Source organism: Haliotis rubra, unplaced genomic scaffold (genome assembly GCF_003918875.1).
Source record: "Haliotis rubra isolate DU_JTF1 unplaced genomic scaffold, ASM391887v1 Scf768, whole genome shotgun sequence".
Taxonomy (NCBI): Eukaryota; Metazoa; Mollusca; class Gastropoda; order Lepetellida; family Haliotidae; genus Haliotis; species Haliotis rubra.
Genome location: NW_025767488.1, coordinates 418858 through 490946, shown reverse-complemented (window position 1 = coordinate 490946; position 72089 = coordinate 418858). Strand labels below are relative to the sequence as shown.

At 39.1% G+C, this 72089-nt stretch overlaps 1 protein-coding gene across 1 annotated transcript; it reads right to left on the bottom strand.

The window, feature by feature from the left end:
* Window positions 1-43693: 43693 nt before the first annotated feature.
* LOC124260522 lies at window positions 43694-70763 on the bottom strand. The gene is made up of 5 exons (XM_046694850.1): window positions 70694-70763; window positions 61482-61545; window positions 61198-61317; window positions 60871-61098; window positions 43694-43746 (listed from the first exon to the last, which is right to left on the bottom strand). The coding sequence occupies exons 2-5, from the start codon at window positions 61534-61536 to the stop codon at window positions 43694-43696; spliced, it is 456 nt and encodes a 151-aa protein (XP_046550806.1). The 5' UTR covers window positions 61537-61545; window positions 70694-70763.
* Between the last annotated feature and the right edge of the window lie 1326 nt (window positions 70764-72089).

The following is a 72089-nucleotide window of genomic DNA, read 5'->3' as shown; positions in this document are numbered from 1 at the left end:
TTGAACCATATTCCATTCCATACCTTGGGCACTGGCGTACGTGAATTAATTTTGGAGACATAGTTCCTCCAAGATTGCCGTTTGTTTTGTTTGAAGGTGAACGTGGACGTGCCTTCGCATTGAATATTTTAAATTTATTTGAGTTGTGGACAGTTGGGTGATGGCGAAAATAATTCTCTGCCTTTTCCTCCCTTTCCTGGCTTGACTACAATCGGTATAAAACCATGGTTTCCGAACATGTGAAGTTGTAGAGGACTTTGGTATACACTCATCAGTAATTTCATTTAAAACGTCAGAAAAACCCTGAATAGGATCAGTTATATCACTGAAACATTCAGGTCTTAGTTTAGATGTGCATAAAGTTTGAAATAAGGACCAGTCTGCCTTGGAAAAATTCCATCTCGTATACGATGGAGAGTCAGATGCATTAAATTCTGATAAGATATATATATAGTTGGAAAGAAGAGTAGGAGCCGGTTGCAGGGGGCAGATAAGTGCTTGAATCGTCATTGTATATACACAAACCATTATTGGAGATAAAATCTTCCAGTATTTTACCTTTTGAGTTAGTGTTTGTACCACTCCAGATCGGGTTATGGCCATTGAGTTTACCCATTATATAAATACAAGGTTTAGGAAGTTGGTCATAGAGTGCTGAGTGTTGAAGAAGGCGGAATATACAGAGAGCATAGTGTAAAGGTAACGTGAAGAGTAAGTCTCACTGCAACGGCTTGGAGATTAGTTGTGAGTGTTACAGGACTATGGATAACATCCTGCTTAACAAGTATTGAAGACCCTTCAGTGGCCCTGTCACCCGGAGGTGAAAAAGAATTATATGCAACGAACTGACGTAATTGAAAAATATCTGTATGCTTCAGATAAGTTTCCTGCAGACAGAAAGCTGATGGTGCAAAATATTGGAATAATAGCTGTAACTCATTAAAATTTGTCCTAAATCCTCTACAATTCCACTGTACTAGATTTTTGGAATGGACTATCGTTTAGGTGGGTTGATTGGGGATCTACCCTGCACTTTCTTTAAGGGCGACAAGCTATGTGCCCTTGGATTGGTGTGATCAGATACATCCATTTCCTCCAGTGATCCAAACTTGTTAAACAATTTGAATTTATTATCTGACCCTTTAGGTGGTCGATTTTGATTTGGCCGTTTCTGTTCTTGTCTTGAATTTCGATTTTGCACTTTGTTTTTCATTTCTATCAGACTGAGAAAGAGTGGTGGTTGTAGGAGATACGATCTGTTCGGTAGAAACTGATGTATCTGTCTGAGTAGACTGTTCAGGAGAGATAGACTGGGCAATATCTGTATTCACCCATGTCAGGTCAATCTGACATGAACTTGATGCCGTCATTATTGGTGAAGTTGTTCCTTTTGATGACGTTTCAGGTGTTTTGGTGACGGAGGCGTACGTTTCAGTGTGTTCAGTAGATTGGACAATCTTTTTTGCTTCAGCAAAACTGACGTTCCTGGAAAATTTTATTTTATTTATTTCCATTTGCCTTTTCCAAATTGGACATTCTTTAGAAAAGGACGAATGACTTCCAGAACAGTTTACACATTTTTTGTAATTACTGTCACCATCTTCTGTTACATGTGTATTCTCAGCACAGTGAGTACATGTAACAGAAAATGGATTTGGAATATATAAGTCAACATTCAGATTGCAGTAACCTGCTTTGATTGACTTTCGAGGAGTTGGAGCTGAAAATAAAAACATTATTTTTCCGAGTTGAAACGTTTGACGTAAGATACTCCATTTTTCATCTCGGATACAATATCGAGCTCAGTCATAGCTGCTAAAAGATGGTCACGGTCTCAAACAATACCTTTGCTAGTATTCAGCGTTCTGTGAGCAGAAACTAACACGGTGACTCCGATAAACATATCAGTGGATAACAGGTTGGTAGCTTGTTGTTTTCTGCTACATTCAATTAGCAGCGATCCTGAGCTCAAGCGTTTGATGTTTTTTACCTCACCTGCAACACCAGAGACACCTTTTGAAATTGCAAATGGATTTAATTTTAAATGAGTCTTGTCAAGAGTCTCGATAGCCACAAACCGTGGCCAGTAATCAGTGAGTATAGAGGGTCGTTGCTGATCATCATTTTCCAGTGGACGTTTGTTTTTTTTGTTAGGTATTTGATAATCCATGGTTGTTGGTTCTTCATCCAAGCTCCCCACCCACCACGGAGTATCATATAGACAATGCTAATAACAAGTGGATTTCCAACTTGCAGCACCAAGATACTTGGCTGATATACTCCAGCAGAATAATTAGAAATACTTACTCCACCAGATTGGCCCATGAGCCACCACCTTCTGGGCATAGGACTCTAGGCAAATTACAAGCTGTAATATTTTCGAATTTGAATATAACCATAAGCAAAGTCATCTGACACAACATTTTACAAAATGTCTAAAACTTCTGTATCAAAATATACATACACAGGGCTTGGCATGACCAGCCGATTGGTTGAACCGGTCCCTTTCAACCACCCGCATAGGTGAAGTAAGAGGCGAAATGGTGTGTTGGGGCGCAACCCACGGCAAACGGGTTGGTGGGCCAAATATACCCCCGGGTCCACAACGGGGGGTTTGAAGAGCGCTTAGCGTTAACCAGCACCCACCACGAGCAGGTCGCTCTTCACGGGTGCCATCAACGAATCAGTATCACTAATGTTATGTTTCTTGTGAAATGAAACGAGCGTCATTCAGCAATGACAACCATCGTCTCCAGCCAAGTTAAGCGATTTAGTTTGGCAATAGTGCCGGTCATAAACCATTACCAGCTGACAAAACTGGCGTCAAAAAGTCACAGACAATCAACCTGTGCCAAAGGAAGCAAAAGTTGAAACGTGTTTTCAGAGTCATTGGCTAACTAAATTACATGCAGGACGTGCCTTTCTGATTTTGCTTCTTTGTTGATCTTTTGCAGTAACAAACAGAATTCTGAGTAAGTGAGCAAGTTAAAATTTAACGTCACATCGGCGATATTGCAGGCATATCGTGACGAGAACAGTTGATATCCATATTCAAAATCAATAAATGTATAACGTAAAAAACTGTCATCGAAGGACAGTAAAACTTCTAGAATATCACAGCTTTAATTTAAAACTAGTAGGATATCATAAAAATATATCACGAGAGACAACAGTACAATAACGGGCTATATAGATCACCAGCAACTGAAGGTTGATCACCATACTAAGGACCATGGGGACTTACAGTACCTTTGCTACCTGCATGGACCCTAGTTGGATTTACACCATCCCTTCAGCTGTTGGCGATTGTAAGAAATGTTAGCGAAAATTAAAATAACAAGAATACTACGTTTAAAAATCCAACGTATTGTGACTTACTTACCCTCTCAGGAGGACAATACTTTTACGATACTTCAACCTCTTTGAGGATACAACAATCGAAGTTGATAATCTAAACTACCAATTATAAAACCTTATCTATTTAGCAAATCTATCTCTTTTAAAAATTCAATGATTAAGTGATAATTAACAATATTAAAAAGGTCCTTTACTGTTTTGATATTGAAATATTTATCCCTTATGATGGAGAATTCAACAGAGTCAAGCAGGATATGCTTGACAGTGACTCTGTCATCACAAGGGATACAAAACGGAGGATCCTCGCCTTTCAATAGATATACACGAGTATATCTTGTGTGGCCAATACGACATCGTCGCATGATGACCTCTTGAAATCTGGACTGACAACCCAAGTAGGTGTAAGCAATATCGGGTATTATTTCATGTAATTCGTCAATACCTACTTGGGTGTCCCACTTCACGGATGTAGGTTCTAATGCCAGCTTTGTAATCAGAATAAGAAGTGGTGTCACAGATTTATTGAGTGCTTCCTTGTCTGCAAGATCAGCCATTATATTCCCAGAAATGCAAACGTGGCTGGGTAACCAACAAAAGACGATGTCGCATTGGCCACTAGCAAGCTCATTATACAATTCAATAATTTGTATTAAAAGTGGATGTTTACAAGAAACATTTTTAATAGCCTGAAGTCACGAAAGAGAATCGGAAAAGATTATGTATTGTTTATATTTACGGTGTCTATCAATATATTTAAGAACTGTTAATAAACACAATTCTGAGTTTTCCCGACCACTTGTGTTCAGTTGTTTCTGTTATATTAGAATGAAGGGGCTCAAGTGACCCCAAGAAATTTATGCCAGAACATACACTGATTCAAGAAAGACAAAGATGCCAAAAATCCAAAGTAGCAAAGGGCACCACTTCAGGATCTGTTTCATACGTCTGCCGAGTTTTGCTGATGGATTGTGCGGTATTTTGGTTATTCTCCGGAAACGAAATGATAAAAGACGGACAGACGACGTTTTATTTGCCGGGGAAAAGCGAAAACATCGGAACAACCTATACAATATCACAATTTAGTTTCACTTACGTTTTGCACGTCATTAACGAGCCAGTGGTTTTCTAGACATCAAATTACACACTTGACCTTTGTCAAAAGCTGCATTAAGCTAATGAAAGGCCACCTCCTCGTGGTGGGTGCTGGGTCACGCTAAGCGCCTTTCAACCCCCCGTTGTGGACCCGGGGGGGATATTTTGGTCCACCAACCCGTTTGCCGTGGGTTGCGCCCCTGTGTCGGTGGAGGACGGGATTCTGGTGGTTGAGGGCACTGGAGCCAGGAACAGTGTTCCTTTGCCCAACACACCACTTCGGCCCTGACTTCACCTAGACGGGAGGTAGAATGGGCCCGGTTCTACCAATCGGCTGGTCATGCCAAGCCCTGTGCATGTATATTGTGGTGCACATATATTTTATATTGTTAAATGTTTTGGCAAATGTCTTGGCTTTATGATGTTTCCTTCGAAATTCAATTAGAACTTTCATTCTATAACTTGCCTAGAGTCCTATGCCCAGAAGGCGGTGGCTCATGGGCCAATCTGGTGGAGTAATTATTTATAATTCTTCTGCTGGAGTATATCATCCAAGTATCCTTGGTGCTACAAGTCGGAAATCCACTTGTTTTTAGCATTGTCTATATGGTACTCCGTGGTGGGTGGGGAGCTTGGATGACGAAACAATATAACAACAGCCATGGATTATCAAACCCCTAACAAAAAAACCAAACGTCCACTTGAAAACGATGATCAGCAACGTCCCTCCACATCTATCGATTATTGGCCACGATTTTGGTTATCGAGACTCTTGACAAGACTCCATTAAAACTAAACCCTTTTGCAATTTCTAAAGGTGTCTCTGGAATAGCAGGAGAAGTCAAAAACATCAAACGCTTGCGAACAGGATCGCTGTTAATCGAATGTAACAGAAAGATACAAGCAACCAACCTGCTATCAATTGATGTATTCATTGAGTTCCGGTTCTGGTGTCAGCTCACAGAACGTTAAACACCAGCAAAGGTATTGTTAGAGATCGGGATCATCTATTTGCAGACATGACTGAGCTCGATATTGTATCCGAGATGAAAGACCAAGGAGTTTCATTCGTCAAAAGGTTTACAACCCGGAAAAATAATGAGATCATTCAAACAAACACTTACCTGTTTTCATTTTCTGCACCACTTCCTCCAAAGTCAGTCAAGGCAGGTTATTGCAATCTAAACGTTGATGTATATATTCCAAACCCTCTGCGCTGCTTCAAGTGTCAGAAATACGGACATGGTGTGAATATTTCAGACATTGTCTGTTACATGTGCTCACTGTGCTGAGAATACACATGTAACAGAAGATTGTGATAGTATTTCTAAAAAATGTGCAAACTGTTCGGGACCTCACTCGTCTTTTTCTAAAGAATGTCCCATTTGGAAAACGCAAATGGAAATTAACAAAGTCAAATTTTCCAGAAACGTCAGTTTCGCAGAAGCCAAAAAAAATTGTACTGTCCTCTGAACTCACTGAGACTTACGCCTCCGTCACTAAAACTCCTGAATCGTCCTCAAAAAGAACTACTTCACCTGTAATCACTTCATCAAGCTCATGTCAGACTGACTTGACATGGGTGAATACAGAACATCCCAAATCTATCTTTCCTGAACAGTCCACTCAGACAACACCACCTTCTACGCAGCAAAACGTATCTCCTCCTTCTCAGTCTCGATCTCAGTGTGAAAAGAAGAATGAAAACAAACAGTAAAATCGAAAACCAAAACAAGAACAGAATCGTCGAAACCAACTCGAGCTCCTAAAGGGTCAGATGATAAGATCAAATTGTTTAATAGGTTTGATCAATGGAGGATATGGAAGTGTCTGACACTATCCATTCCAGGGCACATAGCTTGTCGCCCTCAAAACCGTGCGGGTAGATCCCCAGTCAACCCACCAAAAGATAATGTTTTCCAAAAATATAGTACAGTGGAATTGTAGAGGATTAAGGACAAATTTTAATGAGTTACATCTTTTAGTTCAAGATCTGGCACCATCAGCGTTCTGTCTGCAGGAAACTTATCTGAAACAGACAGATACATTTAATCTACGTCAGTTTGATGCATATCACTATTTCTCACCTCTGGGTGACAGGGCCACTGGCGGATCTTCAATCCTTGTTAAGCAGAATGTTATTCACAGCCCAGTAAAACTTACAACTAATCTTCAAGCTGTTGCAGTAAGAATCACTCTTCATATTGCCTTTACAATATGCTCGTTGTATATCCCGCCTTCTTTCACACTTCATCTGTCTGATCTTCAGGGTCTCTATGATCAGCTTCCGAAACCATGCATTATAATGGGTGATCTCAATGGCCATAATCCACTCTGGGGTGGCACAGCTACTAACAATAAAGGTAAACTACTAGAAGATTTCATCACGAACAATGACTTGTGTATATTCAATGATGATTCAAGCACTTATCTGCATCCTGCAACCGGCACCTACTCTTCTTTAGATTTATCTGTTGCAGACTCTAATCTACTCAATGAATTTGATTGGTCAGTCCATAATGATCTCTGTGGAAGTGATCATTTTCCAACGATACTATCACACATTTCCCCAACTGATTCTCCATCTTACTCAAAATGGAATTTTTCCAAGGCAGATTGGTCCTTATTTCAAACTTTATGTACATCTAAACTAAGACCTGAATGTTTCAGTGATGTTGCTGATCCTATTGAGATGTTTTCTGACGTTTTAACTGTAATAGCTGATGAATGTATACCAAAGTCCTCTACAACTCCACATGTACGGAAGCCATGGTTTACTGCAGACTGTAAAAATGCTAGAAAAGCAAGGAAGAAGGCAGAGAAATATTTCCGCCATCATCCAACTGTCCATAACTTAAATAAATTCAAAATACTAAATGCGAAGGCGCGTCGTACCTTCAAGCAAACTAAACGTCAGTCTTGGCGAGACTATGTTTCAAAATTAATTCACGAACACCTATGTCCAAAATATGGAATATGGTGCAAAGGATAAAAGGTAAAGGATCAAAATCTGGTGTTCATCATCTTAAAAATGGAAACACCATATTAACTGATAAATCTGACATAGCTAATAAATTAGGAGAAACTTTAGCTCAACATTCCTCATCATCAAATTATACACAAAAATTTCAAAAATTTAAACAACAAGCTGAAAAAAAGAAAATCAATTTTGCGTCTGATAATGGTGAGGACTATAATGAGGTTTTTTCCATTCATGAACTACACACTGCCTTAGGGCAAGCTCATGATACTGCTACGGGTGCTGATGGTATTCATTATCAGTTACTTAAACATTTACCTGATTCTTGTTTAGAAACCCTGTTAAATATTTTTGATCAAATATGGACAACGGGTAATTTCCCTTCCTCGTGGCGGAATGCTGTCATTATTCCTATTCCAAAACCAGGCCGTGATCATACTGATCCTTCCAACTATAGGCCAATATCGCTTACTAGTTGCGTTTGCAAGACCATGGAAAGAATGGTCAATAACAGACTTGTATGGTACTTAGAAACTAATAATCTTATTACAAATATCCAGTGTGGGTTTAGGAAAAACAGAAGTACCATTGACCATTTAGTTAGATTAGAAACGTTTGTTAAGAATGCTATCGTAAATAAACAACATGCTGTATCTATATTTTTGATCTCGAAAAGCTTATGATACCACCTGGAAACATGGAATTTTGAATGATCTTCATGATATGGGTCTGAGAGGCCGTTTGCCTAATTTCATATCACAGTTTTTAACAGATCGAAATTTCCAGGTGCGTGTGGGTTCCACCTTGTCTGAATTGTATGAACAAGATCAAGGTGTCCCGCAAGGTAGCATATTATCTGTAACGTTGTTCAGTATCAAAATAAATAGTTTATCGAAAGTGTTAAATGACTCTGTTGATGGGTCATTATTTGTTGATGATTTTAATGTCTCATGTCGGGGTAAAAATATGCACACGATTGAGAGACAGTTGCAGCTCTGTCTCAATAAAATTAAAGATTGGTCCGAACGAAATGGCTTTAAGTTTTCTAAATCTAAAACTAACTGCATCCATTTCTGTCGCAAATATAAACCACACAAGGACCCATATTTACATCTATCGGGTACCCCCATTAAAGTAGTTAAGGAGGCTAAATTTTTGGGTATCATATTTGACCATCATCTTACGTTTTTACCTCATATTAAATATCTTAAGGCAAAATGTCTGAAGGCATTAGATATATTAAAAGTCGTCTCCAATGCTAAGTGGGGAGGTGATCAGTCGACCCTCCTTCACTTATACAGAGCACTAATTCGTTCCAAACTTGATTATGGTTCGATCGTGTATGGTGGAGCCTGCAAAAGTAACTTGAGTCTATTAGATTCTGTCCACCACCAAGGTCTAAGACTTTGTCTTGGATCCTTTAGAACCTCTCCCATTGACAGTCTTTATGTTGAGGCCGATGAGCCATCTTTAACACTTCGCCGTATCAAATTGTCTTTACAATATGTCACAAAGTTATCTTCTAATGATTCCAATCCTGCTCACAACTGCGTTTTTCACCCTCTTTATGAGGATTTGTATAATAAAAAAACTGCCCTTGTTCCGCCTCTTGGGATACGAATCCAACCATATATCTCTGCTGCCGGCATTGAGTTGGAGAATATATCTCCTTCCCGTCTTTTTTCTTCTCCTCCTTGGCAATTGGTTAAACCACACGTTGACCTAACATTAACTACATTTAAAAAATCAGAAACAAATGACTTACAGTATAAGCAAGAATTTAGTCAACTACGAAATAAATATAATACATACAAATCCTTATTTACGGATGGGTCCAAGGACGGTGGTGCAGTGGCATGTGCCACTGTCATTGATCCAGAACAATATCTTCTAGAATACCGGATAACAGCTCTATATTTACCGCAGAAGCAAACGCCATCTTAACAGCTCTTAAATATATTCAAAGACATCCTAAACATAAACAATATATAATCTTTTCTGACTCACTTTCTTGCCTTCAGGCTATTAAAAATCTATCTTGCAAACATCCACTTTTAATTGAAATAATCGAATTATATAATGAACTTGCTACTGGCCAATGCGACATCGTCTTTGTTGGCTGCCCAGCCACGTTGGCATTTCTGGGAACACAATGGCTGATCTTGTTGCCAAGGCGGCACTCAACAAATCTGTGACACCACTTCTTATTCCATATTCTGATTATAAAGCTGGCATTAGAACTTACATCCGTGATCTGATGCAGAAGAAGTGGGACACCCAAGTAGGTATTAATAAATTACATGAAATAAAACCCTACATTGGTTATACCTACTTGGGTTGTCAGTCCAGATTTGAGGAGGTCATTATGCGACGATGTCGCATTGGCCATACGCGTTATACTCACAAATACCTATTGAAAGGTGAGGATCCTCCGTTTTGTATCCCTTTGTGATGAGAGAACTACACGGTCAAGCATGTCCTGCTTGACTGTGTTGAATTCTCCATCATAAGGGATAAATATTTCAATGTAAAACAATGAAGGATCTTTTACAAATGTTAATTATCATTTAATTATTGGCTTTTAAAAGAAATTGATTTAATGAATGAATTTTGATTAATATGTTCTGTACATAGATGTATTTTAATTATTGGTAGTTTTGATTTGTAACTTAGATTGTGAGTGGCAGTGCCCTCAAAGGGGGTTGAAGTAGCGTAAAATTATTGTCCTCCTGAGAGGGTACGTAAGTCCCAAAACATTCAAAGTAAATTTCAACCTACTACTCTTTTAATCGTAGAATATATGTTCCTTTAATATATGGCTAGATTATCTAACATTGCTAATAGCTGAGGGGATGGTGTAAATCCAGCTAGGGTCCATGCAGGAAGCTAATGTACTGTAAGTCCCCATGGTCCCTAGTATGGTGATCTACCTTCAGTTGTTGGCAATATATAGCCGGTTTTTACCTTGTATTGTCCTATAGTTAGACTGTTTTAGATTTGATTGCTAGTTTTAAATTCGAATCTGTGATAATCTAGTTATTTTACTGTCCTTCGTTGACAGGTTTTTATAGTTTGCCCTTGCTTATTATGTATAAAATTAATTGTTCTCGTCACGATATGGCTGAAATATTGCCGATGTGACGTTAAATTTTAACTCACTCACTGTCAGGATCGTGATTAGGAAAAAGTGATGAAGTCGCTGACCCCGCATGTGCACATGTGTGTTGAACCACAATTGTTGTTATCCATAAATGTCAGTACTGCATTTACAAGAATATTCAACATCAATTGTGCTTGTAATTTCCTTCAATGCAATCATCCATGAAAAAGTTACATATTACGCTAAAATGTGTATCCACATTTTTGTCTGGGCACTGGGAGACAAATGCCTAATGTCCAATATGCCTATATATATTTTTGGACACCCTGAGCACACAGAAAGGTATCATTTATGACCCGAAAAACATTAAGTACCAGAAACAAAAATCTCATATCATTGTGAATGAGGCTCACTGCACTGAAACTTGAGGGGAGAGCTTCCGCACTGATTTTCAGCGTCTCGGCATGCTAAGGACCAGATCAACAGCACGACTGTCTATCTACGCAATTGGGATACGATATGTGTCAACTAAGTCAGCGAGCCTGACCACCCGATCCCGTTAGTCGCCTCTTACAAGCATAGCTTATTGGTCCATGCACATAAACCTTAAAAATTGAGAGGGATCTACTTCTAAGAAAGCATTGTGCTTAATTTTATTCTATACCCATATGAATGAAAGCAAGTGTTTGACTCTTCGTTTATCTGGGCTGAGAAGGTGTACTTGAAATTGGTTTGGCGGCCGCCATAGTCTTGACATCTAATGCAGAATAATATTTCAGTTTCAGTGATAGGAGACAAAGGAGATTTTTGTGAATATTCTATAATTACAATAATTGCGTGCTCATCTCACAAAAAATGGTGGCTTTAAACACTGGTGACCGACAAAATACATAAAAAAAAATAAATCATATATTATGAAAGCGCTCAAATAATTACACTATTTTAAGCATTTCTCTCGCCACAAACATCATTATTACCTACAGATGAAATAATTCATTTCTTAGTCATAGCAACACGAATAAGTAAGTTGCATCTAATTAACATTATTCACACAAAATTAAGGTACAATACAAGTCAGCTTAATGACGATTTATTCAGAATTAATTTAAGATCAGATGCTTCTTGTACTTGTTCTTGTGAAAATTCATGGCATTATCTTTTACAATGTTCTTTGTACACAACGCAGCGTAAAGATTTGTTTGCAAATGTAAATACTGTCGTTAAACATCGCATAATCTAGATTTATTGTTATTTGGTCATGTTACACTATCACTATATGAAAATGAATTATTATTTGAACATGTACATAGATATATTAAGCTCACTGAAAGATTTTTGTAGGTTTATTTTTGTATATACTATACACATCCTCTTTAAATACCTTGTAAATTCCGTCCACAAATCCCTGTTGTCAATGTTTTTTATCGTAAATGATATATGTAACTTTTGGGAAAGGGCGTTCCTAAGTTGGATAAATTGTGCCCAATCCATTTCATTTTGGAATAAAATATGTTTAAAGTAACTTTACTGCAAAAATGCTATTGCACCATTTGGATACAAAGTGAAAAAGTTATTCACTGAGCAACCATAAAACCAGCCTAGGCTGGGTGGCAACATGATTACGTTGTCGCAGTTATACATTATAAACACAACTCTCAACAGTTAGACCACCGGGATGTCCTTTACGTCACTGTTGACGATGCGGAGGAGTTCGGGCATTCTAAAAAAAACAGGGCTTAGGTCGCCTGGGAACTCGCCGACGCCAGATGACCATGCGCGACGGGTCTCAATGATGGAAGCCGACATAGGAACGATTCAAAGGTAGAGCGGCCAGTCCCGTTTTTGAAAGAGGGGAAATAGCATACCCAATCGTTACTATCAATGCGCTGGATGATGCTCGTATCTAACACCTGTCAAGCGCTGGATGATGAAGGCTCATATCTAATACCTGTCAAGCGCTGGATGATGAAGCCTCGTATCAAATACCTGTCAAGCGGTGGACGATGAAGCTTCATATCTAATACCTGTCAAGCGCTGGACGATGAAGCCTCGTATCTAACACCTGTCAAGCGCTGGATGATGGAACCTCGTATCTAATACCTGTCAAGCACTGGACGATGAAGCCTCGTGTCTAATACCTGTCAAGCGGTGGACAATGAAGCTCCATATCTAATACCTGTCAAGCGCTGGACGATGAAGCCTCGTATCTAATACCTGTCAAGCGCTGGACGATGAAGCCTCGTATCTAATACCTGTCAAGCGCTGGATGATGAAGCCTCGTGTCTGAATAGGCACCCATGAAGGGCCACCTCCTCGTGGTGGGTGCTGGGTAACGCTAAGCGCCCTTCAACCCCCCGTTGTGGACCCGGGGGGATATTTGGTCCACCAACCCGTTTGCCGTGGGTTGCGCCCCTGTGTCGGTGGAGGACGGGAGTCTGGTGGTTGAGGGCAGTAGGAGCCTGGAACCGTGTTCCTATTGCCCAACACACCACTTCGGCCCTTACTTCACCTAGACGGGTGGTAGAATCGGCCCGATTCTATCAATCGGCTGGTCACGCCATGCCCTGTGCGTAGAAAATATTTTTGCACTTTTGAATAATTGGGTATTGGTCATTTTGACGTCTAGTGTACAAAATTATTGATATATTTACTTGCCTAGAGTCCTATGCCAGAAGGCGGTGGCTCATGGGCCAATCTGGCGATGTTGACCGCTGAATAATGTATGTCTCTAAGTTATTGTTATGGGCAGAACCACCCTAACATTTAACTTAGTAGACAAATATAGCTATTCAAGTCATATTTGCTTGAGTATAACATCCCTGTATCCCTGGTGTTTGCATGCTGGAGACTCGATGCAGTTAGACACCGTCCTCGTTGACACTCCATGGTGGGTGGGGACCAGTGCTGTCGAATCAATTTTATATCACCATGGCTCACAATCATTCTGGTTCTAGTCGCAGTGAAAAGAAGAGACGTTTGGAAGCTGAGATATAGTCCTCTGATGATGATATTTCTCTTCCTCAAAATTCAAATTCCTGGGCACGATTTATTGTCGTTGACTCAAAAGATGGACTCCCTTTGAAATCAACCCTTTGCTATTAGCAGCAAAGCAATTGAAGGCATTTGTGGCGAAGTAACAAATGTTTCACGGCTCCGAGGCGGCTCTCTTTTTGGTAGAATGTGCCCGACGACCACAGGCTGTTAATCTTTGAAATGTACCACTTTTGTCAATACTGAAGTCACTGTCTCAGTACACCGAACTCTAAATTCCAGTCGAGGGATTATCCGCGACAGAGCCCGTTGTCTCGCGGAAATGACTGAGGAAGAAATACTGAAAGAACTTTCTGGGCAACATGTGACCTCAGTGAAACGTTTCATGAGAAAAGATGGAGATGCAATTATCCCAACAAATACTTATTTGTTCACTTTTTCGCTGACTGCTATCCCCAAATCCATTAAGGCAGGCTATTTTAACATCGGAGTGGAGGTGTATGTCCCCAATCCACTCCGGTGTTACAATTGTCAGAAATTTGGACATGGTTCCAAATTCTGCAACCGTCCATCTCTATGCCATCGTTGTGGAGGGAACCATGAAAGCTCTGGTTGTAAAGCAGAACTGAACTGTGTTAATTGTAAGGGTCAACACGACGCATCTTCCAAATCTTGTCCTTCCTGGATATATGAAAGGATGTTTTGACTGTAAAATGTCAAAACAATATTTCTTTTTCAAGATGCTAAAGGTTGTCGCTAGCCGGCTACCACCCTCAACACAAACCTATGCTGCTGCTGTTTCCCGCACTTCCTCTACTAGATCAATTGAATGTCAAACTGACTTGACATGGGCGAAAACGGAACACCCTGAGCCTATTACCAAAGCCTCTAACAGTCAGACGAATCATTCAGACAGTCAACAATGTGCCACTTCTCCAACGTCTCAGTCTACACCAGCTACTGCAACAACAGCTCCAATACAAGTATCAAGCGAAGTGTCAAAACATCAAAAGAAAAAAACAAAATAAGAAAATTAAAACTAAGATTGCCACTCCTACTGAAACGTCAGTGGATCTACACAACTTTTTTGACCCTCTCGAGATGGATTTTACTCCATCTTCAGAACGTATGAGTAGTAATAACTACTCTTCACGTTCACGTGAGCGATCACCTATAGACCCACCATGAGCCATTCCAGTCTTCTTCAATGGAACTGCAGAGGACTTAGACATAATTTCTATGAACTGCAGTTATTAACAACAGATATAAACCCATCAGCTATTTGTTTACAGGAAACGTACCTTAAACATACCGATAATTGTGATGTAAGACGCTTTAATTCTTTTCATTCTTTTTCTCCACCGGGTGCTAAGGCTACCGGGGGGTGCTTCTGTTCTGGTGCGACAGGGTGTTATTCACAGTCCTGTTCCCCTGACCACAAACCTCCAAGCTGTAGCAGTTCGTCTTACACTGCAAATTACGTTCACACTTTGTTCCTTATACCTTCCACCTTCTTCAAATATTCAGAAGCTTGAACTCCAAAAATTGTGCGACCAGCTCCCTAAACCCTTTATCATCATGGGTGACCTAAATGGACATAATCCGTTATGGGGAAGTTCAAATATTAATCAAAAAGGAAAAGTGGTCGAAGATTTCATATCTGATAACGACCTTTGCATCTTTAATGATGACTCAAAAACGTACTTACATCCTGGTACAGGTGCATATTCATCACTAGATCTGTCACTTGCAGATTCAAATTTGTTGAGTGAATTCACATGGTCAGTCCACGATGACGTGTGGAAGTGACCACTTTCCAACTATTTTGAAACCTGTGTCCCCATCTGATGTTCCTCCGTCATCACGATGGAATTTTTTAAAAAGCTGACTGGCATTTATATGACACTCTTTGCACTAACAAATTGAAACCTGAGCATTTCATGGACACCCCTGATCCTATAAAATGTTTCTCTGATGAACTAAATATAATTGCTGATGAATGTATTCCCAAGTCCTCTGCTGTTGCTCACATACGAAAACCATGGTTTGATGACAACTGCAAACAAGCAAGGAAGGCACGGAAAAAAAGCTGAACACTATTTCCGTCGCCATCCTATGGTCCATAATCTCAATAAATTTAAGATCTTAAATGCCAAAGCTAGGCGTACTTTTAAACAAAGTAAACGTCAATCCTGGAGAAATTATGTATCAAACATCAATTCACGTACGCCCATGTCCAAGGTATGGAATATGGTACAAAAAATCAAAGGTGAAGGCTCTAAAACTGGCATCCGCCATCTTAAAAATTGAAATGATTTATTAACAGATACTTCAGATATTGCAAATAAACTAGGTGAAACTTTGGCTAAGCACTCTTCCTCCTCTAACTATGTACCCAAATTTCAAAACTATCAACAGCAACAAGAAAAGAAACCTATTAATTTCAACACGGATAATGGGGAAGACTATAATGAATTATTTTCTATTCATGGGCTTCAGAAAGCTCTTGACCAAGCTCACGATACCGCTGCAGGAGCTGATAACATACATTATCAACTCCTGAAGCACTTACCAGATTCCTGTTTAGAGACACTTTTACATATCTTTGATAGTATTTGGACGTCTGGTGAATTTCCTTCTTCGTGGCGTGATGCAATAATTGTTCCAATTCCAAAACCTTGACGTGATCATACAGATCCTTCTAATTATCGACCAATTTCACTCACTAGCTGCGTTTGCAAAACCATGGAACGCATGATCAATAATCGATTAGTTTGGTACTTGGAAACCAACAACTTAATAACTGATATACAGTGTGGTTTCCGTAAAAACAGAAGTACAATTGATCATTTAGTGCGTTTGGAATCTTTTGTTAAAAATGCCATAATTAATAAACGACATGCAGTGTCGATCTTTTTCGATCTAGAAAAAGCATACGATACTACGTGGAAACATGGTATCTTAAGAGATTTACATGATTTTGGATTACGAGGCCGTTTGCCTCAATTTATATCCAAGTTTTTACATGATAGACAATTTCAAGTCCGAGTGGGTTCTACCCTGTCTGACCATTATAATCAGGATCAGGGTGTCCCTCAAGGCAGTATTTTGTCTGTCACACTGTTTAGCATTAAGATAAACAGTTTATCCAAGGTTTTAAATGATTCAATAGATGGATCACTTTTGTGGATGATTTTAATATTTCTTGTCAGCGTAAGAATATGCATACTATTGAACGACAACTGCAGTTGTGCTTAAACAAGATAGATAAATGGTGTCTCGAAAATGGCTTTAAATTTTCTAAATCCAAAACTAATTGTATACATTTCTGCCGTAAATACAAACCGCATAAAGACCCGGAACTATCTCTAAATGGCACTCCCATCAAAGTTGTGAAGGAGGCCAAGTTTTTGGTTATTATTTTTGACTCACACTTAACGTTTCTACCACATATTAAAGCCCTTAAAAATAAATGCCTAAAGGCACTTGATTTGATGAAAGTCGTTTCAAATTCTAAGTGGGGAGGGGATCAAGCTACCCTCTTACATCTGTATCGATCATTGGTCCGTTCCAAACTTGATTATGGCTCCATCGTATATGGTGGAGCCTGCAAAAGCAACCTACAACTTTTAGATTCTGTCCACCACCAAGGCCTGAGACTTTGTCTTGGGTCCTTTCGAACTTCTCCTGTTGACAGTCTCTACGTTGAGGCAGATGAGCCATCTCTTGCACAACGCCGTATAAAATTATCTTTACAATATATTACTAAACTATATTCTAATGAGTCTAACCCTGCATATAACTGTGTCTTTCATCCCCTCTGTGAGGATTTATACAACAAAAAACCTTCTCTTGTTCCGCCTCTTGGGCACAGAATTAATCCATTCCTGTCCGCTGCCGGCATTGAGCTGGGAAATATAGCTCCTTCCCGTCTTCTTTCTTCTCCTCCTTGGCAACTGGTTAGGCCTGAAGTTGACCTAACTTTGACAAAGCTTTAAGAAATCGGAAACTAATGAATTACAATATAAACAAGAATATAATCAACTAAAAACTAAATATAATACACACAAATCCTTATTTACAGATGGGTCCAAGGACGGTGGCGCGGTGTCATGTGCCACGGTCATTGGATCCAGAACAATATCTTCTAGAATACCAGATAACAGCTCCATTTTTACAGCAGAAGCAAACGCCATATTAACGGCTCTTAAATATATTCAACGACATCCCAAACATCAACAATATATAATATTTTCTGACTCTCTTTCTTGTCTTCAGGCTATTAAAAATATTTCTTGTAAACATCCACTTTTAGTAGAAATTATTGAATTGTATAATGAGCTTGCTACTGGCCAATGCGACATCGTCTTTTGTTGGTTACCAAGCCACGTTGGCATTTCTGGGAATACAATGGCCGATCTTGCTGCTAAGGCAGCACTTAACAAATCTGTAACACCACTTCTAATTCCATACTCTGATTACAAAGCTAGCATTAGAACTTACATCCGTGATCTGATGCAGAAGAAGTGGGACACCCAAGTAGGTATCAATAAATTACATGAAATAAAACCCTATATCGGTTACACCTACTTGGGTTGTCAGTCCAGATTTGAAGAGGTCATCATACGACGATGTCGTATTGGCCACACAAGATATACTCATGCGTACCTATTGAAAGGTGAGGATCCTCCGTTTTGTATCCCTTGTGATGAAAGAATCACGGTCAAGCATGTCCTGCTTGACTCTGTTGAATATTCCATCACAAGGGATAAGTATTTTAATGTCAAAACATTGAAGGATCTTTTTTATAATGTTAATTATCATTTAATAATTGAATTTTTAAAAGAATTATATTTGTTAACTGATTTGTAAATAGATAAATATTTTATTATTGGTAATTTAAATTAGTCACTGAGATTGTTAGTGGCTGTACCCTCAAAGGGGGTTGACGTAGCGTAAAATTATTGTCCTCCTGAGAGGGTACGTAAGTCCCAAAACTTTCAAAGTAAAATATAAATTATCACATTTTAAACGTAGTATTTTTGTTATTTTAACTGTTGGCTAAATTTTCCTACAATCGCCAGCGGCTGAAGGGATGGTGTAAATCCAGCTAGGATCCATGCAGGTAGCAAAAGTAATGTAAGTCCCCATGGTTCCTAGTATGGTGATCTACCTTCAGTTGGTGGCGATCTATAGCCCATTTTTATATTGTGTTGTCCCCTATAGTTAAAATGTTTTAGATTCAATTACTAGTTTTACATGTATATCTGTGATACTCTAGTTGTTTTACTGTCATTCGTCGGCAGGTGTTTTCTAATATACATATATTTTATTTCAATATCAAATGTTCTCATCACGATATGGCTGAAATATTGCCGATGTGACGTTAAATAATAACTCACTCACTTGTGTCTGAATACCTGTCAAGCGCTGGATGATGAAGCCTCGTGTCTAATACCTGTCAAGCGCTGGACGATGAAGCCTTGTGTCTAATACCTGTCAAGCGCTGGATGATGAAGCCTCGTATTTAATACCTGTCAAGCGCTGGATGATGAAGCCTCGTATCAAATACCGGTCAAGCGCTGGATGATGAAGCCTCGTATCAAATACCTGTCAAGCGGTGGACGATGAAGCTTCATATCTAATACCTGTCAAGCGCTGGACGATGAAGCCTCGTATCTAATACCTGTCAAGCGCTGGACGATGAAGCCTCGTGTCTAATACCTGTCAAGCGCTGGATGATGAAGCCTCGTATCAAATACCGGTCAAGCTGCTGGATGATGAAGCCTCGTATCAAATACCTGTCAAGCGGTGGACGATGAAGCTTCATATCTAATACCTGTCAAGCGGTGGACGATGAAGCTTCGTATCTAATACCTGTCAAGCGCTGGATGATGAAACCTCGTATCTAATACCTGCCAAGCGCTGGACGATGAAGCCTCGTATCTAATACCTGTCAAGCGCTGGACTATGAAGCCTCGTATCTAATACCTGTCAAGCTGGACGATGAAGCCTCGTGGTCTAATACCCGTCAAGCTGGACGATAAAGCCTCGTTTCTAATACCTGTCAAGCTGGACAATGAAGCCTCGTGTCTAATACCTGTCAAGCTGGATGATGAAGCCTCGTGTCTTAATACCTGTCAAGCGCTGGATGATGAAGCCTCGTGTCTAATACCTGTCGCTGGACGATGAAGCCTTTGTGTCTAATACCTCCGTCAAGCTGGATGATGAAGCCCTCGTATTTAATACCTCGTCAAGCTGGATGATAATATAAATGTTACAATTAATTAATTTATTTAAATGAAATAAAATCGTTTTGTTAAAATACAATCATGTATTCATTATTGATTTAATTGATTTTGCAAATGCTGCAATACTTTTTCAAGGACTGTTTTCTTTCTATACTATAGTATGACCAGAAATTATTTAGAATTTTAGGAATATGTTTAATTGGATTTCTGGTATAAACAACCTTGACCAGCTATCAAGTGCTTGGTTTCATTCAAGAGAGACAACTCTGTTAATCCTTTTCATTAGTTTGTGAAGAGTTGTCCCCCTTTGTTTACTTGCTAGCAGACGACATTTTCAGTGATCCTCAGTATGGATGATTTAGAGAAGAGGAAGTTGATTTTAGAGTATTATTACAAGGACATCAGATCAGCTAAAGTGATTTCAAGTACAACAGGCATCCCTTTGTCCACTGTTTATCGTGTTTTGAAAAATATTGCAAATGGATATGGCATTGAGCACCAGGGTGGCGCAGGTAGGCCCAGAAAATTGACTGTCGGTGATAGGAGGCGGCTTGGTATTCTTGTTTCTAAAAACAAACGAAGGAGTTTAGAAAACTTAAGGCTGGATATGACTGATAGAGGAATTGTGGCTGTCTGTAAGGAGACAATTAGAACTGAGCTGCATGCAATGGGTTAGCAGAAAAGTCGAGGAATTCCATCACCGATCATGAAACCTGAACAAAAGGAGCGAAGGTTGAACTGGTGCTTACAGCATAGAAATTTTAACTGGGACAATGTGATTTTCTCAGGTGAAAGTTCTGTGTGGCTGTTTCCTAATACAATGAAATTCTGGACCAAACAAACTGAAAAACCTTTGTATCAGCGCCCAAAGTACTTAACGTGTGGGGTGGCATATCTGTGTTAGGGGCAACGCCCCTCTGTGTATTTGAAGGGAATATGAACAGTGAGCGGTACACAGATATTCTCTAGGGACATTTACTTCCATCTGCTCACGTGTTCTATGGATTTTTTTGTATTTTCCAGCAGGACGACCCAAAACATCGTTCAAGGCATTCACAGGCCTGGTTTCGGACCCAAAATATGACATTATTAGAATGGCCAAGCTATAGCCCTGACCTAAATCCAATAGAAAATGTTTGGGGACTTATGAAGGAAAGTGTCAATAAGAAAAATCTGACAAATATTGCTGAAATGAAAGAAGAGGTGGTCCGATATTGAGACAGCATGGACCACGACTTTCTAACTTCTTTGATCAGTAGGATGCCCCGCCGCATTGAAGCCTGCATTGCTGCCCATGGTGACTTGACAAAATACTAACTGTTCACCTGTCTTTGAATCTGGAGTTATGTTCTGCTAATATAAAAATTTCAACCCATCTGCATGATTGATCTGGAGTTATGTTCTGCTAATATTCACATTTAATACGTGAGTAATGAGTGAAAAAATTACAATCTTTAAATTCTCAATAATTTCTGATTGTACTGTATGTATTAAGAATTGTTAAACTTGTAACTCATGGATAAATGTTACAATTATTTATATACAGATTCATTATGTTAATATAATTTCGTACTTTGAAGTTTACACAGATTTTCGAACATTGGTTGGTTGAGAGAGCGGTCATGTGATCTAAATTTCAAGGTTTATTGCTCTTGAATCCTTCAAATCGTTTAAACGTGTGTTAACGTTTTCGAGCCGATCTAGTTCAAGTGAACTTTCGCCGGAACTACTTTCCGGGTTTTCCCAGGATACTCTCTGTCCAGCTTGATGTAAACAAAATAATGTTTATTTTATTGCCATTCATATTCTTTTTAATTTCTACATATCACTTACTTGTTTTTGTTTATAGCAAAGCACAGTTTTGCAAAATCTGACTGACAACGCGAGTTGTCCGACAACAAGTGCCCGCCAGTGCGACCTAATTTTCAAATTTCCGCTTCCATTTGACGGAACCCCAAAGATCATGCTGTAAGTGGTGCTGCCAATTTCGCGACCGAACCTGTTTCAAGTCACCCCAATTTTGGCAATGTCACTTCTTTACTACCAAACGAATTTCCAATTTCCGAACATTGTTCCTTTTCGCAAGAGTTTAATCTCTCGTATTCTGCGGGTTCATCAAGCGGTTTTCTACCAGTCTTAGGCCTTAATCATTCACAACATTCATTCCGTCCGATTAAATGGTTATTATTTTTTGTTTGTTCATAATAACCATTTACTATATGAACAGATGATTGTTCAAAAAATAAGTGGTATTTAAACTATGGAGAACAAATTCATTTTGATATTTTGCTAGTCTTAGAAGTAGTTTTTTATTTTCTCATAAAAATCATTGTTTGCATAAAGGTAGTTGAAGGATAGTTTCCCATGAAACTGAGGTGAAGAATATTGTTTGAGGTTATGAATATTGGAAAGAAAATTATTACAATCACACAAGTTTATGTTGCTTACATTTTGTCACTTTTAAATTATTGCCCATTTTTCGGGCTGTAATAAAGTGAATGAATATGTATCATATTTGTGCATTTTTTATTTGATCATTTTTCAACTTGTTTCTAAAAAAAATGGGTCAGGATGGAAAAGTGGTTGTGACCGGTTGAGGTAATTAACAGCCTGTATTTTGTTCCGCTGAACTTATTTCGAAAAGCTAAAGTGTTTTCCTTTTCTGAGGCACATATGAATATTGAAATACAGAAAAAATATTGATCACACTGGTTGCTTGCAAAATGTAGCATGCCAGCATACATAGAAATTCGAGCTTGTCAGTATTATTTAGTTGGTCGTGATCGGGATTCCATCTCGTGCAGCTGCCAAGACTAAAAGTTCGCTACCAACCTGCAGTACATATAATCACAGGTGACTTCTCCATTGTTGACAATAGGAACCCCTCCGTTAACTATTTAAATATGGACCTAAATATCGTGAACAGACAAAATAGGAAGTGTATTTCAGGTGAAAAATTGACCAGACTGAGCATATGTTTAAGAGGGGTGCCACCGGTGGGGGTTTAGGATAGCGAGCTCTTTAGTCGGCGAGATTTAAACAGAGAAGGAAACTGCTATGTGACGTCACGTCTTTTGGGCAAATGCCCGAGCAGACGTCTAAATGTCCACTTTGAGCGAGAAGGCGACCGTCGGCAAGTAAGAAAAGTCAACAGGACAGGGAAATTGATTGTCTGTTTGACGAGGTGGGAAAACATCACTCCATTCTATATATATAATTTAGTTCGATCACATCTACTGTGATCAACAGCAAAAGAGAAACAAATATGGACGGAAATATCAAACAGGTGAATCTAATTCTTCTGATCGGGATCAGCCACTCAATGTGAACAATGCAATGTCTCATTTGCGCCGTTGGTAATTTAATGTAGATTTATTGTTTTCACAGCCATGTACTACTTGCAATTTCTCCTTTCGAAAAATACCGTTATCAAAATATTTTTTTATCAAGCGTTCATTAATGGTCTATGTTATTGAGCAATATATTTCGAAGAGTGAATTTTCTAAAAGATATTAGATAATTTATCATGAGCTCTGAGGAATGATATGGTTTATTCAATCCAAACTTTTGATAATATAATAAATCATACTGTTTAACAGTATAATACAGGTAAGTAAAATTATTCAGAACTGATGATAAACGATTAGAATGTCTTCAGTCGAGGACACAAAAGGATTTTGAAATCCTGTTGTATTTATCAGAGTCAGAGGATGTTAAAAAGAAATGGACCATTCTAAAGTAAGAGTGCATTTAGTACTAAAACAGTAACTATCTGATATATTATCAATACTGTTTTATTGCAAGGTATAAAACTATCTTATGTTTGGCATTTTGAGTACTAGTTACGAAAATGTTTTTATTGCAGTGCTATCTTATGTTTACATTTTGACTTCGCGCAGCTCCCTGAAAATTACGTCACTCATGCGTAACACCTCGTGCATTACGTCATCAATCTAACAGTAATTCTTTACGCATCACTTCGCGTCAGCCGTTCACCGGGCATACTCGTACCGTTTTCTCTTTCGCTTTCCGTATCTCCTCCACTGCAAATACTTCTATAATTTTGTTCAAATTCAAGTCCTTGATTCGTACGGCTGTCTTTCTTCCTCGCTAATAATCTGTAACTGCATATATCGATAAATCACTGAAGTCCTTGGATTCAACCGCCGACAAGCATGCCACCAAAACGCCGAGCAGCTATCAACCATCGTTTGGTGAGAGGGTCGAAGCGACCACGGGACACAACTGGAACACCGAGGGAGGTGAATGGAGTACCAATCACCATGGATGCATCAGCAGATGGTGAGTTTCATTACGTTCCTCGTAATAATAATTTTGTGTCCATACCGTCAGGCATTTTGACTTCCACCGTGACCGACTCCAACCAAACGGATCATGCATTACCTAACCCACACAATGTTAATGAGCCGATAAGAGAGCAATTGCAGCAAATATGGGCGCTTTTGGGGCAGTCAGGAGCCAATAACTCCGGCCATTCGTCTTCTGTGAGCGCTTCCATTTCCCCAAGATTCCTTCGCTGAGTGCGAGCGAGGCAGGGTTAACCCGTCTTCTCAGAGCTAGGCTGCTGGTGACGCATCAACCAATCAAATGCTTCCTTCTGGGGAATCCCTTGTCTTCCACGCAGAAGCCATTGATGCACACGTCAAACAACAAACAAGAGAAAAAGTATGGAGAGGTGAGTATGTCGACATCGGCACGCTTCTCCCTGTTGACGGGGGCGTCGAAGAGGGCGAATCACTTACCGTGACAACGGACACAACAGGTAGGGTGATTTTTAAACCGGTCAAAGCTCCAGCTAAAAAACTAACGCTTGGCAGCTGGACATCCGCTTTTCATGTTTACATCAGCATATACCTCGGTAAACATTTCAGTTTATCTATCGTGCAAAGTCTCCTCTCTTACATGGAGACAATCCGCTCGGCGGCATTAAGATTTGGACAGGAAGCCTGGATTCTATATGACCAGCAATTTCGACACAGAATGGCGAGAGATCCTCTCCGACGCTGGGACAGAATTGATGGTGAGTTATGGTTTAAATACATGACCCCGCAGGTAGGTGTTTATCCTGGTCAGCAGTCTGTTCCTAGTGTGTTAGTTCCAGCGCTCAACATCTGCTTTGCATTCAACAAACCGCATGGATGCAGAAGGTACAGTTGTGTGTACCCGCACAGATGCAGCAAGTGCAACGACGCTTCGCATGGGGCTGCCAGCTGCTTTCGAGGACCGGGGGTCCAACGACCCCCCCTATCCAACTACAGTATGGGCCCACTCTTCAGCAGCCCAAGGCAGCCAACCAGAGGAAACAGAGGTAAGGTCTTTGGCTCGTACAACCGTCAGACTAGATAGATTAACTCCCTGGTTGCATCGTTATGGTCAGTCCAATGCAACAGATGCACAATATCTACTTGAAGGTTTTACATTTGGTTTCCAGCTCGAGTTTCAAGGTATGTGCCATAGTCGTCTCGTGAAAAATTTAAAGTCAGCTAAAACACAGGGATAGGGTACACATTGTCCGGCAAAAGCTAAAAAAGGAACTGGATCTGAACAGAATGGCTGGGCCGTTTAACACTCCCCCCTTTGCTAATTTGCAAGTATCCCCAATAGGTCTTGTCCCAAAGAAACAGTCAGACTCCCAATTATGGCAGGGAAATCAGGCTGATGATTTTCGTCTAATACATCATTTGTCTTATCCAAAAGGCGGGTCAATAAATGACCACATAGATCCGCAAGCATGCTCAGTGTCTTAAGCTAAGTTTGACGAAGCCATCCGAATGATACAACACTTGGGTCGGGGGGCACTGCTGGCAAAGTTCGATATCAAATCCGCATTCAGAATTATACCAGTACACCCAGCTGATTTTGAACTGATGGGGTTACAGTTCGAAGGTAAATTCTACTTTGATAAACGCTTACCTTTTGGCTGCTCAATATCATGTGCTGTCTTTGAGACTTTCAGTTCCTTCCTACAGTGGTGCGTAAGTCAACGCCTTCCCAGGCATACAAATCATGCACTACCTCGATGACTTTCTGACTGGGGGATCACAGGGCACAACCCAGTGCCAGGCTAACTTACAGACTTCACTGGCAATGCTAACTCATCTAGGTGTTCCCATTGCTCATAACAAAACAGTTGGCCCAGCATCTCAATTAACATTCTTGGTTCTTGAAATCGCTGGCCATGCAGGTTAGAATACATGAAGGTAAGATACGTGAAATCACATCCCAGATACAGCATATCCTCTCCAAACCTAATTCCAAGGTAACGAAAAAGGAGCAACAGTCCCTCATCCGAAAGCTCAATTTTATCTGTAGGGCAATTCCAATGGGTAGAGCCTTATGCCGACGGCTCATCGACCTTCTCTGTCAAGGTAAGCAACCATTCCACCATATTCGAATCACTGAATGGGTAAAACAGGACCTGCATATGTGGCTAACATTTCTCACAAAGTTTAATGGTGTATCAGTTTTTCAGGACCAGTTGTGGGTAGACAACTCTCATCTCCAGCTCTACACAGATGCATCAGGCAGTACAGGTTTTGGGGCATACCTTCGGGGGGAATGGTTTTGCGGCAGATGGCCTGATCAGTGGGTTGTGAATGGGACCACACTCGACATGACTTTCCTGGAGCTGTTTCCCATCGTCTTGGCCATCAAAATATGGGGACCTCTCAGCTTGCAAACAAGAAAATCCTTTTCTACTGTGACAACCAGGCAGTGGTGGCAATCATCAACAAGCAATCATCCAAAGCGCCCCGGGTGATGAATCTCCTCCATCGCCTTATTCTTCTTTGCTTTAATCAAAACAACTTGTTTAAATCTAAATACATTGACACCAATTCTAATGTTATAGCCGATGCACTCTCGAAGTTTCAGTTCGACCGCTTTCGGGCAGCCGCACCATAAGCGAAAGCTGCACCAACGCCAATCCCAGACACCATATGGCAGATCTAGAACAAGAAGCAGACAGGCTCCTACGTCGGTCCCTATCGACAAATACCTGGTCGACCTACAAGACAGGCATCGATGCCCTGCAGCAGTTTCGAGCAGTACATCGACTTCCGGAGACATGGCCAGTCCCTCTGGATCAGGTTGTAAACTTTATTGCTCATTTGTCAGTCACAAATCATTCTCCAAACACAGTAAAAAACTTATATCGCAGCTGTGTCTTCTTACCATAAATTCAAAGGCCTCCAGGACTGCACCGGGCATTTCCTTGTCAATAAACTGATAACAGGTATGTACAAGTCCAGTGGGCGGCAGGACAGGAGAAAACCTATTACGCTGGATCTGTTAAAAATAGTGAACAACAATCTCAGGCAGGTTTGTACCTCGTCATACGAAGTATGCCTCTTCAAAGCAGTATATTGCGTGGCCTTCTTTGGTTTCTTCAGGGTAAGTGAACTAGTTCAAACAAAGACATCACAGCCTGGCTGCACCATCCAGGACGTAAGTATATCAGGTCAACCAGAGACAGTTACTATCCACCTCCCACATTCAAAAGGTGACCCACAAGGGTTCGGCGTTTCTGTAGTTATTGAGGCAACGCCCAATAGCAGCCCTTAAGGCCTATTTGAGGGTCCGCCGACTAGGCCCTTCTCCAGCGTTCATCCATTTCGACCATACTCCGCTAACCAGGTACCAATTCCAAGCCGTACTGAAAAAAACCTTGGCCCTAAGCTCCATAAATACCGAAAACTATTCTTCACATTCATTCCGTATTGGAGCAGCAACTACAGCAGCCATGAATGGGGTAACCCCACATCTCATCCAGCAGTACGGCAGGTGGAAGTCACAATGCTGTCAGTCATATATTCGACTACCAACAAAATAATTTAGCATATCAGTTACTTTTTGTAAATGTAATCAAATCATATCAAGCACTCTCTTTAAATCTTCATACATTCAAACGACCTATTTGTTTGAATATGTATCCAAAGGGCACTGAGATTCTAACTCCTGTAAATGACTTCCGATGCTACTACTGCGTTTTCTTTCCAGTATGGATCGTAGGATCAAGCTACGTGGCAAGAGCCAGACGAGAGCTCCAAATGCATCAAATGGAGTTGGCTCGTCACAGAACGATCCTGTGGCTTGCGAGGGGGGCTGCGTTGGGCGGAACTCGACCAGCTGATCGATGCCCAAATCCAGGCGATGCGGCGACCACCCAAGGCTGTAGTCATTCACCTTGGCTCTAACGACCTGTGCTCCACAAAGGCGAGCCAGCTGCTGGGTGATATGGAGATGTCCATAAAGCGGCTACAGGTCCACCTGCCGAACGCCAAGATATTATACTCCAACATCTTGCCACGCCGTTATTGGCATAATGCGCGGCACCCACGTAAGGTCCAAACTAAACAGGCGTCTAGCCAACCATTTTACGCAAATTCCTAACTTTGTAGTAATCCCCATCCACATATAGTGGAATTAAAGGTCACATGCAACGTAAAACACAACTTTGCAGATTCTGATACCTTTCGGTATGGACTTACCGAAACAAAGCGTCAAAATGCAAATTCAACTTATAAAGTTGAAAAATAACGCGATGAAAAACGCGCGAAATCGGAGTTCAAACGTTTTCACTAATTTTCCCCAGACTTTTCTGGGGAATACGGGTTTCAACAGCTGGGCTGCGCTCATAGCACGTGCGCAGTGAAATAGGTTCGCGCAACTTGGAAGCGGGCTGTCTGGTGAATACTCGGTGAAGGCTTTGGTGTGAGCTATTTTCATAATGTTTTGTTGATATCTCACAGGCGCAAGCTTTTTGTATGTTATGACAGTAAATAAACTGTTTATATAATTTCATTTGTCTATTTCACCACACGTTCTTCTTACCGAGTCACTTTCTCAGTTCGATACTTAAAAGCAATGTCATTATTTAGAGTTGACACAATTTCTAACTGTGATATAGATATGTCGCTGTCACAGACAAAACTCAATGTCTTGTTTTATTGACACCTGTGTGTCTGCCTGCCTGTCTGCTAATGACAATATTCAATACACAACTGCGATCACTGACCACATGCAATTTGAACTTAACACCAATCAGGCTATACACCATAAACAAAACGCATTGATTTATGGCCCGAGTTCGGTCTCTGTCACATTATGTAATTACACAGACAGGCAGGTGTGATACTTGAACACATGACATGTTATGATGTCTGTTGATTGCAAAATGTTATACACAAAAAATGAGCATGTATTTACAAAACCCAACTTTCTATATATACACACACAATGAACCGTGAAGGCGGCATCTGCTAATGAACCAGCCGTTACACTTGAGTGCACACCCACCCGCTCTGACTGGGTTCGGTATCCCGGCTGCTTCTGTTTCGAGGGAGGTAAACCCAAGTACAAAATATTGCACTTTTTTGATTTACGCGATTATACGCTTATAATTTTGTTTATTTGTTTTTCATAATCAGCAATGGGCATATTATATGTCATGAAGAAGTGATAATTGTGTTTGCCACACAGCTAATTATGTTTGATTTTTCCACACCCTCGGTTAAATCCATAGCATGTGACTTACTGCAATATACATGCGATAAATCAAACAAACTAAATTAGTGATTGACACTAAATGCGGTTACCAAAACCATTCTAGTGTTTACTTCAACATTCTGTTACCTGCCGCCTTAGTTACGTCACTTAGTTACCAATTACGTCATGTATTATACGAGTGCCGATTACGTCACTTTCTGAATGTCATTCGCGCCGATCTCATCGTGCCGTCAACATCATTCTGTAAAATCCCCGCTCTAGCTTGCCTTGTTATTATATATTTTGCAATATAAATGCTTAAACGTTTCAATCCCTCTGTAAATGCTCCTGATACTTCACAGCGAAGTATTACTTTATCTATCATTTTGCTGCAACTTCGTTTGCCAATACATATCCTGCTGCTGCTGGTGTCTACTCCGTAGTCGTCCGATTTAACTCCTCTTCCATAGTTATTAAGTTAGCGCCCCTCCAAGAACCGCCACGATCATGACCATTAACCCATAACAATTTTTATTATTTGTGTTGTATGCGCGACGTCAACGCACATTTGGTGACGCTGCCCGTCCAATTGAGAATGTGTTTTGATCATTAGTTTCACAATCATACATTTTCAGTATTATATTTAGATCTATTCTTAAAAGACATTATTTTTTAAAGGTCAATGTTACTTGTGTATGATCCTAAAACTGTACATTATATTTCTGGAACAGGAGCAACACAAGGAAGAAGTCGGAAGGCAATGTTCCAGACCGGCAGAGAGCCCCCACCTTTTTTAATATAAAGTTAATTGATTAAACCAAATTGATGGTTGCACAGGCTGGATAGTGAAGACTTGTAAGATTTTCCTTTCATTATTAGAATTTAGTACTAAAAACTAAATGCCTTTATGGCAGGGATGCGAAGCTTTAATTACCGTATATCATCTACCTCCGCGTACGCAGACATGCTACGTCATCAATTTTGCCTACAACGTCATATAACGTTAGCTTTCCGCCGGTATCGCCGCCATCATATCGTTCGGTCGACGCTGTCATCCTTCACCCGCCCGCTTCTCTTCAACATTTCACTCTCCTTTGTTTTTCTCTCCAGCTGTACATATCAGTGCCGCCATTCTTGGTAAGTATGTATATTCATCCTACTGGAATAAAACCGTCTAGGGTAACGGGGTGCTCGTGGGCTGCTGTTATGTTTGGCTGCACGTCTAAATTTTGCACTGTTAGGGTCTTCTGCTTTACAGCAAGGATCAGGTATATCCGGTCTGCTTTACAGCAGGTGACTAGAGTCTGCTTTGCAGCAAACAGTTGGCTTGGCAACGGTAGTTGCCCTGGCTCAATATTCTTTTACATTCGGTGCCTGGCAACGGTAGCGCCATGGCAAGGGTTACCGTTACTAGGTCAGCGATATGCAGGTGCATTTTCATTACTACTAATTCAGCAGCCCTCGAGCACCCCTACACTCTAGGCCATTTAACCAATATACGTCTTTATTATTTTTGCCTGAGGGCGAAGTATCTCCTGTTATAACATGACGGACGGTATTGATTCATTAACTCCACATGGTCGAATAAATCGAGGGGCACAATCCTATTATTTACATTCTTCTTATTGACGTTCTTATTCCTAAACACCGCATGAACAAGTAAGACGCCACGTTGATTTTGTCTAGAACATATTAAAAAGAAGTCAAAACCTATCCAAGTGCTAGGATAAGATTCAGTTCTCCGAATATCGTACAATCTCCTAACTGAAGTTCCGTCCACTTTGATTGGTCCGCAATAGCTAATATGATTACGTGTGGCATAGCCTGACCTTTGTCGGTTGAAATGCAGTAATTCCCAACTTTACTTTTAGCTATCGTATGTATTTGTCATGCGCCTTCCCTTTCGAGATATGATTGGTTATCGCGTTGCGCAATAGCGATTCTCCAGTTCTTGCCGAGGTTGACGTCAAGGTCACGATCCGAAAACCTCTACGCGCGACAGACTAAATTGGTAAATTTAAAAGTGTGAGTTTAGTTTTGCGCCGCGCTCAACAATTTTCCAGCTATATGGCGGCGGTCTGTAAATAATCGAGTCTGAAATACTGAAATTTATAATGCACTTACGGTTCGGAAACAAACACACAGTGACCGGTTTGATACAGGTCACTTTCAACATAAAATGAAATGGAGCGTTCGTTATTTGATCCCCACATTATTATATATTTATGCTATGATCCTTATTTCGTACAGTGAAATTTTATTTTTTCTCCATGTAATGTTCTCATATGAAACATTTGTACAGGCCTCAACTTCTCGTGCTCGACAGCCACAATTCGCACAAAACACTCGGGTTTCTGGAGAAGGAAAATGATGTAACTAGCTTTTCCTCCTCACACAACCCAGTGGCTTTGCCCTCTGGACAAATCAGTCTTTGGCCCTAAGTAGGAAGTGGAACAGTGAATTCATCGTGCAAATCCCAATAACCGGGTGACCAAATGGGAATGGCCTGTTTGTTCAAACAAGCTTACAGTATGGCTTTCACGCCCTCATATGTTTGTAGTTTATTTCGCAAATGTGGAATATTCCCTGTAAACAGGAATTCAATCCCAGGTAAGGCTTTTGCCCCATAGCAAGCATACACTTTCACGTTAACTTTGATTCATCTGGAGAAGAGTGAGTTGCTGATATTCCTGAAGCTGACAATCTGATGAATTCTGATACTATCACACCTGATGCCGGAGTGTCTGCTACCCCAAAAGCTGAGACAGTGGATCGATCAACATCTGAAGGAGTGTAGAGGGCGCACACTAAACCCCTGTTCTTTGGATGAATCAGGCAACTTAGTTGTTGAACTAGCTGCAGTCTCCGAGCTGCTGCAATGGACGCTGTGAAGTTTTCCTTCCAGCTCCTGTAATGAAATAACAAAGTTCAAAAGTCCACGGAAGCGGACTTCTCACCGGATACTGACGAGCGATGAGATGATTAAGGTGAAAGCAGGAAAAATGAGATGAGAAAGAAAAACTAGAAAGAGAAAAACAAGCGCGTTTGGAACCCAGGCAATCTCGGCAGAAGTGTGGGAAGTCAGCTAATCTACGATTATCTTGTAAATACCTAAACAACATTTGTTTCTATCGTACTGGAGTATCTGGTAGAAGAGAATGTTCTGTGTTTGCTTTGCGAGATACAGCTCGTTAGCCCAGTGTGTCTCCGTTTTTTCGTAAACACCATACAACAGGAGACATTAGAGAGGTTGAGCAGCGCTACGTATACATGTACGCCTACGTGTGATCAGGGGATTCCCCTAAATACCTGTGTATTACGTCATCACTATTTGCTGACCTGTCATCCTACAAGTTCCCGCTGTCGCCTACTTCGAAGGATACACGTAAGTGAAAACTTGTGAGCTTGTTTTAAAAAAAACAGCTGAATAGACTGTTGTATCGTTAAGATAGTGTGTTAAATTACGTATCAAGGTATCATCAGTAATAAATTAGTGACCACTTTCTGTGAAATATAACGCGTTTTATGCAGTATTCTAGACTCGAGATTCAACATATCGCTAAAGGCAGGTCATCATTAGAATCGTTGATATTAATTATTTATCATGAGAGTATGTTCCAGACATGTGTCTTTATGAATAATTTCGTATTTCAGTATGGCAAAACGCAAAAGCAAGTCAGTTTTCTGAAAAAGACGATGTCAAATTGCTGAGGGAAGTGTTGGCTGCCAACCCGTTCAAAGACAAGGGAAAATGGCAAACAGCAGCAGACAACTTGACAAGTACACGGTCAGACTTCAAAGTCGATGCTAGGCGAGTTAGGGAGAGGACGCACTTGATGTTAGACCAATTCACAAAGAAACCTGCGGAAGATTTGAAAAGGTAATAAATGATATTTAACATCAGATTCTAATCATCATATGCATTTAATCTATAGCCTATATTATAGGCTGTAAAATTTGAATTGAAACGTAGATCAGTTAAAATCCGCCGCTAATATAACAAAAACAGCCCAAATCTATTTACTTATATTAATATTATTCTTTTGTAAATCTACGCATCGACGCAATACATTTTGAAAAATGCAAAAGAAGCGGCTGTAAAAAAGGAGTACTGCATGTTTTCACAAGGACACTTATGATTAAAACTTTACATTAAATTTGAAATTACTAATAAATTCAAGTTAAATTAAATAGGAAATCTTAGAGTAATCCTTTTTCAATATTTAAAGTTTAGTAGATCATTACAATATCACACCTCTGAGGCTCTGATAATAATTATTGTTTTCCAGCTCTGGCAACACTGAGGAATGTGATGAAAAGATTGCTCTCTTGGACGAAATAACAGAACTCAAGGAGGAAGAGGATAGGAATCGTGAGGAGGAAAAGTCTTAGAAAATTGCGATTGAGAATAAAGGGAAAGAAATCAGAAAGAGGGCTATGGAGGGTATGAATAAACTTAAGGTTAGTGATTCTTTCCTGAATATAATATATAAAATCTGAATTAAGGTACAATTATGCAAAGTAACAATGGTTTATCGATGTTTTTGTTCTTTTCTTGACATGTAGGGTCTTAAATATGTATTTGTGTTCTCTAAAACCCCTACTAAGAGGAGAAGTAGTACCAGCGTACTAGATAGACTACCTCAAAACTAAGGCAGAGCTGACAAGACAAGAACTGGATATGAGGAAGGAGGAACTGAAACTTGAGAGAGAAAGATTTGAGCAGGATATAGAAGAGAGGAGACAGAGAATGGAGCTGGAGAGCAAAGAAAAGACAGCGTTGTTTGAACTCTTACAAACATTTATTAACAAATAATTATTAAGAACGAAATGTACTGGAATGAATGTGTAACTTGAACTGTACATGTAACAGATTTGCATTGAATAAATATGCAAGACATTGGAATATAGAGTTATCTTTACAATCAATATTTCACTACCAGGGGCATAGCTAGCGTATTGGCAAAAGGAAATTGCCTAAACAAAATTAGTGGAAACATTGAAATCACTTTGTCTTCATTTCTGGTGTCTCCCGCCGTGATATTGCTGGAATATTGCTTAAAGCGGGGTAAAACCATACTCACTCACTCTACATGAAAGCACAGGTCTCAAACAGTTATGATCTTGTTTAGGTGTGTATGTATTCTTGAAGTGATCGTGGATCGAGCTGAAAGAAAGAGCTAGTTTCACTTCCATACAGGCAGTTTGTAAGGATAGCAGCAACTTTGTAGTATTTACCAACTGGCTGCACATTTTTTGGGTTCCTCTTGAAATCTAGAAATGCAAATAGTGTGAGCAACTTGCCAAACGTCCACTCAACACAGACTCTGACGGCTGACATCTTCTTGTTGAAAAAACCTTGATTAGCTGTTATCACACCTCCTCTGTATGGCGCTATTATGTAAGGTGAAATTGGATACGCTGGGTCACCATATACACAAAACACATCATTGTTTCGAGTTGTCATATTCTCTGACATGTCATTTTCAACCCCGCTTTCTCTCAACATACCAGCATCATGGCGTCGGCCTTCAATGGGGCCATAAAAATTTGCTATCATTCATTTTTCATGTACACGGGTACTTGAAACCATGTACGTTTATGTCCATTGAAAACGAGTTTTTGGTTTGTTGAGGCCGGCATATCGGTCGCAGAGTACCATCAATAAACCCCCAGCAGTTAGTGAGAGGTTAACCTTGATAATGAATGGATCGAGACATATCTTCCAGATGATCATGTGATAGCCAAGTTTGTCCAGATTGTCTAGTAAATGAATGTGCATGTCATAAATGTAATTTTAAACAGTATTAAAAATGTGCGACAATTCTGAAGTCGATCTGCCAAAAAAGTGCTTCAAGTCTTCAAGCCGATTTGGATAAGACAGTCTTCTAAGGAGAATGCACAGACCATCAATGCCTGAACAAGTTGTACGATTCGAGCAGTGGAATTGGTCAGGTAGCAGTACGGTTTCTTTAAGTGTGAATAAATCTTCTTTAGTAAATCTGAAGCACTGATCGTCATTGAGTTCATGTAATTTGATATATCTGTCAGATACAGTATCATCTTCTTTCAAAGCAGAAAGCAACAAAAGATCATCGGTATCTTCCACGGCAGCCAAAAGATTTATATTTGCCGCCATTACTAACTTAATTCACACGATTGTAAGCGTCTTGTAAACAGACTTGTTAAAGTCGGAAAATTTGACCAATCAAAAGTCGTTTTACATATACCAGCACACGTACCCGTACACGTAAGATGTACTCACGGTCACTAAAGTTTGGTAGCGTGGTCGCGTACATGTACACGTAGTGCTGCTCAACCTCTCTATTATCGAGCTTTTAGAAGCTGGTATGAAGAGGAACACTTTTATGGATAGACAACTTCGTTATTGCAACATATGCGACGTTTCTGATGGTATTTAAGTTTATAGAATAAGAGGTTAATGTACAGTATGTTGATATAATGAAGCTTGTTGTGATAACAGAGATGATTTAAGTCAGAGGGTGGGTTATTCTTGATTGGCCTTGATTTGAGTTATCATGTAATGTCATTCTGGATGTATCTGTTGTTTTGGGCGTTCTTTTACTTTGTCTTTGCAAAGTGCGTATGAATACAATTTTTGTTTAATTAGTGTGCCAAATTATTTGCAGTCATTGTTACCAACAGAAGAAAACGTGACATGGTGATACTCCTACACTAAGGCTATTATTTACCCTACACTAAGGGTATTTTCAACAATAACTAAAATGACAACACTTGATATTCATCTCAAGTCCACTATATTCTAGTAACAATTAGGAACAAAGGAATGAATATGAATATAATTTTTATCCCCCGCAAAATGGACTCCGTCCGAGCGTGCGTCCGTCCGTGCACATTTGTCTTTTCCGGAGCAGAACTCTAAAACCGTTCAATATGTCTTCACCAAACTTGGCACATAGATAGATCTGGTGGTGTACTGGTGCCTTTTGGTAGTTTTGGAATTCTGAATATAATATTTTTGGCTTTTCCGTGGCAACAAGTTTGACTTAGCCTGAAATTGGTGGTAGTACACTTTTCCGGAGCTTAACTCTAAAACCGTTCACTATTTCTTCACCAAACTTGGCACATAGATAGATCTGGTGGTGTACTGGTGCCTTTTGGTAGTTTTGGATTTCTGAATCAAATATTTTCGGCATTACCATGGCAACAAGTTTGACTAAAACTGAAATTAGTGGTAGTGCACTTTTCCGGAGCAAAACTCTAAAACCGTTCAATGTTTCTTCACCAAACTTGGCACATACATAGATCTGGTGGTGTACTGGTGTCTTTTGGTAGTTTTGGATTTCTGAATAAAATATTATGCCATTTCCATGGCAACAATTTTGACATAGACTGAAATTGGTGATAGTGCTCCTTTCTGGAGCAGAACTTTAAAAACCTTTCAATACTCTCCTTCCACTTTTCTATATACACACCTAAATATTTGACATAATCATAACTCGTAGACATAATTATGAGGAGTATTTTGCCATTGCGGGGGATATTGATGACTTTGTCTTCTTGTTGAACCTGTGATACCTACGTTCATTATTCCGAATTTTTAATTAACCATTAAATAGAAATTGTCTTCAGAAGTAATAGCAGCGGAAGTGCCGTTCAGATATTGTACAGAATTAAAATACGTGTACGATAATAGAAGAAATAGCGTACGGTATTAAAGTCACTCTGTACGAATTTAAATTACCAAGGGTAGCTTCCTTTGACTATGTTAAAACGGAATGCACCACAGGTTTAATTGACCTTTTAAACAGCATGCGCCATGACGTAGTATTTGGGTGCAAAGCGATTCAGAAGATACCGGTGGCCAATAGTGGTGATCCAATTAAAATTGAAATAATCGAAGATAGGTCGCAGTGACTAAACGACCAAGCAATCGATCATGTTTTCTCATAATCGAACACAAACAATTCTGGAACACTGGTTCTCATCAACAAAGCACTACAAGCTCGTTCCAAGTCATGATTGAAGTTATCTTAAAGACACCAAGAAATTTATGTTCCTATTATACTAGTCATACTTCCCCCAAAATAACTACGTTTTTTTCTTCTTCTTTTTTGTGTGCATTAACAAATTTCATAAATGACGCTAACCAATTATTATCGTTTAGTTGAGAGTCAAAATCGGGTTTCAATCGACTTGCAGAAATAACAATAAAAACTTGGTGGGTGTCATGAGTGGTGCTCTATAGGCCAATCATCCACGATTATGTTTACATTCAGTTTTAATCGATAGCATGCGATGGTAGCGTAGCGATCGGCAAAGCAGTCGGGTGGGGTCCGACAAGTGTCCGGCCTTGTCATGATGTATTGTACTCTGAAGCATTTCGTGTCAGGGGGTGTCATCTCAAATTTTTATTTATTTTTTAAAAATCTTTAATCCTTGCAAAGACACGAGGGCCTGTTACAAAAAACGCTGGTATTGGATTGAAGCGCCCTGAAATAACGTGACGTTGTCGAGTCAAACTGTCCCTGAACAATATTACAGCGGCATGCTCATCTTTAAGGAAATTCATATGAGCTTTCAACACGACATAAAGTTTCTCCAAACTTGAGTTACTAGTATCATTGGTAGTGTCCAATGTCCCAACTAATTTCAATGCAGTCTCAACGTTGCGTGCAGATTTGCAAATAACATTAAATACATTACGATCTGCAGACTTGATTCCTCTTCTCGACTCAATAAGCTTCAAATCTGACGGCAGCTTTATGAGTTGCGGGGTATCTTTTATAGTCTGAAACCCCTCTGCACATCTGAATTTCCATCTACAGCATCCCACATGCGGGACGGGGTAGAGTCGCCATCTTGTCCGGACATAACATGGCGCAGGTCATCGTCTGATCTCGGATCGTCATTACTTGAAGGAAATGGCCCACTTTTTGCAATTATAAGCTCTAAACGACTCTGTCGCTCACAAAGTTGAAGATTCTGCTCAATGCGGGAAATGGCAGCAGTTAATGCTCTGTTATCAGAACCCTCCGGCATAACGTCTGTCTGCATGGAGTGCACAGAACAAGACTGACGTAAGCGACGTATGGAATCACTGGATCGTCTGGTCCAGACTAGTTTTGCTTACAAACAGTAGCAGTAATACTGTTGAAACATGTGTATACTCATGATATAGTCACGATTGTAGAATCGACTCTACTTTAACAGAGATTACTTTTAGCAGAGATTTCTTGTGGATGTGGGAACATTTTTTAATAGTAGCAGTACTATTTATGATTTCCCAACTTCATGGAAGAAATACATAACTCCGCACTCTATGGTCTGGTCTCAGGCATGATATTTTTGTTGTCTGCAACCAAAGAAACACTAAGTTTGGAATTGTGCTGAATCATGAATCGCAACAGTTCAAGGGCATATTTTGACTGATTGTTGCTCCCTTTGAAAACTTAAAATTCTCATCATACGATCCCGATTTAACCCTCTGGATGCCACAGGGACATATATCAGTCCCCACTGGATTCCGCGGTCGCGGAATATTTTGCGGAATGTCATCTAAGCCGCGGAAAAGCAATTTTCATGCAGAACACGCAATTCCTCGCCGCAGAATTCATAAAATTTCATGCAGAATTTTGAATATCAGTCGACTTGTTTACAAATCATCCAAACTTCGAACATGTCATTCAGCGAACCCCATTCAGCCATCTAAACCAGGTGTTACTAAAAGTTGGGTAGGCATTTTTAAACGTACATAGTGTACGTCATAATCGTTTATGTTAGTCATGTGAAGTCTAATAGTTTTGATCTGAACTATGGCACAGTACTGAATTATATGCCTGAAATTAAGAGTACGAACAATTGGTATTATTGCAAAACATTAATTGGCAAGAAGCGTTATATTAACAATCATATTCCTCGTGCCAGTCCTAGTTGTACATGCACCGTTCCAGTTAATACCGGATGCGCTTGTCTGCTAAGTTGCCGGTCGATAAGTGTGGTCACCGTCATGGATAAATGTTTAAACAAGCGAGGTCCTCCTAGTCAAACGGGATCTAAACTTGGAAATGTGTCTGCTAACGAGCGAAGTCAGATGTCGAGCGATCTTTATGAAGATGGTGGAAAGCTATTTTGCAAAGTATGTAATGTCGTCATCGATCACACACGGAAAAGTACTGTCAAAGATCACCTACTTAAATCGACATCTCGCAAAGAAAGCTGAAGGTACAGATGGAAGTAAGTCAAAGAAACAGAAAACGATTGACACGTCTCTCCATTCCAAAACTATTGCTGAAAAGGAACGTATTGAAATATGTCATGCATGGGTGAAAGTGTGTACTGCCTGCAATATCCCGTTGTCTAAAACTGACCACCCAGCGGTTCGTGAGTTTTGAATAAACGAGTTCTAAATGGTGGAGGCATTCCAGGTGGAAACAGACTTCAGGATACCTATCTTACTGACGTGTACATTGGTGAAAACGCACAGTTAAAAGAAAAACTGAAAGAAAGAAAGACCAGTGGCTGTAATATTTGATGAACTTGGCAATGAAGAAGGAAGATATGTTTTGAATATACTTTGGCACCGCTTGACGAGTTACATGATGGAAAGGTGTTGGCTTATCTAGCAGCAACTGTTTTCCTTGACAGAACAAACCATGCCACTGTGTCCCAGAGTGTTGTTAGTGTATTGCATGATTATGGAATCAACTTTGATGACGTTTTGGTGTTTGACACAGATAATGCTCAGTACATGAAAAAAGCTTATAATAGTGTGTTAAGTGGACTGTGTAGTAATTCCATTCACATCACCTGCCTGGCGCACATCATGAGTCTTATTGGTCAGGCATTCAGGAAACCATTTAAGCTTGTGAACAAGTTTGTGAAAAGGTTCAGCAACATGTTCTTTCACGCAGGAAGCAGAAAAGCGCGTTATCGTTCTTTTCTGACTGACAGGATGCAGTCCAATGATAACTGTAAAGTGACTATGCCCCCTGACCCATGCAGTACCAGATGGAACTCGTGGTTTGACTGTGTTGTGTATCATCAAAAATACTTAAAGTATTATCGTGAGTTTATTGTGGCCGAAAAGGATATTTGTGGAAACAGTGCTCTAGATTCAGTGAAGGATTTGTATGAATGGCTAACTGATCCAGATCAGAGTCATCTCATAAAGTGTCACCTTGACTTTATTTCGAAGAAGTGCACAAGTATCATGCATCTTAATGATTTCTTTCAGTCTCGTGTGCCATGTACATTGTCTACGTTTGACATCTTGGAGGAACTAATGATTTATTTTGTGTCACATTCTGACCTCACACTAGACAGCACACAACACATTTTGTCTCAGTTTGATGATATGGCCCTAATGTGAAAGTGGAGTGTTTGAATACATTTAAGACTGCTTTTGATATGCCAAAGAAAAACTAGGGAAATACTTAAGTGATGGTCAGCCTGGTTTACAATTTCTTAAAGCAGTCAGACTATTTAATCCCAGTAGAGTCATCATTCTAGACAAACTACAGTGTAAATATAGTGCCATTCCAGGTCTTACAGATGTACCCATTGAGGAATTTAATTTGTATGTGTCTGTACTTGCACCAGAAGCAGTGGCAGCAGCTGGTGATGCCAAAATAGATGTGACCAATTTCTGTTTTTCTGTACAGGACAGAGTTCCACGCTTAGCAAAACTTGCTAGGCGATACATGAATGCTGTTACTAATTCAGCTGATGCAGAGCGAAGCTTTTCCCTCTATAATCTTGTATTGACAGGACGCCGAAGATCCCTGAAAACAGACTCAATCAAAGCATTGGTATTTCTTTACTACAATCAGAGACTCCAGTATGACAAGTTCATTCAAGAGACAATGGCAGATATTCCAAATATTCTTCCGGAAGATCCAGACCGTCCCGAGGTTGAACCTCCACTTCCTGCTCTCCCAGAACTCCCATAGCTGCCTGAATTGACTTAATCTTAACGTAACATGTCAAGTTAAAGAATAAAAACATGGTAAATGTTACAAGCCTTTTATTTGTGTTCAATTTGATGTCAAGTAACAAAGTTTTAGCAGTTATATCATTGCAGAATTTTGTGCAGAATTTGTAAAATTCAAATGCAGAATTTACTTAAATTCGCAGCAGAATTTCATTTTTTTTTGCCGTGGAATCCAGGGGGGACTGATATATGTCCTTCCCCTTCAACCCTCAATTTCAAGTCCAATAGAAATCAAAATATCCCACGCACACAAATACACTTCAGTTTCGAATTCTGCGGAAAATTTCCTGTTTCTTGATACCATCCACTATTTAGACAAAGCTTAAGAGCTGAAAATCACCTTTCAAAATGGGCTTCATCGAAAATGTCGCCATTTTTGACACAGTACGAAATCGCGATTCACAACGTTATTTGCTGTATGTTTTGAAATGTGAAAATCGGATAATGACTGGGAGTATTAAATTTCAAAAATATATTCATGATCACGGATATCATTTTTACATGAAAATGCTAATTATAATTCTGAAACGTTGCCGATGAATCTAGAATCGGTTGGGATGTTTTCGAAAATGCACTTACACGAACGCCGTAGAGCGCTTTCCACCATTGGATAGTGTTTACAGAATCACGTTTCGCGAAGGCAGATATTGAGACGCCTATTACATCACGTATATTTCATATTCAGCTTCGAAAAATGCATCAGTGAATTCCCAATACAGTTTAGAATCAAATTGCAACTGGTCTGTGTCACCAATACCAGCTGTCTAGATAAAATGAGACGAAACATATTGGGTGTGAAAACGAACGCTGTGCTTGAAAGACTGCGCTTGTCTGAAATGTAAACAAAGACAAATTCTGATTTTACACTGCGTAGCATTTTCTGAAATGTTTCACACAAGTGTTAGAAGATCAAACGTAGTCATAACTTCAACTTCTTTAGTTCCTATGATGTACAATATTCAATTTATTTGGACTAATATTGCAATTTCATATGAACAGGTTAATGAACGGTGATTTAATTCAACCTTATGTGTAAAACTGATAATATTAATGAAAATGATTTATATATGGTATGACATGTATATGCACACATATTTAAAGGAATTGTCTTGTTCATTGCATAATTTTGTGTCGTTTTATAGAGAATATGGGAATCTAAGAACTAACTTATATATCGGATAGGGCCATCCAAATCGCTATTACGTGCTTTCACATGTAATACTTTGTCATTTTTCTTGTAAATTGTGAAACTACCAAACTGCATCCGCTCACATTGGGGAACTTTGAATTGGAATAGTTTGGTTCACCACGAACATAAAATAACGAAAATATAGCGTCCGTATCCACAAGAAATTCCCTCCAAGTGATCGGAGTTACATTGACCTAGTGTTACGCATAACGGAGTTATGTCCCCTTATCATTATGCGTGTATGACCGCTTTGTCGTCGTTTGACGTCGTAGAAGAAAATCCATTTTGACATTTATTGCGAGTCATTTTTAATGTTGAGCGTATAACGTTATGCACAAGCACATAAACCCAATTCATATACACTTATGTCGTTCAGATATCAGGCTGTATTTTCTTCGCTCACACTTTCCGTAAAGATGCCACATTAAAAAGCTCGTAGCAAAGTGCTTTTATCGGTGCGCGATAAAAAGCGGATAAATTTACTGTTTTTTAACGCATAAAAAACTTTGGACAACATTTAGCAGTGTCTATTTCTCAAACCGCCGAGGTAGTTGCACTTATATTTATACCAACGGATAGGAAATTTAATATTCTACATTTCTGTGTAATTTTATAGCCGTACGTAGATCCAGGAACACGCGAGTGCAATTCTCGCACAACGTTCACTTTTCAAACCGTATGAAAACGTGCGCCTGAAAAAAACCTCTGCATTAAGGGGGTTAAGGATGACATGCATCACTAAAACCCAGATAAAGGGGTCCAAGATCAGTGACAAGATTATCGCATTTAGCGTTAACCGCTAAATTGTGTTATTGTTGGCGTCGCCATACCACGTGCCTTTGTTTATAAACATGACCTTGGCGCGCGCGCAGCTGCAAACATTACGTCAACAAATGACGTCATCACACCACGGTGAGTTACCTCACTTCTCGCGTCACCACCGAACTCGCCTGTCGCGCACAGCTATTGTCACCGCTAAACAACCTAACCTCACCGCCAAACCGAAATGGGACCCCCCAAAAGAAGAGCAGCGTTACAGCACAGGATAGTCCCACAACCTCCAGCTGGAAAGAAACGCAGGACAACACGGGACAGCAGTTGAGTCGGCACAGAAGCCCGCCGGTGGACATTCAAGGACCGACATTGGATCCTCCTCGGAACGCTCAAGCGCAATATTTGGCCTGGGTAATTGGCAACAGCTACATGGCCAGAACGAGGGGAAACTTGGAGCAACATTTGCAACGTCTTGGCACTACACGATGGCAAGTCCGAGGCTGGAAGCGGTGGCGCCACTTCCGATCTTCCCTTAAATGACAATGTAATGAATATATACTTTTGAAATAAAACTCATTCCGAGTATGTACTTACAATGTTTATTAACTCTTTCAACACCAGTCAACCAGAGGCATTTCCTGCCATGACACCGAGTTCCCAGAGACTCTGAGGTCATAGATGAAGCCTATGTTTATGAAGGAAATTATAAGCTTGTAAAACGTTATTGCTACTACATCCCATACACCATTTAAAAGATCTAATCCTACTGTTGATAAACATGAAGTTTATTTTTATAATATTATTCAAATAATACAACTACAACTTAAATAAGTTGTTTTCAATAACATTGCGAAAAATAGTTTATAATTTTAATTCTGCTGATAATATATGATAAATTGAAATTTAATAAGTGTTTTCAGACATTGTGAAATGTGATAGATTTAATATATGAATCATAAGTCAGGTAGGTTCCTAAAATTATGTCTCATTTTGACGTGACTACTGCCTGGCCGCTTAATCGGCCTCCGGTGTCTGGGGACTCATAACGTTGTGGCCGCTTAAGCGGCCTGCGGTGTTGAATGGGTTAATGCAAACTTGTTCTCGTCACTATATGGCTGGAATAATGCCGATGTGACGTAAAACCCAACTCAACTCAACCTTTATTACAATGACGTCACAATCGAAATGCGCCCGCTGCAGTGACCATGCGAGAGATTCGAAAACAAAGATGGCGGCGCCCATAAAACAACGTGTCATCCCTACGCTGTTTGACGTATGTTTTAGAATAAGCTAATGAGACCCTATTGCTCTTCAACTCCCCCCCCCCCCCCTTAAGAAAAACAAATGTGCCCCCCTCGCTTACTATATAAAGCCACGTGACCATCCATTTATCTAACCCTAGAGGACAATCTGTCTTTGGTTGTATGCCTGGTGGTGTGGATCTGTTCTAGGTTGTACCAAACACCACATATTTACTTAGCCCTAACATTAATGAATGAATGTTAAAAAATGAGACTACGCAAGACATTAGTTTTGTAGTATGTCTTTGAACGTCCACCGGCGGGCTTTCTGTGCTGACTCCACTGCTGTCCTGCGTTTCTTTCCAGCTGCAGGTTGTGGGACTATCTTGTGCTGTAACGCTGCTCTTCTTTTGGGGGGTCCCATTTCGGTTTGGCAGTGACGTTAGGTTGTTTAGCGGTGACAATAGCTGTGCGCGACAGGCGAGTTCGGTGGTGACGCGAGAAGTGAGGTAACTCACCGTAGTGTGATGACGTAGCAACTGATGACGTCATGTGTTGATATAATGTTTGCAGCTGCGCGCGCCAAGGTCATGTTTATAAACAAAGGCACGTGGTATGGCGACGACAACAATAACACAATTTAGCGGTTAACGCTAAATGCGATAATCTTGCCACTGATCTTGGACCCCTTTATCTGGGTTTAAGTGATGCATGTCATCCTTACCCCCTTGGTGCAGAGGGGTTTTTTTCAGGCGCACGTTTTCATACGGTTTGAAAAGTGAACGTTGTGCGAGAATTGCACTCGCGTGTTCCTGGATCTACGTACGGCTATAAAATTACACAGAACTGTAGAATATTAAATTTCCTATCCGTTGGTATAAATATAAGTGCAACTACCTCGGCGGTTTGAGAAATAGACACTGCTAAATGTGCGTTAAAAACAGTAAATTTATCCGCTTTTTATCGCGCACCGATAAAAGCACTGTGCTACGAATTTTGCGGGGGGTATTAAAATGGACTCTGTCCGTCCGTGCACATTTGTCTTTTCCGGAGCAGAACTCTAAAACCATTCAATATTTCTTCACCAAACTTGGCACATACATGGATCTGGTGGTATACTGGTGCCTTTTGGTAGTTTTGGAATTCTGAATTAAATATTTTTGGCGTTTCCATGGCAACAAGTTTGACTTAGACTGAATTTGGTGGTAGTGCTCTTTTCCGGAGCTGAACTCTAAAACCGTTCAATATGTCTTCACCAAACTTGGCACATAGATAGATCTGGTGGTGTACTGGTGCCTTCTGGTAGTTTTGGAATTCTGAATAAAATATTTTGGCCTTTCCATGGCAACAAGTTTGACTTAGACTGAAATTGGTGGTAGTGCTCTTTTCCGGAGCTGAACTCTAAAACTGTTCACTATTTCTTCACCAAACTTGGCACATAGATAGATCTGGTAGTGTCCTTGTGCCTTTTGGTAGTTTTGGAATTCTGAATAAAATATTTTTGGCGTTTCCATGGCAACAAGTTTGACTTAGACTGAAATTGGTGATAGTGCTCCTTTTTGGAGCAGAACTTTTAAACCCTTTCAATACTCTCCTTCCACTTTTCTATGTACACACCTAAAATATTTGACATAATCATAACTCATAGACATAATCATGAAGAGTATTTTGCCATTGCGGGGGATACTGATGACTGTCTTCTTGTTTAATGTGGCATCTTTACGGAAAGTGTGAGCGAAGAAAACACAGCCTGACATCTGAACGACATAAGTGTATATGAATTGGGTTTATGTGCTTGTGCATAACGTTATACGCTCAACATTAAAAATGACTCGCAATAAATGTCAAAAATGGATTTTCTTCTATGACGTCAAACGACGACAAAGAGGTCATACACGCATAATGATAAGGGGGCATAACTCCGTTATGCGTAACACTAGGTCAATGTAACTCAGATCACTTGGAGGGAATTTGTTGTGGATACGGACGCTATATTTTCGTTATTTTATGTTCATGGTGAACCAAACTATTCCAATTCAAAATGGTAAGGACGTTTCGCTAAAAGAAAATTGAGTTGACGAGAGCAGAGACGGAAAGGTTTAGTAGATTATGATCAGTCTCACGATTGCTTGTGGCACGTGATTGTGTATGATGTGAGCAGCCCATTTAATCCAGGAGGGTGCACGGAGAGGCAGCCAAGATACTTCAATAGCACTGATGATGGGTTGTATGACAGACGAGTTTCCCCTTACGTATGCTTATCAGGACATTATCCAAATGTTGTTTGATGTTAATACAAATGAGACATGTTCACCTTTTATAATTCACATTCAGTGTTCGATGGATTAAGTACATGATCCAAAGTCGCATTTCACATTTTGACTGTGGACTGAACCAAAACTTCGGTCGTCTCAAGCTTCGCTTTTTCATTTTCTGAGTCTAAAATTAAAATAACACATACTGTGTAAGTAGGAAGCAAGGAATTGAATTTTTGTGCAGTATTGCTTTTATTTTTACTTTCACAGCAAAATACCATAGAACACGTCACAATTTAATTCTGGACTCACAAAAGTCCAGAAACTCTCCGTACTGTGGGCACTTTCTGACAAGGGATTTGACCTAATTAAACATGCAGTTGTTATGAATATATGCCAAGGATGAAAAAATGAAAAAAATTCTTTCGAAAACTTTAAATTTAAACTCGCTCGCCCATGGGCAGGCCCATGGGCGAACAGTGGCCCATGGGCCGGCCCATGGGCGAGAATGTTTAATTTCGATCAGAATTCATGTTTTGGAGGTTGTAAATGAATGAGTGTATGTTTGTAAGCATCATGAAACAAATTTCAACTCATTTTGACTTAATTCGACTAATTTAGAGCGATATTAAAAAATCTCGCCCATGGGCGAAAAACATTTTGGCCCATGGGCGAGAATATTGACTTTTATTCAAAATATGTGTTTTTCCATGTTTTGGAGGTTGTAAATGAATGAGTGTATGTTTATAAGTACCATGAAACAAAATTCAACTCATATTGACTTAATTCGACTAACTTAGAACGATATTAAAAAATCTCGCCCATGGGCGAAAAATAGGTTGGCCCATGGGCGAGAATATTGACTTTTACTCAAAATATATGTTTTTCCATGTTTTGGAGGTTGTAAATGAATGAGTGTATGTTTGTAAGCATCATGACACAAATTTCAACTCATTTTGACTTAATTCGACTAATTTAGAGCGATATTAAAAAATCTCGCCCATGGTCGAAAAACAGTTTGGCCCATGGGCGAGAATATTGACTTTTACTCAAAATATATGTTTTTCCATGTTTTGGAAGTTGCAAATGAATGAATGTATGTTTATAAGTATCATGAAACAAAATTCAACTCATATTGACTTAATTCGACTAACTTAGAGCGATATTAAAAATCTCGCCCATGGGCGAAAAACAGTTTGGCCCATGGGCGAGAATAATGACTTTTATTCAAAATATGTGTTTTTCCATGTTTTGGAGGTTGTAAATGAATGAGTGTATGTTTATAAGTACCATGAAACAAAATTCAACTCATATTGACTTAATTCGACTAACTTAGAACGATATTAAAAAATCTCGCCCATGGTCGAAAAATAGGTTGGCCCATGGGCGAGAATATTTACTTTTACTCAAAATATGTGTTTTTCCATGTTTTGAGGTTGTAAATGAATGAGTGTATGTTTGTAAGCATCATGACACAAATTTCAACTCATTTTGACTTAATTCGACTAATTTAGAGCGATATTAAAAAATCTCGCCCATGGGCGAAAAACATTTTGGCCCATGGGCGAGAATATTGACTTTTACTCAAAATATATGTTTTTCCATGTTTTGGAAGTTGCAAATGAATGAGTGTATGTTTGTAAGCATCATGACACAAATTTCAACTCATTTTGACTTAATTCGACTAATTTAGAGCGATATTAAAAAATCTCGCCCATGGTCGAAAAACAGTTTGGCCCATGGGCGAGAATATTGACTTTTACTCAAAATACATGATTTTCCATGTTTTGGAAGTTGTAAATGAATGAATGAATGTATGTTTATAAGTATCATGAAACAAAATTCAACTCACATTGGCTTAATTCGACTAACTTAGAGCGATATTAAAAAATCTCGCCCATGGGCGAAAATTAGGTTGGCCCATGGGCGAGAATATTTACTTTTACTCAAAATATGTGTTTTTCCATGTTTTGGAGGTTGTAAATGAATGAGTGTATGTTTATAAGTATCATGAAACAAAATTCAACTCATATTGACTTAATTCGACTAACTTAGAACGATATTAAAAAATCTCGCCCATGGGCGAAAAATAGGTTGGCCCATGGGCGAGAATAATTACTTTTACTCAAAATATATGTTTTCCATGTTTTTGGGGTATGGTGGTTTATCCCTTATTATAAACATATTAATTATTACTTTAGCTCTCACCTACCTCATCATATGTAGTCACTAGGCACTTAAAACATTAGAAGTAATGCCATGAAATGTGGCTCGTCAATGGTATGCGTGTACGAACAGATAATATCAAAACATACACGTCAGAACAGTCAAAATTAAGAAATTGTTGAATATGAAATATTACTGTTAATTTGTAATTCTTGGAACATAAACAGTATTGTGAGAGCTTAAAAATGTAACTGCATTGAAATATGTCTTGTCAATCCTATTGACATTTGCCAATAACCACTTCCAAATAAAATAAATAGTCCATGCTGCTTCAGAACAAATAAAGGTCAATTAGGGAGCCCAACTGGGTAATTAAGGAGAGAAGTCAATACACTGTCACTTCCTGCCCAGGACGTCACACGTCACCACTCGGGAGCGAAGGGCCTTGTCAAACCTCCTCACAAAGGAAACAAAAGCATCAAAACTGTGTTTTATTCTACGTGACACTCGGTATGTCGTCATAGTATTCATTGTTGAATAACTTCTATCGTGGGCAACCCCACACTTGCGAGGTGTACCTACCCAGGTTCGCACGTTTCGTTTTAATATTTTGTGATCAATTATTTTGTAATTCCCGTCTGCCCGTCACGGCTATTCTTCGCCCGAGGTTTAAGGGAGTGAGTCTATTATATTAATTGTATTTTTATTGTGTCGTTTAACGAGCTGGACACGAAGTGCTGTTATCATGAATGTTATCATATATTAGTGGGATGCATTGATAGTAATGAAAACTAATAAGAAGATAGTGTACCTCAACATACAAACCTATCCCGATAGCTCTCATCGTCACTCTCATGTCAATCCATTGTGACTGTTGCAGTCCTCCTGTACATCCTGTATATATAAGCAAGTTGGGTTTTTTTATTTAGGATTTATTATTGCTAAACACACATTTAACCGAGATGAAGAAGGGGTCTCAAATTCCATGTATGCTTTTGCTCTCATAAGTTAGACATCCCATTTGTCAGACACGCCAATTATCAGACAACTTTGGATCAATCAGGCGTGACTGTGATTACAAACCTAGTTTTACCCAGTGGCGTAATAGACCCGTCCCATAGACTAACGAGATGTTTTCATATTAGTGGTTAGTGGTATATTTTAACACTAATTATGAGTTTGTTACTTTTTGTGCAGAAATACTTTGATCAGAATACTAATATTAATTGACTTCGGCTTCTCACAGTTTGTGTTCATAATGTTCACTTTGATCAAAACAGGATTATAGATTTCCCATGTAACTAATTGAGTTACTCCCAGCGGTACAATGGTGGATACGAATGGCTGTTGGGCTTCCTCTGCTCCCCCCTATGAATAACTGACAAGAAACTTGAAACCAAGATGGAGTAAACAGTTAAAACATAGACTCAATGAAGCTGCAGGTTTGCACATTAACAATAAAAAAAAATCGAAACAACACAAATATTTAATAAGAATAAATAACCATCACTAAGCTATCGATAGTCACACATTCTATTGATGGATCGATAATTTTTCATTTCTACCATCGATTAATTGCTTTCGGAATAATTGCAATTCATCAATAGTTTGATGCATCATTACAGCCCTATTAATTATATGGCTTAATATATTCTTAAGCACATAACGTTGTTAAAGGTAACAGTGCAGTGTACCTGCGTGCAACCAACCATAACTTATGTTGATTTGACGTGTCTGGGACGTCTAACTGATCGGAGGACACCAGAGAGTAAGTTGCATGCAATATTTTTAATATTGCCCTTGTGGATTGCCATTATGATTTGCACACATTATGTTTTGCAGACAGTGTACATCACTATCTATGTAATTGTATTATTGTTATGGAGCGGCATTGACATGCATGTTTATGTTTGTTTGCCAATCCCGTCATGATTACTTGAAGAAAACATGTTTAAACTATACATTGAACTATCCATAGTATTAATATGTAGTCTTTACATTAGGCAATGAGGAATACACAATATATTCAAGACTGAGTTTGATTTTACCTTTTAAAAAATTGTCAATATTTTTGCAACAGCCGAAAAGATTTACCTTGACCTCGTTATGCACAGGTCCGTGGATGTGGTCTCTCGGTATTTTAGAAACTATGTCGTTAAGACAGTTGAGAGTGTTGATCTGTATGCAGTCTTTCTGCATGCATTTTCACGAGATCCATTCTCCCCTTTCCTCTTTTTCACTATGAACTTATAACCATTTACACAAAGGTATCTTTCACCACGAAATGTAGGGTGAGCTGAGTTAACACATTTTACATTTGGTAGAAAGCTAGTGTCCTATTCCCTTAAAACAACACCGTCGTCACAACATCAAACATCCAAGGATTTTTACCTCGACCCAGTTGGTCTAACCAGAGACCATATAATAGATCTATTATATGGTCTCTGGTCTAACTTACGGGTCTACCCAGTAGACATCAGTTGCTTGATAACGGTTTTAGCAGCTACGCCGAAACGGGGGTGTCCCCAGTTTGCCAGCAGATATTTTTAAAGGTTTCAGGTCACTGAACCATGCTAATCTCTTGAAACAACAGGTGATACACTTTTTAGGCCTAAAATTATCCAGTTAGGCAGATACCGCTCATTAGGCTATGTGGGACTTCATGCCTCACTGGTTTTATGGGATTACGGTTCACCTTACCACTGCGCTGAGCCCGTGAACAGAGTTCACCTGAACTGACACTAACACGAGTGAGTCATTAAATTAATGATTGGTGTTATGTTTAAACTGAACACATCACTTATCTCGTTGACATATCAATCTGATAAGGTCATAACAGAACTACACAGAAATAACATTGATGTAGTTGCAGGGTCGTGGTTGTGTGAGACCTAAGAAAAACAAATATCGCCAGCTTGAAGAACGGCTAGGGTAGACTGCTGCAAGATGATGTCGAGACTCCACTTGCTTACGGTGTGTCTCACCTTGTGGGACTATGAATAATGATGTATGCTTGTGATATTGTGTATAATGTGATATTTTATAATAATGTATGTTTGTATCATGGTGGTAGTGCTAATATTGCCTAATGGTTGTATTTCATAATACTGTTGATGAGATTGATGATGATGATAATATGTATATTGACATAAATGAATGAATGAAGTCACAGCGTCAATTTTATGGGCAGCCAAAATATCCTGGACCATATTACAAACGGAACAACCTGCCCTGCACGCTCATTCATGTGTGTCCTCGTATCCCAGGTAACCCCTGCTGCCTGTTAGGGGGTACAGCGCCGAAACGCCGCTTACAATATAATAAAGAAGTTGTATATCCATATAACTTTCTCCGTTGTTCAAATTATCATGGTCTCAACAGATATTGCATTGTCATAAGAATTCAAGAGATTTTTCAAGTTATTGTGTTGTCATCCACATGTTGATTTAGCTGGTTTCTTCCTCATTTCCAATTTCATCATTCTGAGTTTCACCTTAGTTGAGTATTTCAGTGTGGCTCGCAAAGATGAGGTCACGGAGCGGAACGATGACGTTTAGTGTATCTCCGCGTTCAGTTACGTAATTTCCGCAAAGCGCCTGCGGCAATTTGCGTCGAAAAGTCGTTGTGTCCCCATCCGTTGGTCTTGTGTATTGGAGTTATACAGCCACGACTTTCAAGTGTATTTTGCTTTCCAAATATATACAATCCATTGATCACTCTGGGCTAGGTGTGAGATGTACAGGTGCTCGTGAGGGTGTTTTTAAAAGACTGACTGCGCTTATCGCGCAGCCAAATATCGTACATTCTAAGGAAATCTCGAATTGATTGTATTATAAGGTGTCGAAATGGTGTTAAATTCTCTTTTGTGCATCAACTTATTTGTCATGCAAAATTGGTGTGTATATATGTGTGATTGAACAACCCTGTTTACTGAGACAGGAATAGGAACTTTGACCTTTCTCAAGACGTGCACATTTATGCGTATATGCTCTTGAAAACCTTGTTTGGCAAGATGTGCTTTTCAATTTTGCTATTGTGTGCATGTTCATATTGTATTTCAGTTTTGAACATATGGTTTAAACATATTTATATTATCAGAGAATCTGGTTTGGTAAACAAGCAAAACATTGCTTTTATTAATACCTCACCGGTACATATAAAATATAACAGAATACACAAGAACTGGATAAACAAAACGTCAAATTAATTCCTATCATAAGTAGTAGCAAACTGTCACTGACACCTTCGGCTAGGTGGATAAAACGGGACGCAAAAATCCTCGAATACACCGCATCACAATAGTAAACAGAATTTATCTTAACGAATGTTTAAAGACAGACAGACAGCTAGACATAGTTTATCAAAGTGCCCCATGTATGTAAACAAGATATATAATACATATAACATAAACGCATAATGTTTTACATACATCCAGCCGTAACAGGCTTATGAAACACTGTTATCTAGAGGGTCAAAATATACATCATAGAAAGATTTTTATAAAACCATATTTATACATAACCTTAGGCAAAAATATCTTAAATCTCTCTTCATGTAAATATAGCTTGAAATTCAGTCATATATTTCACTAACAAGGTATTGACCAGTCGATTTGAACCACTGCTTCACGGTTTACTGACTGCCGTGGATGCACATTTTCAAGGGTACAGCTTCATTAAGCCTTATGCAACCAACCATAAAACGTGCTGTTTTAAGCGGTCTGTCTTTTGGGAGGTCTATCTTATGTACATTCACGTGACACATAAATAAACTATTTTGTCTGTCTTATGGGAAGATACCGTTTTTTCAATGGGGCGGGATATAAATGATTTATTCTGCCTAATGATTTGTACAACACCACCTGCCAAAGCAGTGCACAACCGTGCACCCGGCATACATTGTAATTTGTTCGGTTGTAGAAAAAGTCATAGGGAAAAAAGTAATAGATTTGGGTAGGAAAAAAGTCATAGGAAAAAGTCATAAACTCAAAAGGTCAGTATTGATGATGTATTTTTTTTTTTAACAAGTCATAACAATATTATCATCAACAGCACTACCACATTTGAACCTAACTTATAAAATTAATGTAATCATTCAAGTAAAATACATGACATCAGAAAATGCACTGTCATCATAACACTTTGATCTGCAACAGCACTACATCAGTCAGTTGTCCCAGCATATTTTTATTATATTTAACCGAATGTTCCAGCCAATGCCATGAAGAGTTTGGATCACAGTCTGACGGCCAGCGAGTCTTATATTAGCTGCTAGAAGGAGCCATTTGAGTAAGAGCATTAACTGATAATCCCATGAGTTCATTAATCGCTGTGATATCGTCAAGCTCAAAGCTAGTTAAATAAACAATCAGGTGACTTGTGACTTTTAATCCCACAATCTGTTCATCTCTCCTGTTTTGATAAGATCCAATTGCTTAAAGCGTCACACTAAAGGAATAATTAACTTGAAAGTGAAATAGTATAAACAAAGTAAATAACTGGAGGACATGATGTTTTATAATAGTTATTTTTTCTATGTCTTTTTTTTCATGACTTTTTTTCCTATGACTTTTTTCCGTCCACCATTTGTTCAAGGTCACGTGAATCAATCAGAGATGGACATTATTACATGAGGTAGGGTAAATGTGCATTGTACGTACGTGCTTAGGAACCTTGAACTTGCAGTTACATTTAATTATTTGCGTACAGATATTGGTCTAGAATAATTTATCGATTCGTTTAGTCTTGAAGATGTATTGATGCAGGGACTCCATTATGTTCTTGTTGACATTGTTGGTAGCTAGAGGTGTTCCTAATTTTCACAGTTTGGAGTGAGTGAGCGAGTAAGTTTAGTTTTAGGCTGCACTCAGCAATATTCCAGCTATATGGCGACGATCTGTAAATAATCGAGTCTATACCAGACGATCCAGTGATCAACAAATTGAGCATCGATCTAAGCAGTTGGATGAGTCAGTTTAGTTTTACGCCACACTCAGCAATATTCCAACTATATGGCAGCGGTCTGTAAATAATCGAGCCTGGACCAGACAATCCAGTGATCAACAGCATGAACATCGATCAGCGCAATTGGGAACCGATGACATGTGTCAACCCAGCCAGCGAGCCTGACCACCCGATCCCGTTAGTCGCCTCTTACGATAAGCATGGGTTACTGAAGATCAATTCTAACCCGGATCTTCACGGGTTCGGCGCAATCGGGAACCGATGACATGTGTCAATCAAGCCAGCGAGCCTGACCACCCGATCCCGGTAGTCACCTTTTACGATAAGCATGGGTTACTGAAGGCCAATTCTGAGCCGGACCTTTACGGGTTTCACAGTTTTGTCTTCTTGAGAGGGTACATATGTCTAAAAACATTTGAAGTAAATTTAGATACACCAGGTTTATAATAGTAGGATACTTGTGTTTTTAAGTGATGGCTAAATTTGTGCACAGTCGCCAACGTATGAAAGGACCTTGCAAGTCCTTCTAGGGTGGGTGGGGTGAAGGGGTGGTATGGGAGCATTGAGGGGGACAAGGCAGGCTGAGCGAGTGTAGTAATTGAGGGGCTATGGGCGGCCTTGACCGTGGAGTTTGTTATGGATGGTCCTTGAGAGGCGGCGGGGTCGGTGGTGGTGGCTGTAGGCGCGCGGACCTCGGAGGAGACAGTAGTTGTTGGGAGGTAGAGTTGATGTGAAAAATGAAGGAATATAGAGGCGCGCGGACCTCTGAGAAGACAGGTGGTTGGAGAGAGAGGGTGAAGTTGTAGATGGCTTGATAGTGAGCAGAAAGTGGATCGAGAATGCTAGGTTGAGAGGTGGGCGCGGACGTCGGAGAGGACAGTCACGCACATATGGGTGAATTTGGAGTGACTACATACCAATCCGTGAAACAATTAAGTAATGAAACAATAGGCGAGAGCTTTCAATACAACTGATAGCTCATGACAGGTAATTAATGACAGATGGTCGGATTGGGGTGTGCTGATAGCTATAGTCCGGGAAAGCCACTTTTAAGAGAACAAGAGTTGAAAATGGTTTGGCTCAACCGGCAATGGGTATGGTTGAGTGATCGTGTGAAAGTGGGTCTCCCGGCAATTCGCTATTAGCTAATCCATGTTACCGTAAATAATCCAGATTTTTTAATGTCTCTCTAAGTTAGTCAAATTAAGTCAAAATGAGTTGAAATTTGTGTCATGATGCTTATAAACATACACTCATTCATTTACAACCTCCCAAACATGACTTCTGATCGAAATTATACATTCCCGCCCATGGGCCAACCTCTTTTTCGCCCATGGGCGAGATTTTTTAATATCGTTCTAAGTTAGTCAAATTAAGTCAATATGAGTTGACTTTTGTTTCATGATACTTATAAACATACACTCATTCATTTACAACCTCCAAAACATGGAAAACATATACTTTGAATAAAAGTAAATATTCTCGCCCATGGGCCAACCTATTTTTCGCCCATGGGCGAGATTTTTTAACATCCATCTAAGTTAGTCGAACTAAGTCAATATGAGTTGAATTTTGTTTCATGGTACTTATAAACATACACTCATTCATTTACAACCTCCAAAACATGGAAAATCATGTATTTTAGTAAAAGCCAATATTCTCGCCCATGGGCCAAAATGTGTTTCGCCCATGGGCGAGATTTTTTAACACCGCTCTAAGTTAGTCAAATGGAGTCAAAATGAGTTGAAATTTGTTTCAAGGTACTTATAAACATACACTCATTCATTTACAACCTCCAAAACATGGAAAATCACGTATTTTGAGTAAAAGTCAATATTCTCGCCCATGGGCCAAAGGTGTTTCGCCCATGGGCGAGATTTTTTAATATCGTTCTAAGTTAGTCGAATTAAGTCAATGTGAGTTGAATTTTGTTTCATGATACTTATAAACATACACTCATTCGTTTACAACCTCCAAAACATGGAAAATCATGTATTTTGAGTAAAAGTAAATATTCTCGCCCATGGGCCAACCTATTTTTCGCCCATGGGCGAGATTTTGTAATATCGTTCTAAGTTAGTCGAATTAAGTCAATATGAGTTGAATTTTGTTTCATGATACTTATAAACATGCACTCATTCATTTACAACCTCCAAAACATGGAAAATCATGTATTTTGAGTAAAAGTCAATATTCTCGCCCATGGGCCAAAATGTGCTCCGCCCATGGGCGAGATTTTTTAACAACGCTCTAAGTTAGTCAAATGGAGTCAAAATGAGTTGAAATTTGTTTCAAGGTACTTATAAACATACACTCATTCATTTACAACCTCCAAAACATGGAAAATCATGTATTTTGAGTAAAAGTCAATATTCTCGCCCATGGGCCAAAATTTTTCGCCCATGGGCGAGATTTTTTAATATCGTTCTAAGTTAGTCGAATTAAGTCAATGTGAGCTGAATTTTGTTTCATGATACTTATAAACATACACTCATTCATTTACAACCTCCAAAACATGGAAAATCATGTATTTTGAGTAAAAGTCAATATTCTCGCCCATGGGCCAACCTATTTTTCGCCCATGGGCGAGATTTTGTAATATCGCTCTATGTTAGTCGAATTAAGTCAATGTGAGTTGAATTTTGTTTCATGATACTTATAAACATACACTCATTCATTTACAACCTCCAAAACATGGAAAATCATGTATTTGAGTAAAAGTCAATATTCTCGCCCATGGGCCAAAATGTGTTCCGCCCATGGGCGAGATTTTTAGCATCCATCTAAGTTAGTCGAATTAAGTCAATATGAGTTGAATTTTGTTTCAAGGTACTTATAAACATACACTCATTCATTTACAACCTCCAAAACATGGAAAATCATGTATTTGGTTAAAAGTCAATATTCTCGCCCATGGGCCAAAATGTGTTTCGCCCATGGGCGAGATTTTTTAATATCGCTCTAAGTTAGTCAAATTAAGTTAAAATGAGTTGAAATTTGTGTCATGATGCTTATAAACATACACTCATTCATTTACAACCTCAAAAACATGGGAAAACATGTATTTTGAGTAAACGTCAATATTCTCGCCCATGGGCCAAAATGTGTTTCGCCCATGGGCGAGATTTTTTAATATCGTTCTAAATTAGTCGAATTAAGTGAAAATGAGTTGAAATTTGTTTCATGATGCTTACAAACATACACTCATTCATTTACAACCTCCAAAACATGAATTCTGATCGAAATTAAACATTCCCGCCCATGGGCCAACCTCTTTTTCGCCCATGGGCGAGATTTTTTAATATCGTTCTAAGTTAGTCAAATTAAGTCAATATGAGTTGAATTTTGTTTCATGATACTTATAAACATACACTCATTCATTTACAACCTCCAAAACATGGAAAACATATACTTTGAATAAAAGTAAATATTCTCGCCCATGGGCCAACCTATTTTTCGCCCATGGGCGAGATTTTTTAACATCCATCTAAGTTAGTCGAACTTAAGTCAATATGAGTTGAATTTTTGTTTCATGGTACTTATAAACATACACTCATTCATTTACAACCTCCAAAACATGGAAAATCATGTATTTTAGTAAAAGCCAATATTCTCGCCCATGGGCCAAAATGTGTTTCGCCCATGGGCGAGATTTTTTAACATCGCTCTAAGTTAGTCAAATTAAGTCAAAATGAGTTGAAATTTGTTTCATGGTACTTATAAACATACACTCATTCATTTACAACCTCCAAAACATGGAAAATCACGTATTTTGAGTAAAAGTCAATATTCTCGCCCATGGGCCAAAATGTGTTTCGCCCATGGGCGAGATTTTTTAATATCGTTCTAAGTTAGTCGAATTAAGTCAATGTGAGTTGAATTTTGTTTCATGATACTTATAAACATACACTCATTCGTTTACAACCTCCAAAACATGGAAAATCATGTATTTTGAGTAAAAGTAAATATTCTCGCCCATGGGCCAACCTATTTTTCGCCCATGGGCGAGATTTTGTAATATCGTTCTAAGTTAGTCGAATTAAGTCAATATGAGTTGAATTTTGTTTCATGATACTTATAAACATGCACTCATTCATTTACAACCTCCAAAACATGGAAAATCATGTATTTTGAGTAAAAGTCAATATTCTCGCCCATGGGCCAAAATGTGCTCCGCCCATGGGCGAGATTTTTTAACATCGCTCTAAGTTAGTCAAATGGAGTCAAAATGAGTTGAAATTTGTTTCAAGGTACTTATAAACATACACTCATTCATTTACAACCTCCAAAACATGGAAAATCATGTATTTTGAGTAAAAGTCAATATTCTCGCCCATGGGCCAACCTATTTTTCGCCCATGGGCGAGATTTTTAATATCGTTCTAAGTTAGTCGAATTAAGTCAATGTGAGTTGAATTTTTTGTTTCATGATACTTATAAACATACACTCATTCATTTACAACCTCCAAAACATGGAAAATCATGTATTTTGAGTAAAAGTCAATATTCTCGCCCATGGGCCAACCTATTTTTCGCCCATGGGCGAGATTTTGTAATATCGCTCTATGTTAGTCGAATTAAGTCAATGTGAGTTGAATTTTGTTTCATGATACTTATAAACATACACTCATTCATTTACAACCTCCAAACATGGAAAATCATGTATTTGAGTAAAAGTCAATATTCTCGCCCATGGGCCAAAATGTGTTCCGCCCATGGGCGAGATTTTTAGCATCCATCTAAGTTAGTCGAATTAAGTCAATATGAGTTGAATTTTGTTTCAAGGTACTTATAAACATACACTCATTCATTTACAACCTCCAAAACATGGAAAATCATGTATTTGGTTAAAAGCCAATATTCTCGCCCATGGGCCAAAATGTGTTTCGCCCATGGGCGAGATTTTTGAATATCGCTCTAAGTTAGTCAAATTAAGTTAAAATGAGTTGAAATTTGTGTCATGATGCTTATAAACATACACTCATTCATTTACAACCTCAAAACATGGGAAAACATGTATTTTGAGTAAACGTCAATATTCTCGCCCATGGGCCAAAATGTTTTCGCCCATGGGCGAGATTTTAATATCGTTCTAAATTAGTCGAATTAAGTCAAAATGAGTTGAAATTTGTTTCATGATGCTTACAAACATACACTCATTCATTTACAACCTCCAAAACATGAATTCTGATCGAAATTAAACATTCTCGCCCATGGGCCGGCCCATGGGCCACTGTTCGCCCATGGGCCTGCCCATGGGCGAGCGAGTTTAAATTTAAAGTTTTCGAAAGAATTTTTTTCTTATTTTTTCATCCTTGGCATATATTCATAACCACTGCATGTTTAATTTGGTCAAATCCCTTGTCAGAAAGTGCTCACAGTGCAGAGAGTTTCTGGACTTTTGTGAGTCCAGAATTAAATTGTGACGTGTTTTAGTATCGTGCAGATAACTGAGACCACTTGACGTGTATTTTATAAATGGTGTGCAGGACTGTCTGAATCTGTGAACATAAATTATCTGTACAAATGATTCTACAAACCAACACAGCGATAAATGTGTAAACTGCTGTGTCCAGCACTGATTTAAGCAGTAGATTTTTATAGATTTGTTAATTTCAAGAATAAATGTTTGCATGTTTATTGAGTATCATATGATTTCACATAAAACTGAAAAAAGATAATAGATTGATTTGGAATTTGCTGATCACTGATAAGAAATGGTTTGAACAGTATATTTTCCTGCATTCTCTGAACATTTTGATCTAAAACTGAAAGCAAGCAACAGAAGTCTGTTACTAAGCAGATATATTAACAATTTGATTGTCGTTGATTTTTAGCTTGAAATATATAGGGTTTTAATTGGTCCATTCCGTCTGTATTGCGTTCTTTCTGTTTTAGGAAGGTATCTTTCATTTTAATCTCTTGGTTTGTTCGTAACAATAGTAAGTGCAACATCGTAATGATTTTGCATTGTGATTCACTCATTAACTAAACAAAATAGATGAGCGTCATTCGTATGTATGTACTCACGCCTGTCCCGCAGATAGAGCCTGATGTGTTGTATCTTCTCTGGAACTGGAGTGTTCAGGTTCACAGTCCAGGTGGGATTTGACTCATTCTTTGTATGAGCACATGTCCGTGGCAAGCTTAGGGCATTTGTGGTGGCTCTGCCGTCTACACCGAGTCCTGCTCCATAATTTGTAGCATTTCCGTCCAATGTACTACTCTGGCTACACGATCTCATTAGCGCAATATTTCCTGACAAGATGAATACAAAATCAACATAAAATGTAATGTAAACAAATATTGTTGACATGTGTTCATACGATTATCTGTATCCATCTACGTCATACTCACGTGTCTGACAGTACGGACCAAACCATCCCTCATGACACATGTCCTGACCATCCATCTGACTACAGGGAGTTGAGGGAAACGAGTTACAGAGTTCTGTGGTACTACAGTGACATTCTGCATCTGTTTGAAAAGCATGGTTCCACTTGTTACTCAGTCATTTGTAAAAGGTTAAATGCAGTAAAATACTGACAGGATTCGGAGAAAGCAAAGTACTTGATAATAAAGTTAACTCACGGTGTGCAAATATATACACTTGTTTCACATACTGTGAATAACGTTCCTACCAATGTGAGTCACAGTGACACAGACCACAAGAAGTCCCATCCAGAACCATCCCATGTTGGATACCTAAAGAGGCAAAGAAAATGAAACTTTCCATCCTGATCATAAAAATTGTCAGTCTTACTGACGACAATCGGAGACAGGTATCAATAATATATATATATTGTTTACAGGCATGACTGCAACTGGCATAGTGTCTGAAATGAGAGATTAATGTGTTATGTACTTTAAACGAATCTCAACAAGAAAAAAAGTCAGAAGCTCAACCCAACCAACACAAACCTGTTTTCCTTTCCTTCCCTCAAATATTATAGCATGCTACTGCAATATAAGCGTTGACATTTTTATTCCAGACCCTTTGAGTTGTTTCAAATGCCAAAAATATGGCCATAGTGCACTCGTGTACAAGATCTGACACTGCCTTCTGCAGGGAGAAAATTAAAAAAACGGAAGATTGTGAGAATGATGATAAAAGGTGTGCTGTTCAGGAAGTCACCCATTCTCCTCCAAAGACAATCTTGAAACAACTGATGTAAGTAAATATAATTAAATTTTCCAGAAACATCAGTTTTTCTGATGTAAAGAAACTTGTTCAGTCTATAGAAGCTAGCTGAAGCCTATGTGTCTATCGTTAGGACACATCCTGAAATAACTCTGAAAGTAAATGCATCATCAATTAACTGCAACACTTGACTTTGGAGAACATAAAAAATCTCAAGGAAATGTGGAACATACCAAGGCAAGGACCAAAACTTCGAAAGGACATTAAAGTGATAGGGTAGCAAAGGGGTCAAATAATCTTTGGTTTAAGTTTGGATCCCTCGAAAGATAAGGCTGAAGGTATGGGGTATGTCCCCAATCAATTCACCCAGAAAATACCTTACCTAAACATTATTATCCTGTGAAAATTTTGAGGACTGAAAGCCAACTGTAACGGCTTACAACTATAGGATTAGGATTTAAGTCCATCAGCATTCTGTCTGCAAGAAACATATCTGAAGCAGACAGCTAATTTCATTTTACGACAGTTCATTGCATGTCATTCTTTTACTCCACCGGGTGATAGGACCACATGAGCATCTTCAATCCTTGCTTGGTATGATGCAATACAAAGCCCAGTTATGCTTAAAACTAATCTTCAAGCCTTTACAGTGCGCCTTACTCCGTGCGTTGCTTTTGCTCTCTGCTCGCTATTATATTCCGCCATCTTTAGCTCCTCAGCAGGTTGTTCTACGATCAACTTCCCAAACCGTATATAATTATGGGTGCTTTTAATGGCCACTTTACACTCTGACTAGTAGGGACATATTTCATACCAAACATTTCACAAAATATTTGATATTGAAATACTCCCAATGTTATTATATGGTTCAGAAGCGTGGGATTTACAACAGTTTGATGTGATAGAAAAAATGCATATATATACTTGTAAAAGTTCTTAAGTGTGAAAATATGTACATCTAGCCTGATTGTATATGGTGAGTGTGATCGATTTTCGCTTTATTTACACCTAAATATTGAGGTAATCAAATACTGGTTCAGACTTCTTGATATGCCGTCATACAGCCCCCCACCCAACCCCCCACCCAATGTAAAAGTTACAAGATGATGTTACTTTATGACAATAATGGAAAGAGAAACTGGGTTACTGGTGCTGAAGAGTTACTTTTCAGTAGTTTTATTGACACGTTTGACAAGATCAGAATGTGTATTCAAATTCACATTTTGTAATGTCATAAACACAAAGGCTAAAAGATGTTTATGTGCAAAAATGGACTGCTTCACTGGCTTTTTCAAATAAATGTTTTTATTACAAATTGTTTAAATCACAAACAATTCAGGAAGTTAACATTTATAAGATTATTGTTAAAACGTTCCGAACAGCTCTTCCAAGCAGATGGTTTTCTCGTGAATCGAGACGTTGTATAAACATTAGTCGGGACCAAAGAATTTGCAACGTTTCTAACTACAATTTAGTTGAAGATGAGTTTCATTTTCTGTTTGTATGCCCTGTTTACTGACAACTTAGTGAAAGATAATCCTATTATTTTTACATACACGCATGTACCTAAATTTTATTTTACTGTTATTACATGCAACTGGTAAAGTTCAGCAAGATTTAGCTATGTCCATTTATCATGCCTCCATGTACAGAAATAACATCAACACAAATTGAGAGTCTGCAATTCAGCTGTGTGACTTTTTACAGTTATTTTTATACCTTTATATTATGTCTGATTGTGTATTTTGTATTGTAATGTACTATAGGCTTGTGGCCTTAGTAAGTACTGAAATAAAGATTAAAAGTTATTCATATATTTACCAATACGTGGTTGTGTATTTGGGTTCGAGAGTATTCAGTACAGATGAACTTGAGTCCGTGCAGTAAGTCACGTGATGGATGTGCTATTAAAGGGTAGATTGCACGTGCAACAGTCACTTGACATTCACGACTGACGGGGCAGGACTGTTGTTGCGTGCCTCGGCTGTATCTGCAAACATGGAGAACTCTTCGGATGACGGTGTACACGACTCTGCTTCTTCGAAACGTTCGGAACAACCAAAAGGTGACGACTTTCAGTCTTTCCAACTATTCTGGGATTATTTATGCTAAACTGTCTACACTTAAGAGAGAATTCATCAGTGAATCAGAGCAACTGTCTTTGTCTATTGCCAAGAAAGTGAACTATGATAAATACCCTGACATCAAATATAAAGGGAACTCCTGTGCAATGCAAGTTTAATCGTGGCATTTTGGCTGGTCTAGACAACATTACGTCATCATTATGCAAGAAAGATACTACTGCTATGTGTGGAAAAATTGAGTCTCTCTCTGTCTCTGTTAAAAAATGCAACAAGTTTATCCGTTTAGCGGAAAAAATCCCCAGCTGGTTGAGGTGTTGTCACAGAACTGGAAGGGAGCGGCGTCGCTTCAAGCTTTGATGAGGAACGTCAGTTTGAGAGAGCTGATGCGAAAGTTTTCAGGAAACGTAGCCGAGGCTGCCGCAGCAGCTAAAATCGTCCATATGGCCCTTCACTTACTCCTGCTCATGTCAATCAACGTACAGGGCAACAGGAGGTGCACAGCGATAATCAGTCTTCAACATTTCGGAGCTAGAACCGAGAGGTCCAGACCAAATCAACAGTGTTACTATTGCGGAGAACTCGGAGGCAGACGTGTCCAGCAGCTAAAGCTTTGCCTTCCCGCGACATGCAGTATGACGTCACAGGATCCGGAAGTGACAGAAAGTAGCGAGGGAGCGTAGAAGCAGGCCACGACCATAACCAGCAAGATGTCAGATTCAGACCAAACCACAAAGGCATGCACCAACTTGATGGAAAACCGGTGGTGGTGCATAAAGCGTCAGCTTCCGAGCACCCACTCTACCCGTCGGAACTTTGACTACACCTCACCGAGGACATCTGGCGGACCCATTGTTGGGGACGAACTAGCGTTTGAATTCTTACTTCGTTCGATTTCAAGATTATATCCATTGTAGGTAAGCGTTTCCATCAGAAGTATCATTGTTTCATAGTGAATATTGTTAGTTTTCACGCTACTATTATTCCTGGATTCTGACGTCATATCCGACATTTTCTGTTTAATGGCCGACGAAGTTTAGCAGGTAAGACGAGTTCGTATCCCGGACCTTTAATTTCAGTATGCACAATTTAATCTTTACACTACTTTTTATGCATCTATATCAATAGCATTACCGGAATCTTCTGATAATTGTTTTGTCATTTTTCAAATATTGGGGATATACGGGCGGAAGTCTTACCGGTTTATGGTTCCAGGGACAGAAGCGTGGGATTGTTTCACACAAGATTGTTCACCTGACAATAATTGGGTTGTGCCGCCTTTCAATCTGATATGTAAAACCATTGATTTTGTTTTGTACAATAGCTGCAGAGCTGCCATTGTGATACCGCTGTGGAAGTCTGCTGTAGTTTGGCCAAGAGTATTCAACCGTGACGGTGGGAGTAAACCAGGTATATCAGGGGTCTGGGAAATCAAAGATGGAATCATTTTTGCCAAAGGTGCAGCGAAAATTATATTTGATAAGAATTTCACGGGATCAGCTTCAGCTATCAGATTTTTCTGAATGCTTTCAGATGTGTTTTCACTCGGTGTTTGGAAGGAGAAGGAGGGGCTTAAAGATCCATCTTTGATTAGTCCAGCGGAAAGGTTACTAGAATTACTATTAGAATCTAGAGCTAAGACTACTGTGAAACAGTATGAAGGTCGATTTGTGAAGTTTAAGGATTTGTGTAAACAATTTAGTATCAGCCATATACCGGCTTCTGCATTTCATGTATCATTGAACGTGTTATCTCTAAAGCAGGACGGCAAGAGTCCTGCATTAATTCAACAGTCGATTTGCGCCATAGGCAGGGCACATTATTTAGCAGGCCTACGAAATCCATGTCAGTCACATTACGTCAAGTCTGTGCTTGAATCTTCGCGGAGATCTCTCCATTTTTCTAATCAGGCGAAAAGAACCTATAACAGCAGATATTCTAGAAAAGTTAAAAGATAAGGTTCCTGTTGACAGCTTATACAACCTGAGAAATTTAACATTTTGTATAGTTTCTTTTGCTGGGTTCCTAAGGTTTTTTGAGGCAGCAAGTTTAAGATATTCTGACATAATCTTCCGGGAAGGTCACATAGTTATCTTTAAAGAGAAAAAGCAAGGTTGTTGCTGCAACTCAATCAGAATTGTGTCCAATTAGTATTATGAAGTCATACCTAGTACAAGCATTTAGATATTACTGTGATGAATATATCTTTAAACCAGTTAATTATTGCAGAAAGTCAAACACTTATGAGTTAAGAGGCAGCAAGCCAGTCTCTTATGCACGTATGCGAGAGATAATTCTGAGTATGTTGGAGTCTGCTGGTCTCAAGAGACAGGATTTTGGGGTACACAGCCTCAGGTCGGGAGGGGGGACCGAAGCGGCCAATGCTGGAGTGCCGGACAGGCTATTTGAGCGTCACGGTCGGTGGCGGATAGCTTATTGGCAATACTCAATGTGACAAAAAATTGGGAATTTGAAAGTTGTGATCTCCTGTCCAGTAATAAATGATTGATTAAACATATTTGCCCACTCTCTTAGTTCTTGAGGCTAACGTGAACGTACGCAAATACAGAGTTGTGTGATTATTTGTACATGTTATATGAGTCCGTGTAGATTGCACGTGCAGCAGACACTTGAGTTTAAGGACTGACGGGGCAGGACTGACCGTCCATCAAGGTAAATATGGATCAGGTCAAACTTATATCAGTGGTTCCTAAACAGCAAAACTGTATTCAGGTTGAATTGTGGTCACTGGAACTCGCATGTACTAGGTCACTGGACCTCGTATGTAGTAGGTCACTGGACCTCCCATGTACAAATGTACTAGGTCACTGAACCTCCCATTTGCTAGGTCACTGGACCCATCTTCAGATTCATGAAAGTGAAAAATCAATTGAAGTTGATTTGTGATTCAAAATGTAAGACAGTATAATAATTTATGAATATCAAATATTTTACAATGTATTAAACAGTTTTCTAAGTTTTTAAGGCTTCCAGGAATTCCAATCGGAAATCTCTACTGGAGCACATGGACAGATCTGGAACCCAGATAACACAGCACTGAGGAGCCATTATCTGGATGGGTTCCAGCCGTGGATGTAAACTTGTATTCAATGTATTTCAATTAAACTTGCCGCCCCGTCAGGCTGACGTGAACGTACCCAAATACAGAGTTGTGTGATTATATGTAAATCTTTTATGTTCGGTTGAGTTTACGAATTAGGAACATAAAAACTATTTTGCCATCAACAACCCAAACCATGTTTAACTGTGGTTGATTTTTAATGACCATTTCCCACGCTGGTGCAACTACAAACGCTAAAGGTAAAATACTGGAGACCGTTTTGAATATTTTAATGACATTTGGACATCGTCGTTTCATGATGCCATAATAGTGCCAATACCTAAACCTGGACACACCCACACCGATCTATCTAACTATGGACCTATCTTGAACAAAATGAGTTTGCAAAACCATGGAACGCATGATACATAATCGATCAGTTTGATACTTAGAAATCAATAACTTGATAACAGATATTCAATGTGTTTTCCGCAAAAACAGAAGTACCATCAATCATTTAGTGCGTTTGGAGTCATTTGTCAAAATAGCGAGAATTAATCAACACCATTAACTTTCTATCTTTTTTATCTAGACAAAAAGCATGTTATACAACAAGGAAATAGATATTTTATAAGATCTACATGACTTCGGATTGCGAGGCCGTTTGCTTTAATTCATATTCACGTTTTTAAATAGCAGGCAGTTTCCCAGGTCCACAAGGGTCTAGCATGTCTGATCATTATAATCAGGATAATGGTGTCACACAAGGGCAGTATTTTGTCTGTCACATTACTCAGCATAAAGGTTAATAGTTTACCAAAAGTTTTAAAATGATGCAATTAATGGATCGCTATTAGTCGATAATTTAAAAATGCCTTGTCGTGACTATGAGGGGCAATCCAAAAGTATGTAGAATCACCTCAAGGAAACGATACAAATGCAGTTATTTTATGTTTTTATTTTCTACATATTATCTGTCAAGCTCAAGCAATTTGGTTTTGCTATGTTCCAGTCTCACGATCACGGTACCCCCAAAAACGCAAAATCTTACAATAAATGGCATCAAAAACTTCAGGAAACAAAATATGCAAGAAATATTTTATGTGTTTGAGATTGATAGAAGTCCCCTAGAATCACACTTAGATATTAAAGTTCATAAAAAAGCAATTTGAAATTACAATCGCTTGTTAAAGTGACCCCCCTCCCCCTTCATACTGACTGAAAGAGCTTATTTTGGAGAAACTACCCATCCCCCTTTCAGATGACGTAATCATAAGGACATAACTTATTCTAATGTTTTCACTTGGTGCATGCATGATGCCAAGGGTTCAAACTAAATACTGAATGGTCACAATAAGTGTCAGCTCACAATATATTGTAAACAGTGCCAGCTTGAATATCTGGCCAATGTTTACTCGAGAATTGAAATCAGGGTGTCCTTAAACAACAGCCCCCGACTACATATAAATCAGGTAATCCAAATCTTTACGATGGTTGATCATGACGGGGAAGTCATCCAATACTATACTGAACATATTTTATATGACATTATCTGAGGGTATACCATTATCCAAGAGGTACCAAAAAATACAAATCGTTTTCATTTTCTGCAATGTTGTTAGAAATATTATACCCCAACGTGTACAGATGACAAATATCTGGTTAACTACATTACCCACACATGTGAAATTTGATATGGGCTTCTAACGATTCCTTCAAAAATAGAATGGAAGCTTTTCAAACATTTTACATCGAAAATATATTTAGGCTACGTACTTTTTCTCGACCCTCGTAAACATGCATACTATTGACAGGCCACTGCAATTGTGTTTTCAACAAATGTAACAAATCGTTTTGGAAAATTGATTTGATATTTTCAAAACCTAAAACTAACTGAATCACTGTTGTCACAGTATATACCTCTCACAAGAACCCGGACTCATTTCTATATGGTAACCCAACTGAAGCTGTGTAAAGGAAACTGAGTTGTTTTTATTGTAATATCTTCGACCAGCACTTGATATATTTATAGTTGTTTCTCAAACTCGAAGTGGAGGGGTTCAAAAAGCCCTCTCCCTTGTACAGTGAGTGAGCACGGGCTTAGGTTTACGCCCCCTTGTACAGAGCCAGCCCTGATCCGATCTAAAACTTAATTACCGCTCCATCATTTATGGTTGTGCATGTGGCGTCAATTTAAAAATTATGCGACTGTTCATCAATATGGTCAGACTTCTACCTTCGAGCCTTCAGCACACTTATACATAGCTTTATATAGCAGGGAGGCTGAAGAGCCGTCCCTAAGACTACGCCGCCTGAAAATGATCCTATATATTTCTAAATTCAGTTCTACTAAATCAATACCGCATGCGACAGTATTTTAACCTCTCTACATAAAGACGTTTTATATATCAACCTAATATGTCAAGATTTATGGATGCACTGTCGTTGGTGTAAATTATGTTTATCAAAACGAATATGTTGTAATAAGTTTGAGCATGGGTCTACAAACACACTGGTATGTTATGACTTTTCAAACAGACATTGTAAATATCAATTTCATGTACCAATGTCGAATATTTTTTTAACTGCAAACGTGAGCGATGATACGTTCTAATACGAGATTTGATTTAGACATGAACTTCTACATATACAACGCGTGTACGTGGTTTAAAAAAGATTATATACTTTACCGAATGGTGAGATGACACATATCATACAGTCGTGAGAATCAAATCCACACTGTGAACCTTGAACTACTGGTTCCGGTCAAGGTGTGTAAAGGTATAGGCCATCGTCATTTCCATTTATAGACCATGTAAACTATTCCAGAATATCGTTATGTTGTCGCATTGTCGTGTTTCGGGTAACCCTTTCTGTTTGTTTGTTTGGCATGGTCGACAACACGTCTATATCCGTTCTTGTTTTTTGCAGAATGGTCACTGAGGTTAGGTATTCTTGTCCTATAGAACTTGGGTCAACAGTTGTTGAGGACAAACCATATGCCATGTTACATGAAGACGTTCCTTGATTATGACATTATAATTAGTGATATGTATTTTGTGTAAAAATAACTGGATGCTCAGGACCACATATCCTAGTTTACACGCTACTTAAAGCATAATACCTTAAGTATTCACTAATCAATTACATCATATCAAATCTAGCCCTTATATTCACTGTCTCATTACATCACATCCATCCATCTCATCTTATGTTCACTTTCTAGTCACATTACTTCATCTAGTATGATATTCACCCATCTTATTACTCAACGTGCATCTAGTCTTATATTCACTGTCTAATGGCATCACATCTGTATCTAGTCTTTACATTCACCGTTTGATTACACCATATCCGTCTTGTATGTCCTTTCCACAGCAGGATGAAAAACGAAACAAGGATTTCCCATGAGCAGCGTGCACTTATATCATCACTCAATTCCGACGAGCAGTATAAAGCAAGAGAGAACTACAACATAAAAATAATGCCGTACACTAGATCTGGATTTGGTGATTCAAACACAGACCGGATTACAGCAAACATATGAAACAAAACTATGTCAGTACTCACCTGTCGCACCAGTGAACACCTCAAATATGTTCAATACGATGCACTGACGTGTGCATGTGTAGGCAACCAGGAAGTGAATTGTGTTAAGTAGGTGAGCGTTTCATGGTGGAGAAACGGTGTTTGTAACCTGGTATGAACTGGGTGAACATTGTTTGGTTTGGGGATTACTGTCGCAAAACTCGTGACCCAGATCTCCAGTACACATGTTATCAGGATGTGATGCAACCCCCTCCACTAAAATGTATACGTAGGAGCTTACATTTTTCAAATAACTTCTTGCTACTTAAACATCATACTGACTTGTCGACTTTGCAATATTTCCATTGTAATATGGAATGCCTCTAATAAAAGTTCATAACAGTTGTTGAGGATACACTATCAAGAGTCTATTTTAAAAAATAATATAAGATTATATAGTTCATTTTGAAAACTATGCACTTTATGGGTGTTGGCTTGTGTTACTGAAACTTATTTTGGCCAATGTGTTTCTGACAAAACTAATCACGAAACAGTAAAGTCGTTATTGATGTATACAGACAGATGTGTATGCATTTACATTGCATGGTAACTATTTTAGATATGTCAGCCTTGGTTCTTACGCATAAGAAACATAATTCATTGCGTTTTAAGCCTTTGTCACATACAGTGGTGTCATCCACAGCGCAGAAACTGTTCACAAGATAACAATTCATAAACTCAGATCATTATTAAATTGGTTCGAAACCGTCCACAGCAATTGAATCGGTGGGATGGCACAATCTACATACACATTAACTTTGCCAGTGTGGTTGCATTTGGCGTCATTTCGAGTGGTTAAAGTTGTTTCCCTTGGTTCGATTCCCAACGGTGGTGCAAATGATGAATGCACTATTTTGGAGGCTCATGAGGACGTAGTATTCTTCTGTATACTGCTGCCAAAGTGGCCTCTAAGACCATGCTTCGCTCAATCTACAAAGATCAACGTTTACGTCTACTTTTACGCATTCGAGGAGTTTGCCAAATTGTGCCTCACTGCATGCGTGAGTAGGTGTGGTTGTACGCCGACAAGAAATAATTCAGCAAATACCAAGGTGGCTTCATGGTAGCCCATGTTGGGAATTGAATTCTGGATTCGAATTTCCGGCGGAAAAGAGAACGCGAACCCTTTCGCTACCCAGCTACCCGCGTGTGTCAGCTTGTGTTTCAAGCAATTCTATCACGGGAAAATGAAGTGTACAGTAGACTTTTTTGAAGTAATGGCCTCATCCTGCTAAATGTCAATATATATTCAAGGCAGTTCTGAATATCGTCACAACATTTTTCTCCAGATATCGTATATACGACCCCAACCTGCTCTGGGCAGTCAAGCTTCACAAATCCCTCACCACATAAGCTTCATATATATGGCCTGCAGTAT

Bases quoted from the DNA above. Each gene is read 5' to 3' on its own strand.
- LOC124260522 (XM_046694850.1), bottom strand. From the start codon at position 61,536: ATGGGATGGTTCTGGATGGGACTTCTTGTGGTCTGTGTCACTGTGACT. The intron at 61,318-61,481 runs GTAGGAACGTTA...CTTTTCAAACAG, and splicing joins TGTCACTGTGACTCACATTG to ATGCAGAATGTCACTGTAGT. The intron at 61,099-61,197 runs GTGAGTATGACG...TCATCTTGTCAG, and splicing joins TGGTCCGTACTGTCAGACAC to GAAATATTGCGCTAATGAGA.